This window comes from Podarcis pityusensis, assembly GCF_964106645.2.
Source record: "Podarcis pityusensis genome assembly, chromosome: 2".
Lineage (NCBI taxonomy): Eukaryota > Metazoa > Chordata > Lepidosauria > Squamata > Lacertidae > Podarcis > Podarcis pityusensis.
This window is the reverse complement of record NC_138029.1, coordinates 125490645-125559977: the sequence shown is the minus strand read 5'-3', so window position 1 is coordinate 125559977 and position 69333 is coordinate 125490645. Positions and strand designations below refer to the sequence as shown.

Sequence of the window (69333 nt, the reverse complement as noted above, 5' to 3'; positions counted from 1 at the left end):
TTAAAAAAAAATTATATATATTTCGTCTGCGTCAGACCAACCTGGCTACCTACCTGAACCTTCAACTCCCACTGAGCACCAAGAGAAAACTTCTGTGCTGAGGTGAGGCATGTATGGCCCTCCAGATGTGGTTGGACTCTAAGTACCATCAGCCCAAGCAAAGATGGCCAATGACCAGTGATGATGGGAGTTGTAGTGCAGCCAAATCTGGAGGGACACCTTTCTCCATCTTCCCCCTCCTGTGAAAATGCTATACTGTTTTTTATTTCCTCCTTGATCTGTAATATCTTGCTGATACATTCCAACCAGCTGTACACATCACCTAAACCTGCACCAGGATGCTGGCGAAGATTGGCCCTTGTTCTGATCCAAAAGGGCTCTTTTTATATTCCTACATACTGAAAGGAGACACACAAAGGTACAGCCTCACAGCAAAGTGGAAGTATGTACCTCTGAATTGGTCCAGGACAACATCCCTGTATTTTTCTGTTCCAAGCGAGGAGGTGAGCTCAGACTTGACTATCAGAGTCCCTGCTATGTGGAATAAGTAAAACAGAAGTGTTGTTTATGTATATGTGACTATAAAAATATACAAAAGTATTAATCTTTTGAAGCAAAGACAGCAAAGTATCTGGTGGCCCATTAAAAGTTGATAAATGACACTGACCAGCAAACCTCATGCCACCATTATTAACCTGTCAGTCTCCCTGTAGATTTTACATAGGTTTTAGGGGGAAATTCATACCACAATTTCAGCTTACGAAAAGTTACCTACTGACAAAAGTACAGAGTTGCTATAAACTAGAATCTTCAACATCAACTTCGTTGGACTGGTCATGTTGTTCAGATGCCTGATTATCGTCATCCAAAGCAACTACTCTATTCCCAACTTAAGAATGGGAAGGGAAATATCGATGGACAACAAAAGAGGTTTCAAAATGCTCTGAAGGCAAATCTAAATACATGAAGTAGAAGCACAGAAAATTGGAAAATACTGGCGTGCGAGTGCTCCAATTGGAGAAAAGCCTTTACCAAGGCGTAATGCACTTTGAAGAAGCACAAGCTCAAGACGAAAAGGAGAAACAAGCTAAGAGGAAAGCACGTTTGGCAAACCCTCACTGTGATTAACTCCCTCCGGGAAACCTATGTCCCCACTGCCGAAGGATGTGTGGATCCAGAATTGGACTCCACAGTCACTTATGGACACACCGTTAAGACCGTGTTCATGGAAGACAATCTTATTCGTCTATGAGGATTTGCCAAAGAAGAAGACACGGAATGAATAAATGGCTCAAATAGGAGATTTACTCTTTCAATGTTTAGCAGCCAAGAGGGATACAAATCTGCCCTTACCTAAAGAGACCACCATCTCATAATTCTCCTCCATGACGTCCTTGTGCAGAGCTCGTTGGCCAGGATCCAGCAGAGCCCACTCCTCCTCCGTGAAAAACACAGCCACCTCCTCAAAGGTCAAGAGGGCCTGGAAGAAGAAGAGGAAGAAGACAGAGCTTCTCTTAGATCCCCATCATCCCCACTCAACACAGAGGGAGGCTGGGTGGTCCCATCTGTGCCTCTTCCCTCCTCCCTGCTCCCGTTGCTCTTTCCCTACCTGAGGAAGCTGCCTGGCTCCTCTTTCCACTCCACCTCTGAGAAGAGGCCGTTCAGAGGGGGTCTCGGAGGCCATTGCTTTGCCAGTGGAAAGGACGGAGGAGGAGGAGGCGGAAACAGGGCCACTTCCAGGACTCTCTCAGCTGGTGCCACGATGCACTTCAATGCAGGGAGCAGCTCTTTAAGGAGAACAATGCAGAAATAATAATAATAAGAATTGATTGAATTTATATGCCGCCCTATACCCGGAGGTCTCAGGGCTGTTCAAAGAAAGGCAGATTTAATTAGGGTGGGAGACATTTACACAGATAGCATACCTTTTCAAAATTACAAATACTGTGGTACCTCGGGTTACAGATGCTTCAGGTTACAGACTCCGCTAACCCAGAAATAGTAATTTGGGTTAAGAACTTTGCTTCAGGATGAGAACAGATATTGCACGGCGATGGTGCGGCAGCAGCGGGAGGCCCCATTAGCTAAATTTGTACCTCGGGTTAAGAAGTTTCAGGGTAAGAACGGACCTCCAGAACGAATTAAGTTCTTAACCCAAGGTACCACTGTACCAACATCAATAAACTAATGCTCATAAATTCTAATTACAAAGCCAGAGAACTGGAAGGATGTAATCCTTTCTACAGGCACTTTCTAATAATAGAAGCTGCCTCAGTCTTTAGGGGACATTCAGCTTCGGTTTGGAAAGTTCTGGGATCAAATCCCAAACTGTTAATGAAGCTTCGCAGAAAGCATTATGGTCAGTACCTCTGAAGACCTCGCTTTTCCTTTCCCCCAAACAGCCACCCAGGAAGAGTGGATGGAAATATTTAGAGTACTCCATGCGCTAACATGGATTGTAGTTTAGGGGACAGAGATATGAAGTTCTGTGGCTTATGGCCCCCTAGTCCTTCCTCTTAGGAACCCCCCCCCCTCTCTCTCTCTCTCTCTCTCTCTCTGTGTGTGTGTGTGTCCCCTTTTATCTTCCCCACACTGCAAGGAAGGACAGGAGGAGAAATAATCAGGGGGTCCAAACTGGGCACAGGGCATCCCTCCTGAGCAGGGGGATGGGAGACAGGGTCTCCCTGGTGGAAGCCCAGCACCCGAACTGCAGGGTGGGGAACCTCAGACCCAGGGGCTGAATTGGCCCTCAAATCCTTTTTTTCTCTCTCTCTGGCCCTCAGGAATTTCCCCAGCGCCACACCCTCTTTCCAACGCTTCCCAGCTGCCTCCTGAGGTTTTTTTGTGGGACTGGGAAAAATCCCTGGAAGGCAGGCAGCTCCTGGATAAAGCTCAGAGTCAGCACCATAGCCCCACCAACTCTGTCCTCTGTCCCGCCCATCAATGGAAAGTGGACCCTGGAAGGCTGCTCAGCAGCGAATGTGGCCCTCAGGCTGGAGAAAGGTCTCTGTTCCAAACACTAAACTGGCAGTAATCCTGGCCCACCTTGCAGGGTTGTTGTGTGAGCATTGCCCAGGTGGTGGGCTTTAGAACACCTATAGTGTTAGAAGACCCTCTTGGCAACCTGGATGGGGATGAGGCCAGGCAGGAGCGAGGCTGGCAGCACCGGCAGAGAAAGTCCCTCAGCACCTCTGCGCTGGGCCAATCCTGCAAGGCAGGCCAGATCTCCCACCCCTGGGAGCTTTGATTCTCCTTCCCGACAAAGTCCCAAGAGGATATCTGGAGAAGCCTTTTTGGAAAGAAAGAGCATCAAAATCTGTGAGGGGGGGGATCAGTTTCATTCCCCAAGACTAGCTGGGGGGTCAGCCCCCTTCCCAAGAAGTAAATTCTCATTTCTTTTTGCTTCCTTCTCACATCAGCCTCTTTCTTACTCAGGAAGCTGCAGAGGCCGATTTCCCTTGACACTGTCCATCTCTCATCCCCCACCCAACTCAAAATCTCTCCCAATCCAGAGGTGACTCTGTTCTCCAGCTGCTTCCACTTCCTCTCCCCTGCTTGCCCTCCCGATCTCCGCCCCACTGTGGCAGGGGCTTCAGCAGCAGATTTCGGAGGGGGACAGGTCAGGGTCCTGGAGGAGCTCAGCCCTCCCCTCCCGCCCAGACCGGCTCCCTGACGCAGGAGGCAGAGCCTGGGGGGAGCGATGGGGGGGAAGGAGTGGGGCAGCAGTGAGAAGGGAGATGGAGGCTGTTAAACAGAGAGGAGCATCACTAAGTGGAATGGGGCTGCCCCCCCTTTGAACGGAGAAGGACTGACTTCTGCGTCAACATGCCCAGGGTGGGGCTGCGAATCCCTTTGTAGTTAAGTTGCACTGGGGGGGGACCCTTTTCTGGTTCGTCTCAAGCGTCTTCGCTGCGCTTCAAAAAGGATCTTGCAATGCAAACCCTGTTGGGGGAGGGGGACCCCACTTTGCAACAGGATGGCCTGCATCCAGCCCCCCCCCCCCCATGATTCCCACAGGGAAAGAGCGGAGCCCCTCCCTGCTTTCTTTGCACCCCCCCCTCAATCCTCCCGCCTCCTTTCCCAGTCACCCTGTTTGTCGATTCAGGCAGAGGGAAAGCAAATCCTTCTCCCCCCCCCAATAAGCGGCACCTCTTTCTCCTCTTCTCCAAGTCCGCTTCTCTTCCGCGAATGAGGATGGAGACCCCTCCCCTCCAAATTGCCTCCCCCCCCCAAAAAAATAACTTCCTGCCTCTCTAGGAAGCGGAGCTCATTGACCCAGAGGGAGGGGGAGGGGAAGGAGATCCGCCTCCCCCTCCTTGCAAACATGAATTTCCTTCCCAGCCGGCAAGCTCTACATTCCCGTTTATTTAGTGAGAAATTCATGGGTTCGATTACCTGCAGAGGCAGCGAAAGACGACCCCCCTGCGCGCATTTCTGAAAAGCCGCCTCCTGGAAAGGGGTTTAGAGCAGTAACTTAAAGACAATCCTAAATGGTGGTCCAGTGTCGTTTCAGTGCGTGCCTTTTGTAAAAAGAGGGAGCTGATGGAGAAAGTTAGGCTTTGTTATGTTTTCGGGGGGGGGGGGGTGCAGCTCAGTGGTAGAACGTTTGCTTTGCATGCAGAAGGTCTCGGATTCCCACTTTCGCGTTTGGTGGGGGTGTACCATGGTCCATGTCTTCTGGGGAAGAGGTTTTTATCAGACATCCAAAAGTCCTTAATCAGCACTTATCTTATTATAAGCATTGTTGTTGTTTAGTTGTGTCGGACTCTTCATGACCCCATGGACCAGAGCACGCCAGGCACTCCTGTCTTCCACTGCCTTCTCTTGTCTTCCATATTTATATATTTGACCCCTTATTCTACGCTTCAATCTAAAGAATTAATTTCCTTTCTGTTCACAGCAGCTAGACTACAGTTATTGCCCATGATGGAAGGAAACCTCTAAAAGGGCAATAGAAGCTTGGATTAATAACATCTGGACTGTTACTCTGTCAGAACGCCTCACATGCCATTAGTGTCTCATCAAAGGTATCTCCAAAAAAGATACCTTTGACACAATCTGGTCTCCCTTTTTCTCCCTTGATTGAAGAACAACAGGATATTTTAATGCCACCACCACCATCATCACAGAGGTATTTGTGGAAGGGATATTATGATTGGAATTGTCTAGCCAAGCAGATGGGTAGTTGGGCTCCTATTGAGGGTGTTGGGGGAGCCAACATGACCGTGATGTGGGACTGAGGACTGGAGTGGTCATTCTGTGATATTATGGCAGTGGACAAAGCTGTATTTACTTTGAATAAATGAATATTGTTGTTTTAATAAAGGTCTCAAATTCAATGCTTTGCATGCAGGAGGTCCCAGGTGAAATCCTCGTCAGGCAGAGAGACCCTGTTGGCATCCGTCTGTCTCGGGAGGCGATGGAGGAGGGGGCCTTTGGGGGTGAAGTCCAACTGTGGGCAGCTTGCAGCACCTGCTGTGGCTGCTTCATGTCATGGGCAAATGCTCAATGCCGGCAGAGGGAGGAGCAGCTCCAGGTGAACTCCACTTTCAGCCTCCTATACTGCCTGCTCTTTCTACAGATTTCTGAAAGATGGGCCAATTACGGGGGCACAGAGATTCCTCTCTCCGCAGGGAAATGACTCTCCTGAAACCACTGGCAATGCCCACATTTCCCTGTGCCACCTTCCCTCCCCATATTGGTTCCTCCCCTCAGCACCTCTTTCAGTCTGGCTGCCACCATGGAACTTTGTCCACTTTGCAGTTTAGTGTCAGGGGCTGGTCTGAATCGGAGGACTGGGGAATGCAATTTCAGGAATATCAGCTTGTAACAGAAGAGGAGAGGGAAGTCCCCCCCCCCCCCCCCGCTCTTCCAGAGTTTCACAATGCAGAGAGACAGGCAGATTCAGAGGCTGCACAGTTGAGACAGGAGCTACCCAGCTTTGAGATAGTAGCTAGGAAACAGGAAGGAGGGAAGCAGCTGGGTGATACATCAATCAGAACAAAGGAGAAGCTGGGAAGGAGGGACATCCCGTTGGATGTGGGTAAGAACTGCTATCCTTGCGAGGAGTAGCCTGTTTGTGCTAGCAACATGATACAGTAATAAAAAGACTAGAAATCTACCAACTGCTCATTAATTCTCATCGGTGAGCTACCAAAAGGGAGGGGGGAACTCCCGAACGTGACATGTAGCCATGAATGAGAAGGTATTGTAAAACAATGAATTTTTAAAAGATAAACAACGTAGGACGGTTTAAGGATTACTTTTCAGTCTTTCTGAGTTTTCATTGTTCCTTTATTGCAATTATAAGAATGGGATTTATGCTGCTGTTCTTTTAACAGGGAATTGGACTAGAAGACCCTTGGAGTCACTTTCAACTCTACAGTTCCAGGATTCCAGAGCCAATCCTGCTTCCTAAACACAACTGTCGTGCTCCACTTTTCACAACTCCGCATTCCCAATTCTCTTTACAAAGACCAAATATCAACGGATTCTCAGACATGTTCACTCACAATGAGCACACCAGAGCCACAGTCTGCACATTCCTAACTGCACATTATATCTTTCATTAAACTTACTATTATGTGACACTACCCTCATTGCTTTAATACGTATATGTACAACATTCCATACAAACACCAGAACATAAAACACACTCCATGCATTTACAATGGATTTTCCACATAAGAGTTTGTTGATATGAGAGACAAAGTGAACTCTGTGGGGAAAACCTGGCACACTCTATAAAACTGAATGGGTTCTTCCCTGTGAGAGTCTGTAGCTGTTAATTAAGAACTCCATTATAATTGAAACACTTTCCACACTCCTAACATTTAAACCGTTGCTTCCCTGTGAGATTGTTGATGTTTTCTAAGAGTTACACTGCTACTGAAGCACTTTCCACAATCCATACACTCATATGGTTTCTCCCCTGTGTGAGTTTGTTGATGTACAATAAGTGTTCCATTGTGACTGAAGCTCTTTCCACACTCCGTACAACTAAAGGGTTTCTCCCCAGTGTGAGTTTGGTGATGTCTTGTAAGTTTTCCACCTTCACTGAAACCCTCCCCACACTCCATACATTTAAAAGGTTTCTCACCTGTATGAGTTCGTTGATGGTATTTAAGGTTTCCAATCTGAATGAAGCTCTTTCCACACTCCATACATCTAAAGGGTTTCTCCCCTGTGTGAGTTCGTTGATGTTGGGTAAGGTTTCCATTCTGCTTGAAGCTCTTTCCACACTCCATACATCTAAACGGTTTCTCCCCTGTGTGAGTTCGTAGATGTACAATAAGTGTTCCATTCTGACTGAAGCTCTTTCCACACTCCGTACACCTAAATGGTTTCTCCCCTGTGTGAATTCGTAGATGTTTGGTAAGGTTTCCACTATGACTGAAGCTCTTTCCACACTCCATACATTTAAAAGTTTTATCCCCTGTGTTAGTTTGTAGATGTGTGCTATGGTGTTCACTCACAATGAAGTACTTCACAGATGGCCCCTCATAATTCTGATTGTCTTCTCCATCACCTGGTTGAAAGTTGGGGAAAAGAAAATATTGTTAGGTATTCAAGGAAGAAAATATTAGAGATATTAACACACAGCAAGACCAATCAGCACTTTCTCTTATTTTAACAAGTCCAGTATTCCTCCCTCTCCCATGCACCACATTTTTAGGAAAGGAAATCTGAAAATAATCTCCAGAACTCTTAGTATGCAGTTCAAATCCCATGTAACACTGAGCACCAAGAGAAACCTTCTATGCTGAGATGAGGCATCTATGGCCCTCAAGATGTGGTTGGACTCTAAGTAGCATCAACCCAAGTAAAGATGGCCAATGACCAGGGATGGCAGGAGTTGTAGTGCAGCAACATCTGAAGGGACACACTTTTTCCATCTTCCTCCTCCTGTGAAAATGCTACGCCTCTGTATTCAGTTTTCTCCTTCCTCCCTGATCTGTAATATCTCGCTGATACATTCCAACCAGCTGTACGCATTGTCAGGAGTTCAGCCTACACTTGAGTAGGACCCTGCCAGAGACACATGCCTGACTGGCATGTTCTCTCCCTCCTGGTTGATTGTTCGGGAGCTTCGTAAGCTTTCTTCAGCCCGAATATCACAGCGACCGATGCCAACTGACACCGGCACACTTCGAGATCCACAGAGTTTGCGCCGCTTGTGACAGAAACCCAGCAACTCAGTATGTTGGCTAATCTACTTTATTTACATATAAACACACACGGAGCACTGCAACATGGCTCCTTCTCTCTCTAGCATCAGACGGCAAAGAGAAAAAGAACAAAGGACAATAGTCCCACTTCACGGAACACAGTAACACAAACATTCTGTCTCTGTCACTTCCCACTCTGTGGAGTCAAAACATATACCATCATGTGATAGACAACAATCCCATGACTGCAATCTCGCAGTAGGCATTCTAACACACATCACCTAAACCTGCACCAGGATGCTGGAGAAGATGGGCCCTTCTTTGTATATTATACATAGGGTTTTTTGTGAATTCATTCCACAATATCAGCTTATGAAGAGTTACCTACTGACAAAAGTATAGTGTTGCTATAAAGTACAATCTTCAACATCAACTTCGTTGGACTGGTCATGTTGTTCAGATGCCTGATTATCGTCTTCCAAAGCAACCACTCTATTCCCAATTTAAGAATGGAAATTGATATAGTGGTGGACAACAAAAGAGGTTTAAAGATGCTCCCAAGGCAAATCTTAAAAATGCAGTATAAGCAAAGGAAAATGGGAAACACTGGCCTGCGAGTGCTCCCTCACTGTGAGATGTGAGGTTACAGGGAACCAGGCAGAGGGCCTTCTCAGTAGCAATACCCGCCTGGTCGAACACCCTCCCATCAGATGTCAAGGAAATAAACAACTATCTGACTTTTAGAAGTCATCTGAAGGCAGCCCTGTTTAGGGAAGTTTTTAATGTTTGATTCTATTTTTAATATTTTGTTAGAAGCTGCCCAGAGTGGTTGGGGAAACCCGGGCAGATGAGCGGGAAATGAATAAATTATCATCATCATCCAATTGCAGAATAGTCATTACCAAGGCGCCATGGACTTTGAAGAAGTACAAACTCAGGAAGAAGAAGAAGAGTTTGGATTTGATATCCCACTTTATCACTACCCAAAGGAGTCTCAAAGTGGCTAACATTCTCCTTTCCCTTCCTCCCCCACAACACTCTGTGAGGTGAGTGAGGCTGAGAGACTTCAAAGAAGTGTGACTAGTTCAAGGTCACCCAGCAGCTGCATGTGGAGGTGCGGAGACACGAACCCGGTTCACCAGATTATGAGTCCACTGCTTTTAACCACTACACCACACTGGATGAAAGGGAGAAACAAGCTAAGAGGAAAGTACATTTGGCAAACCCTCACTGTAATTAACTCCTGCCTGGAAACCTATGTCCCCACTGTGGAATAATGTGTACATCCAGAATTGGACTCTACAGTCACGGACATACTGTTAAGACCATGTTCATGGAAGACAATCTTATTCGGCTACAAGGATTCACCAAAGAAGAAGACACGGCACGAAATGGCTCAAACAGGAGATTCACCCTTTCAATGTCTAGCAGCCAAGACAAATCTGCCCTTACCTAGAGAGGCCACCATCTCATAATTCTCCTGCATGACTTCCGTGTGCAGAGCTTGTTGGCCAGGATCCAGCAGAGCCCACTCCTCCTCCGTGAAAAACACAGCCACCTCATCAAAGGTCAAGAGGGCCTGGAAGAAGAAGAGGAAGAAAACAGAGCTTCTCTTAGATCCCCATCATCCCCACTCAACACAGAGGGAGGCTGGGTGGTCCCATCTGTGCCTCTTCCCTCCTCCCTGCTCCCGTTGCTCTTTCCCTACCTGAGGAAGCTGCCTGGCTCCTCTTTCCACTCCACCTCTGAGAAGAGGCCGTTCAGAGGGGGTCTCGGAGGCCATTGCGCTGCCAGTGGAAAGGACGGAGGAGGAGGAGGAGGCGGAAACAGGGCCACTTCCAGGACTCTCTCAGCTGTTGCCACGATGCACTTCAATGCAGGGAGCAGCCGTTTTAGGAGAACAATGAAGACAAAATAATAATAATAATAATTGTTATTAATTGAATTTATATACCGCCCTATACCTGGAGGTCTCAGGGCAGTTCACAGAAAGATGGATTTAATTAGGGTGGGAAACATTTACACAGATAGCATACCTGTTACAAATTACAGTGGTACCTCGGGTTAAGAACTTAATTTGTTCCGGAGGTCCGTTCTTAACCTGAAACTGTTCTTAACCTGAGGTACCACATTAGTTAATGGGCAGCCTGCTGCCACTACACCGCTGTTGCACGATTTCTGTTGTCATCCTGAAGCAAAGTTCTTAACCAGAGGTACTATTTCTGCGTTAGTGGAGTCTGTAACCTGAAGCGTCTGTAACCCAAGGTACCACTGTACAAATATCAATACTCAAAAACTAATACTCATTACAAAGGCAGTGAACTGGAAGGATGTAATCCTTTCTACAGGAACTTTATAATAATATAAGCTGCCTCAGTCTTTAGGGAACCTTCAGTTTGGTTTGTAAAGTTCTAGGATCAAATCCCAAACTCTTAATGAAGCTTCGCAGAAAGCATTATGGTCAGTACCTCTGCAGACCTCGCGTTTCCTTTCCCTCGAACAGCCATCCAGGAAGAGTAGATGGAAATATTTAGAGCACTCCATGCGCTAACATGGACTGTAGTTTAGGGGACAGAGATATGAAGTTCTGTGGCTTATGGCCCCCTAGTCCTTCCTCTTAGGAACCTGTGTCTGTGTGTGTGTGTGTGTGTGTGTGTGTGTGTGTGTCCCTTTTATCTTCCCTACACTGGGAGGAAGGACAGGAGGAGAAATAATCAGGGGGTCCAAACTGGGCACAGGGCATCCCTCCTGAGCAGGGGGATGGGAGACTGGGTCTCCCTGGTGGAAGCCCAGCACCCGAACTGCAGGGTGAGAAACCTCAGACCCAGGGGTAAATTGGCCCTCAAATCCTTTCTGTCTCTCTCTCTGGCCCTCAGGAATTTCCCCAGCACCACACCCTCTTTCCAAGGCTTCCCAGCTGCCTCCTGAGGTTTTTTTTGTGGGGCTGGGAAAAATCCCTGGAAGGCAGGCAGCTCCTGGACAAAGCTCAGAGTCAGCCCCATAGCCCCACCAACTCTGTCCTCTGTCCTGCCCATCCATGGAAAGTGGCCCCTGGAAGGGTGCTCAGGAGCGAATATGGCCCTCAGGCTGGATAATGGTCTCAACCCCTGTTCCAAACACTAAACTGGCAGTAATCCTGGCCCACCTTGCAGGGTTCTGGTGTGAGCATTGCCCAGGTGGTGGGCTTTAGAAGACCTATAGTGTTAGAAGACCCTCCTGGCAACCTGGATGGGGACGAGGCCAGGCAGGAGCGAGGCTGGCAGCACCGGCAGAGAAAGTCCCTCAGCACCTCTGCGCTGGGCCAATCCTGCAAGGCAGGCCAGATCTCCCACCCCTGGGAGCTTTGATTCTCCTTCCCGACAAAGTCCCAAGAGGATATCTGGAGAAGCCTCTTTTTGGAAAGAAACAGCATCCAAAACTCATCCCCCCTCCTCTTTCCTCCAAGTCCAGCTGGGGAGGGGGGGGGTCATTTATTTAATTCCTCCAGTCTTTGCCGTCAAGCTTTTTAAAGCTCCTGAGACCTCCTAAGACCTGGCAGGCTTCTGAGACATGGATTAGTTTCAAATCCTGCCATCCATGGGACCATTTCCCTTGCCAAGCAGGAGGGAAACTGACAATGTGCTTTTTCATGCTTCAGGAAATGGAAAATGTGCATCGTCCCTCCAGTTTTGGGGCACAAAAGCAGCACAGCAACCCCTTCCCAACTGCACCCCCCAACATGGGAAACCCAACAAGGCTCTTTCCTTTGTGCCAAAGCAACCTCAGCCGGCCAGACTAGGATTTCTGAAAGGGGAGCTGGGGGGTCCTCCTCCTTCCTTCTCACATAAGCCTCTTTCTTACTCAGGAAGCTCCGAAGGCCGATTTTCCCTTGACATTGTCCATCTCTCACCCCCGCACCCAATTCGAAATCTCCCCCCTCTCTCCCAATCCACAGGCGACTCTGTTCTCCAGCTGCTTCCCCTGCACCAAGTTAGACTCCCTCCCACCCTCCATATATCTCCCCATCGCCATACAGGGATGCCAACTTGAATAAAATATTGGGGGCAGCACCCGCAAATATCTTATGGGGAAGGGAGAAGACCCCTCGGACCCCTATGAGTTGGCTCCTATGGTTTCATGATCCCGACTGAGGCAGGAGGCGGCAGATTAGGATTCTGGGGTTCATCCTGCAATGCAAACCTTGTTTGAGGTAGAGGGACCCGCCCCCTTGCAGCCGATTGCAGATCGCCTCTCCTGATTCCCAGAGGGAAAAGGGGGAGCCCTTCCTTGCTTTCACCCCCCTCCCCCCTTTGTAGATTCAGGGGCAGGAAAAGCAAATTCTTCTCCCTCCCTGCACCCCAAATCTCCCCTTCCCCTGAAATGTTGCACCTTTCCCCTCCTCCTTTGCAGACCTCCTTCTCTTCCGGGGGTGTGCATGGAGACCCCACCCCCTTCAACATTGCCTCTACCCCCCCCACCCCGCCCTGCTCCGTCACTTCCTGCCTCTCTAGGAGTTCATTGGCCGAGAAAGGTAGCTATTTAAATATTTTCCTTGTGAACAGACCATGTTTTATTTGTAGCTTTTATTTAAGCACGAGCACTTCTTTGCTTTCTTTTCTTCGCTTCTCACTTCCCTATGTGGCCCCCGAGTCTCATGCCCTGCCCCCCCCATTGGAATATCATGTTCCTCTGTAACCCCCTTGGAATATCCATATGCGCCCCCCCCCTTTAGAAACGCTGATCTACTCCATTGAATTGGGTGGGCCTGACTTCTGAGTAAAAATCCTGTTCAATCCTAAAGGTTGCCATGGAGCCACACATATGAAATTTCCCCTGTCTCTTCCATAGTTTCTGTTGTGTGAATGGTGCTGCGGACCCCCTGGGGGGGGGGGGGGAAGGTTCCCTGGAGTAGGCAGACTACCTATTGGGAAAAGCTGCTTTAGTGCTCTGATTTCAGGAGCCGGACCGAACCTTTCCCCACATTGTACATCCCCGTATGGTTTCTCCCCATGGGTGTCATTTTGGGGGAAATTAGCAATGAGCTTACTGTGAAGCATTTTGCACACTCTTGTCACACGCCTGCTTGATTCAAGATGCTCCCACAGTCCCCTGTGCCACCTTCTCATGCCCTGCAAAACATGCAGAGAGGAGTTGAGTCTTTCCTGGTTCTCCCACTAAAGGTAAAGGGACCCCTGACCATTAGGTCCAGTCGTGGCCGACTCTGGGGTTGCGGCGCTCATCTCGCTTTATTGGCCGAGGGAGCTGGCGTACAGCTTCCGGGTCATGTGGCCAGCTTGACAAAGCCGCTTCTGGCGAACCAGAGCAGTGCACGAAAACACTGTTTACCTTCCCGCCAGAGCAGTACCTATTTATCTACTTGCACTTTGATGTGCTTTCAAACTGCTAAGTCAGCAGGAGCAGGGACCAAGCAATGAGAGCTCACCCTGTCGTGGGGATTCGAACTGCCGACCTTATGATCGGCAAGCCCTTATGATCGGTTTAACCCACAGCGCCACCCACATCCCACTAAACACCACTAACGCCAACCGCGTCCCACTAAACACCCCCTTTATTCCTGCTGCCACCAGAGATAATGTCTTAGCTGAACACTTCGCCCTCCATGTAGCCAAGAATGACAAGGTGTTGTTATTTACTTTACTTAAATTTCATTTCTATTCATTACTATATAGCTATAAGTGATGTTACTATCCTAATGCATACATGGCTACGAATATCCCACTACATTTAGTATGAATTCATTCCAAATATCAATATATATGTCCAAACAGAGTCTGCGTCTATAGGCAATCCGTTCATGTGTTGCATTGTCTTTCGTGTTGTCATGTTTTTATTCTTCCAGTTAGTTCATCAGTATCAGCCTCTTGGCAATCATTAGGGTGCAAAGAATCCATTTTTCTTGTCCTGTTGTCAACTTCCATTTTCATTTCTTGGGGATTGTTCAGCTGTGATTCTGAAATCATAGGCATTGACACTGCTGTTCTCAGAAAAGGATTGGACTGCATGCTGGTTACTTTTCCTCGATCTTTTAGTTTCATTTTACTTTTAACCACTTTTAGGGTTTTGCAATCAAGCAGTGATTGAATTTATGAAATACATAAATTAACTAAATATAATTCTGTTATTCTATCTGCCTTGCATGCAAGAAAAAGGTCCCAGGTTGACCCCCCCCCCCGGCATCTGGGAGAAACCCTTGTTATGAAATCCCAGGTTGCTGCTGCCAGTCAGTGAAGACATTCCTGGCCTTTATTTGCAAAAGCATTTATATGCAAATAATCCTGGCTTTTATTTGCAAAAGCGAATAAATAAAGTCCCACCAAGCTGCCCACAGCCAGGAGAGCCCCCCAACCCCAGCTGGCTGGCTCATGGGACATGGATGAAATTCCCAAAGCAGCCAAGGAAGAATTCAGAGCCTGGAAGACGTCCTGGAGAGAAAGAGGTGGGCTGTGAACAGAGCATGCAAAGCTCTGAAATGCTCTTTATTATTATTATTTTTTAAATAATATTACTTTTAAAAATTACAGAAAAGGAAAAGGAAAGAAAAGAAGACAAGAGAAAAAAGAAACAAAAGAGAAAAAAGCAATACAATACAATATATAAACAATACAAAACACAACCTAAACACATTAAACTAAACACATTAAACTAAACTAAACAAAATCCTAACCCTAACCCTAAATAAAACAAAACAAAAACAATTTAAAAACATACATCACACCTTTTCCATACTCTATCTTTCATTCCCTTGTTTCCTCGACCTCCTCTCACCTCCCTTTTTGTATTCCACTTCTATTAATTGTTTCAGCAAATCCTTTCCATCTTTCTCTATTTTCTATCATATTATAAATATCTCAACATATTTTTAACCTTATTTTCCATTAAAACTAAAATACTTATATATGCTTAACTCCTTATTACATTTCTGCTAAGGCCATAAAATTTCATTCCACCATTTTTCTATCACTCATTAATTTTACAGTATTCCTATATATAAACTTTAAATTTTCCAATCTTCTTCCACCATCTCCTCTCCCTGGTTTCGGATTCTGCCAGTCCTTTCCGTCAATTCCATATAGTCCATCAACCTGGAGATCTTATGTCCGAGGCTCTTAACTCTTTTCCAGGTCTCTTCTGCAGGTCTTCTTCATATTCTTTAGTTCTAAAGAACAGATCTCTGGAAGACTCCAACCTGACAATACTTTTATTCCTTCTGGACAGATCAGCCAAATTTCCATAGTTGAAGCTAAGATACATAAAGTGTTTCAGGACATGTTTCAAGATTCCTCCAAATCCAAAGGCCCCCAGAACTTCAATCTCCTCCAGACCCAAGTCCATGTCCCAGAAGTCAGTTAATCCCTGCATAGAGGTATCTTTCCAACTTTCCTTCTTCAGTCCAGGCCGGGATCCGATCCTCAGAATCTGACTTTTTCTAGATTCGATCATAGAAGGCCTCAACTTGTAGTCCTCAATTTTCTTCTGTAAGACTGAAGATCCCGCTTGTATTAATTTAGGCTCAACAACAACAGCTTTCTCCTTCTCCTCCACAATTTGTCCTGCCAAAGTAGATTCCTGTACCAAGTCCTGAATTATTTCTGTGTTGGTGCTCACTTTTTGTCCCATATTAATCGCTTTTTGTCCCAAGTTGTCTATTTTAAAAGCCATGTCATCCGTCTTCTTATGAAGCTGTTCCAGCGAATAGCTTATCTTGCATAATACAGTCACTATGGCTTCTCCTGTCAACATTTTTAAATGGTCCAAGGTCAATCTCTGGTTCTCACAATTTCTTATCTTGCAGCTGGAGATTCCCCAGTTACACTCCTGTAACAGTTTCAAAAGCTCCCTCTAGAGGGAAACAATCTCCACTTGTATCAATCCTTTCAAACACAACTCAAGCCATAAAGATAGTTTCAATTTTCAGTTACTTTTCCTCCTTTTTAAATGCAGAAGAGGACAATGGAAAGTATCTTTCTCTTATTTAACTAGCTGTCAAATACATTCTGTTTGCAGTCAATGCACTCTCCCAAAACGTCACTCTTTCTGGCAGCCCTTTTCCAGGTTCAGAGCAGTGGTAATTTGATTTTTCACTCTCTCCTGCAGGCTCGCTAGGTCCAAAATTTCCCCCCTCTTCTCCTGCTTCCAAGGGTTTTTTTGTAATTTTAACCGATGGAAATTTAATCCTTTGCCAAAGGCTTTCCAAGACTTTAGCTTGTAACGTCTTTGCTTCAATCTATTTACAAAAGAGGAAGGCGGACTTCCTGTTTAAGACCTTCCTGTTTCGGTGCCAAATTAAGGTATTTAAGGATCCAATTTTCCGTTCTACTCACGGGTAGTTGTTTAAAGTCCAATTGTCCACAGGAAAAAGTAGGCGCTCTCCGGCAACAGCAATGCGGCTTCACTCCGTGAAAGAAGCAGTCAATTCGAAGCACCGCGCCACTCACCCCACGTCGCTCCGGATCCCCAAAACAGGGTTTCCCCGTGAGTAGGGGAGGCGCAAAGGTGCCAGCCGAATGCCAGGTTCACAAGCTTCTCCCGCTTGTGATTTCAATGGGTCTCCGCCTTCGCCATGGCGGTCAGACCCTGCTTTTCACGGAGCAAGTTCCTCCCGATCGGAGGAGCTCCGCCATTGCCGGAGGCGCCAACCCGGAAGTTTTTTTTACAAAGCTCTGAAATGCTAAACCCCCAACACCACTTTCTGCGCACGGCCTAGGAGGAAGGAGTGGAACCACTGCATTACCCTGCCCCTAACTCCCAACCCTCCTAGACCGTCCATGAGGCTATGTTAATATTTACAATGTCATTTTATTGGGAATGTATTTCACAAAGCAGAGGTGGCATTGGGGAAATGAGGTGGCGCTTTCTGGGTTAATTCAGATCACTCTATCTTGACTTCTGAGAGGTCAAGCCAAGAGGTGGAGGTGTGGGGACTTTGTGCGCACGATGACTGGAGGAGTTTGTAAATAATACTCGTGGTTCAACGGTTGCCAACCTGACCAGTAAAGCTTTACTCTTGGGTAATTGGGTAAGGTATATATTTTTATCACAAATCGGTAACCGGATACCGTGGTCAATGGCATTAAAAGAAACAGAGAGATCCAGCAGAACCAGGAAACAGCTTTTACCTTTGTCCCTCGCCTGCCAGAAATAATCAACCAGTGCCAACAAGGCGGTCTCAGTCTGATGGCAGGGCCTGACACTCAACTGGAAGAAATGCAGTCCAAATGGTCCATATCCTCCAGATATGCCTGGATTTATTCTGCAACCAAACATACATTTAAATTGTTTTTCCCCTGTGAGTTTGCTGATGTCTTCTAAGCGTTCCACTTCTAGTGAAGCTTCCCCCACAATCCATGCATTTAAAAGGTTTCTCCCCTGTGTGAATTTGTAGATGTGCATTAAGGCTTCCACTCTGACTGAAGCATTTTCCACACTCCATGCATTTAAATGGTTTTTCCCCTGTGTGAATTTGATTATGTCTTCTAAGCGTTCCATGAACTCTGAAGCTCTTTCCACATTCTATGCATTTAAATGGTTTCTGCCCTGTGTGAGTTCGTTGATGGTTTTTAAGGTGTACACTCTGAGAGAAGCTCTTTCCACACTCTATGCATTTAAATGGTTTTCCCCCTGTGTGAGTCCGTTGATGTTTTCTAAGTGTTCCACTCTCACTGAAGCTCTTTCCACACTCTATGCATTTAAATGGTTTTTCCCCTGTGTGAGTTCGCTGATGTGTTTTAAGCTGTCCACTCTGAGAGAAGCTTTTTCCGCACTCCATACATCTGAATGGTTTCCCACCAGTGTGAGTTTGATGATGTGCATTAAGGTGATTACTCAAAAGGAAGCTCGTTCCACACTCCATACATTTAAATGGTTTCTCCCCCGTGTGAGTTCGCATATGTATACAGAGGTTTCCACTCTGTGTGAAGCATTTCCCACACTCAAAACATTTATATGGTTTCTCCCCTGTATGAGTACATTGATGCATTATTAGTGATTCTCTATGACGGAAGCATGTTCCACACTCCATGCATTCAAATGGTTTCTGCCCTGTGTGAGTTCGTTGATGTTTTCTAAGTGTTCCACGATCGATGAAGCTCTTTCCACACTCTATGCATTTAAATGGTTTTCCCCCTGTGTGAGTCCATTGATGTTTTCTAAGTGTTCCACTATCGATGAAGAACTTCCCACACTCTATGCATTTAAATGGTTTTTCCCCTGTGTGACTTTGCTGATGTCTTTTAAGCTGTCCACTCTGAGAGAAGCTCTTTCCGCACTCCATACATCTGAATGGTTTCTCACCCGTGTGAGTTTGATGATGTGCATTAAGTTGATTACTCAAAAGGAAGCTCTTTCCACACTCCATACATTTAAATGGTTTCTCCCCCGTGTGAGTTCGCATATGTATACAGAGGTTTCCACTCTGTGTGAAGCATTTTCCACACTCAAAACATTTATATGGTTTCTCCCCTGTATGAATACATTGATGCCTTCTTAGCGATTGTCTATGACGGAAGCATGTTCCACACTCCATGCATTTAAATGGTTTTTCCCCTGTGTGAGTTCCTTGATGCTTTGTAGGAGTACCACTCCCACAGATGTCCTTGCCACAATCCATACCTTTAAGTGGTATCTCCACAGTTTCAGTTCATTGATGTGAACTAAGTGTGTTCACTGACTGAATCACATTGTTTATTCCATATATTGAAATGGTTTATTCATGATTCCTAATGAAAGTACAGATTGCTCTGACTGTCCTTTCTATCACTTGCTTCCGAGTAGGGGGAAAGGAAATCCTGTAAAGAAGAGAACAAAGGAATATAACACACATCAAGTGCCTTTGGTACCTTCTCTTAATTTAACATCTCCTACACTCTTCCTTTTTCTTTGTTCCTATTTTTTAGGAAATGAAATAAAGTCAGATAATAGTAATGCATCATCAACTTTTAATCATGATCAAGTATCGTTAATAATGCAGCATGATCCTAGATACACTGGTTCTCTTGAATTGCCAATTTAAATACAGAGGTTCCTCACTGGAAAGGGAGCTTCTCTCTCCCCATAATCCTGCTCTTTATTTCTCCGGTTCAGAATTCCCAATGACATTTTTGTCCTAATCACTAAAATGTTTGGTTGCAAGTTTCTTTGGGTTGACCTGGTAAACTAAAGGGACTAACAAATTCAATCAATCGTAATCATGGACTACAGGAACCCCTGAATTTCAGTAGCAATCTTCCCGTTCCCTTAAATCCCAAAGACATGAGAATTGATATAGTGGTTAATACTGGGAATTTGGTGGAATGGAGAGGAAGAGTGGGACGTAGTTATCTCTGCGTAAAGGTAAAAAAGAAAGAAAAAGGTATCTCTGCCTACAACCTGCCTAGCAATGGGCAGGGAAGGGCGGACTGGAGGCAATGCCTCTCCACAGAAACATGGGTAAATGGGTGAAATTGCAGAAGACAAGCCAAAAGTGGGTCATCTTCTCGATCCAACAGGGCTTTTTATATGTTTTAACGTAGTGAGTCTGACCAAATTGCTGGAGGCAGTGGAAGACAGAAGTGCCTGGCGTGCTCTGGTCCATGGGGTCCCAAAGAGTCGGACACGACTAAACGACTAAACAACAGCAACAAACGTAGTGAAATGTCTCACTGCATACTCAAAGGGCTTACCTCTCAATCTCCCCTTCACATTTCTGTGTTTTTCTTTTTCTAGCAAGATGTGCTTAGACTTGTGAGTCAGAGTCTCTCCTGTGTGGAACAAATAAGAGAGACGTGCCGTTTATGTCATATGTGACTGTCAAAGTCTTCAGGAACATTTATCTTTTGAAGCAAAAACAACAAAGTTTCTGGTGGCCCATTGGAGGCGAATAAACCTATAATGGCCTAAACCTTTGTGGACAGCAGGAGAATGCTGCAGATTGCGGGCCAGGAAAGCTCACGCCACCATTAACCTGTGTGTTTCTTTGTGGGTTTTGCAAAGTTGTTTTGGAAATCGTACCACAATATCAGTTCATCAAATGTTACAGACAAAATTTCAGCATTGCTATAAAAAATGATCCCACCCACTCCCTTTCTCTCTCACACAGTGTTTGTAGATATGGGAATGTCACACACCTCGCCAGTAATAAGGGCAATAATTGATCTACATCTGCACCTGTCTGTGTGTAAAGCCTCCAGTCACAGGCATTGTCTATCGTGATAACTGACACATTGCCCTTAAAGCACCCCAGACAGTGAAGGTGCACGCATTCACTGTCTTTGGGTGCTGATGGATTGTGTCTCAGCTTGTAACTCCCTTTGACATATAGAAAGATACAGAAAGGCTGTCCATATGTCTATTATATACAAATCCTGAAAGAATTTCCATAGCACCTCCAGCCATATTTTTTTGAGTAGTGGACCACATTATCCCCTCAATTAACCATGCAGTGGAACTAAGGCTTAGAACTGAAACCCTGGGAGAGGCAGACGGGTTTTTTCTGGTCCTTCCTGGAAGAGGATACCAGAAGGAAAGACCCGCTCTGGACAACCCTCTCTCCTTCCTCTCAAGAACTTCCTGCCCTTTCCTCTCCTCTCCAGCTGGACCAATGGCCTGGCTTGGTGTAATGCTGCTTGGTGTAATGTAATGCTTCAGAAGGTGTAAACCTTCTGAAGCCCCTAGCAGCAGCTGGCCTGGGGGATGGAGGAAGGAGTCCAGCTTCCAGGAAGGAGGGGAGGGTGGGGAATTGGACCCCCTCCCATTTTCAGGGACCCCTCTCTCCAAAGCAGATTTCTGGGCAGGAGGGAAAAGCCAAGGCAGCGTCTCCGGAGATTCCCCCGCCAGCGCCCAAGTGGGAGACCTCCCTTCCAAAGGGCAGCGTCTCTTTCTGTCTCTGCACCCCTTTGCCAATGCTGGACGGGGCTTTCCTCCCCCAGGGATGCTTCCCTCCTTCCTCCCCATGTTCCTCTGCCCCCTCCGTCCCCAGTCTCTCCTGCGCCCAGAGACCCCCTTGGCACGGCTCACCCCTCGCCCTGCGCGCAGAATCTCCCTCGAGCGCACCGACCTCTCCATCCGGAGGAGCCTCCCAAGACGAGCGGGGGGGGGCGGGGCGGGGAGGAGGAGGTAAGAGACGGCAGTAGGGGAGGGAGGGGTCTCTTCCCAGGCCTCTCTAGGCATCTCGGCTCTCTCGCTTCCTTAACCCATTCCATGCACTCTCCTTCTCTCCAGCCAAAAGAAGCGCGTCTCGCCACACGCGCGCAGCCAGCAGCGCCTCGAGGGATTCCTGCCAGGGGGAAACGGCGACGCGTCCTGAGGGGCGCTTGTTGGGGGGGCCTTGGTTTTCGCCAGCCGAAGGGTCCCAGGAAAGGCCCCTTCTGGGGGGTGAAGTCCCTTTGTCCTTTTCTTCCCCCTCCTCGCTCTCACCACCACCTTCCCACATGCAGCATCTTAATTTGGCCTCCCTTGTTCACGTTTCCGATTCCCTTTACTGCAATTTAAAGAGGGGGCAGGCTGTCCAACTGACCCCCTCCCGCCCTCTTTCGTCACTTCCTGCCTCTCTAGGAAGCGAGTTCATTGACCCAGGGGAGGGGGGAGAGGCAGGAGATTGCTCCCTGTAAGCAGAGTCCTAGGAATGTAGTGGGAAAGGACCCCCCCGCCCCGAAGGTCATGGAGCCCAGTGTCCCTCAGCCTTTTCCCGACAATGGCCGCCTTCCGAGCTTCTTTCCTTCCTGTGGGGCCGCCCCATAGAAAGATAGCTAGTTACACGTTTTGCTTTCACATAGACCTTTATTTATAGTTTTTATTTATAAATCCACTGCAAAGCACGGGCACTTCTCTGCTTTCTTTTCTTCACTTCTCACTTCGCCTCTTTGGCCCCCGAGTCTCGTGCTCTGCCCCCCCCCCCTTTACACGATGTTTTCTTGTGCAATCCTAAAGACTTTACTCAGAAGTAATTCCCACTGAGTTCTCTAGGATAGGTTTTCCCAATTGGCCAAGTTCTGCAGAACCTGTGAAGCATTTTGCACACTCCTGTCACACACCTGGTCTTTCCTGGTTCTCCCACTAAGGTAAAGGTAAAGGGACCCCCTGACCATTAGGTCCAGTAGTGACCGACTCTGGGGTTGTGACGCTCATTTCGCTTTATTGGCCGAGGGAGTCGGCGTACAGCTTCCGGGTCATGTGGCCAGCATGACTAAGCCGCTTCTGGCGAACCAGAGCAGTGCACGGAAATGTTGTTTACCTTCCCGCCAGAGCGGTACCTATTTATCTACTTGCACTTTTACGTGCTTTCGAACTGGTAGGTTGGCAGGAGCAGGGACCGAGCAACCGGAGCTCACCCCGTCGCGGGGATTCGAACCGCTGACCTTCTGGTCAGCAAGTCCAAGGCTCTGTGGTTTAACCCACAGCGCCACCCACGTCCCTCAAACACCCCCTTTATTCCTGCTACCACCAGAGATAATGTCTTATCTGACCACTTCTTCCACGTAGCCAAGAATGACGTCGTGTTGTTATTTACTTATAACAACACTATATAAGGGTTTCAAGATTACTTTGTGCACATAAGAAGGTGGTTTCAGTCTTTCTGTCTCTTCTTTGTTCCTTTATTAGGGCTGTTATATGTATTGCTGTTCTTAAAATACTAAGCTAACCAACACTTCATACCTGGTGCAAAATGCACGCCAAATATTTTAGGGGGAAAGTACAGCAAAATTACTGAATGTATCACGCTGCACCTTTGCCTATTTTCTGCCCCACACACATTTTTCTTTTTTTATTGACTTTACTTAAATATCATTTCTATTCATTACTATATAGCTATAAGTGATGTTACTATCCTAATGCATACATGGCTACGAATATCCCACTACATTTAGTATGAATTCATTCCAAATATCAATATATATGTCCAAACAGAGTCTGCGTCTATAGGCAATCTGTTCATGTGTTGCATTGTCTTTCGTGTTGTCATGTTTTTATTCTTCCAGTTAGTTCATCAGTATCAGCCTCTTGGCAACCATTAGGGTGCAAAGAATCCATTTTTCTTGTCCTGTTGTCAACTTCCATTTTCATTTCTTGGGGATTGTTCAGCTGTGATTCTGAAATCATAGGCACTGACACTGCTGTTCTCAGAAAAGGATTGGACTGCATGCTGGTGACTTTTCCACGATCTTTTAGTTTCATTTTACTTTTAACCACTTTTAGGATTTTGCAATCAAGCAGTGATTGAATTTATGAAATACATAAACTAACTAAATATAATTCTGTTATTCTATCTGCCTTGCATGCAAGAAAAAGGTCCCAGGTTGACCCCCCCCCCCGGCATCTGGGAGAAACCCTTGTTATGAAATCCCAGGTTGCTGCTGCCAGTCAGTGAAGACATTCCTGGCCTTTATTTGCAAAAGCATTTATATGCAAATAATCCTGGCTTTTATTTGCAAAAGCAAATAAATAAGAGTCCCACCCAGCTGCCCATAGCCAGGAGAGCCCCCCAACCCCAGCTGGCTGGCTCATGGGACATGGATGAAATTCCCAAAGCGGCCAAGGAAGAATTCAGAGCCTGGAAGACGTCCTGGAGAGAAAGAGGTGGGCTGTGAACAGAGCATGCAAAGCTCTGAAATGCTCAACCCCCAACACCACTTTCTGCGCACGGCCTAGGAGGAAGGAGTGGAACCACTGCATTACCCTGCCCCTAACTCCCAACCCTCCTAGACCGTCCATGAGGCTATGTTAATATTTACAATGTCATTTTATTGGGAATGTATTTCACAAAGCAGAGGTGGCATTGGGGAAATGAGGTGGCGCTTTCTGGGTTAATTCAGATCACTCTATCTTGACTTCTGAGAGGTCAAGCCAAGAGGTGAGAGGTGTGGGGACTTTGTGCGCACGATGACTGGAGGAGTTTGTAAATAATACTCGTGGTTCAGCGGTTGCCAACCTGACCAGTAAAGCTTTACTCTTGGGTAATTGGGTAAGGTATATATTTTTATCACAAATCGGTAACCGGATACCGTGGTCAATGGCATTAAAAGAAACAGAGAGATCCAGCAGAACCAGGAAACAGCTTTTACCTTTGTCCCTCGCCTGCCAGAGATAATCAACCAGTGCCAACAAGGCGGTCTCAGTCTGATGGCAGGGCCTGACACTCAACTGGAAGAAATGCAGTCCAAATGGTCCATATCCTCCAGATATGCCTGGATTTATTCTGCAACCAAACATACATTTAAATTGTTTTTCCCCTGTGAGTTTGCTGATGTCTTCTAAGCGTTCCACTTCTAGTGAAGCTTCCCCCACAATCCATGCATTTAAAAGGTTTCTCCCTTGTGTGAATTTGTAGATGTGCATTAAGGCTCGAACTCTGACCGAAGCTCTTTCCACACTCCATGCATTTATATGGTTTCTCTCCTGTATGAGAAAATTGATGCATTCTTAGCGAATGTGTATGACGGAAGCATTTTCCACACTCCATGCATTCAAATGGTTTCTGCCCTGTGTGAATTTGTTGATGTCTTCTAAGCGTCCCACTTCTAGTGAAGCTTCTCCCACAATCCATGCATTTAAATGGTTTCTGCCCTGTGTGAGTTTGTTGATGGTTTTTAAGGTGTCCACTCAAAGAGAAGCTCTTTCCACACTCTATGCATTTAAATGGTTTTTCCCCTGTGTGAGTTCGTTGATGGTATTTAAGGTATCCACTCTGACTGAAGCTCTTTCCACACTCTATGCATTTAAATAGTTTTTCCCCTGTGTGAGTTCGTTGATGGTATTTAAGGTTTCCACGCTGACTGAAGCACTTTCCACACTCCATGCATTTAAATGGTTTTTCCCCTGTGTGAGTTTGTTGATGCTTTTTAAGGATTCCACTCTCTGTGAAGCTCTTTCCACACTCTATGCATTTAAATGGTTCCTCCCCTGTGTGAGTCCATTGATGTTTTCTAAGGTTTCCACTCCGACTGAAGCTCTTTCCACACTCTATGCATTTAAATGGTTTTTCCCCTGTGTGACTTCGCTGATGTTTTTTAAGCTGTCCTCTCCGAGAGAAGCTCTTTCCGCACTCCATACATCTGAATGGTTTCTCTCCAGTGTGAGTTTCATGATGTGCATTAAGGTGATTACTCAAAAGGAAGCTCTTTCCACGCTCAAAACATTTATATGGTTTTTCCCCTGTATGAGTACATTGATGCATTATTAGTGATTCTCTATGACGGAAGCTTGTTCCACACTCCATGCATTCAAATGGTTTCTGCCCTGTGTGAGTTTGCTTATGTCTTCTAAGCGTCCCACTCTTTGTGAAGCTCTTTCCACACTCCATGCATTTAAATGGTTTCTGCCCTGTGTGAGTTCGTTGATGGTTTTGAAGGTGTCCACTCCGAGAGAAGCTCTTTCCACACTCTGTGCATTTAAATGGTTTTTCCCCTGTGTGAGTTCGTTGATGGTATTTAAGGATTCCACTCTGACTGAAGCTCTTTCCACACTCTATGCATTTAAATGGTTTTCCCCCTGTGTGAGTCCATTGATGTTTTCTAAGTGTTCCACTATCGATGAAGCACTTCCCACACTCTATGCATTTAAATGGTTTTTCCCCTGTGTGACTTCGCTGATGTCTTTTAAGCTGTCCACTCTGAGAGAAGCTCTTTCCGCACTCCATACATCTGAATGGTTTCTCACCCGTGTGAGTTTGATGATGTGCATTAAGTTGATTACTCAAAAGGAAGCTCTTTCCACACTCCATACATTTAAATGGTTTCTCCCCTGTGTGAGTTCGCATATGTATATAGAGGTTTCCACTCTGTGTGAAGCATTTTCCACACTCAAAACATTTATATGGTTTCTCCCCTGTATGAGTATATTGATGCCTTCTTAGCGATTGTCTATGACGGAAGCATGTTCCACACTCCATGCATTTAAATGGTTTTTCCCCTGTGCGAGTTCCTTGATGCTTTGTAGGAGTACCACTCCCACAGATGTCCTTGCCACAATCCATACCTTTAAGTGGTATCTCCACAATTTCAGTTCATTGATGTGAACTAAGTGTGTTCACTGACTGAATCACATTGTTTATTCCATATATTGAAATGGTTTATTCATGATTCCTAATGAAAGTACAGAATGCTCTGACTGTCCTTTCTATCGCTTGCTTCCGAGTAGGGGGAAAGGAAATCCTGTAAAGAAGAGGACAAAGGAATATAACACACATCAAGTGCCTTTGGTACCTTCTCTTAATTTAACATCTCCTACACTCTTCCTTTTTCTATGTTCCTATTTTTTAGGAAATGAAATAATGTCAGATAATAGTAATGCATCATCAACTTTTAATCATGATCAAGTATCGTTAATAATGCAGCATGATCCTAGATACACTGGTTCTCTTGAATTGCCAATTTAAATACAGAGGTTCCTCACCGGAAAGGGAGCTGCTCTCTCTCCAGGATCCTGCTCTTTATTTCTCCGGTTCAGAATTCCGAATGACATTTTTGTCCTAATCACTAAAATGTTTGGTTGCAAGTTTCTTTGGGTTGACCTGGTAAACTAAAGGGACTAACAAATTCAATCAATCGTAATAATGGACTACAGGAACCCCTGAATTTCAGTAGCAATCTTCCCGTTCCCTTAAATCCCAAAGACATGAGAATTGATATAGTGGTTAATACTGGGAATTTGGTGGAATGGAGAGGAAGAGTGGGACGTAGTTATCTCTGCGTAAAGGTAAAAAAGAAAGAAAAAGGTATCTCTGCCTACAACCTGCCTAGCAATGGGCAGGGAAGGGCGGACTGGAGGCAATGTCTCTCCACAGAAACATGGGTAAATGGGTGAAATTGCAGAAGACAAGCCAAAAGTGGGTCATCTTCTCGATCCAACAGGGCTTTTTATATGTTTTAACGTAGTGAGTCTGACCAAATTGCTGGAGGCAGTGGAAGACAGAAGTGCCTGGCGTGCTCTGGTCCATGGGGTCCCAAAGAGTCGGACACGACTAAACGACTAAACAACAGCAACAAACGTAGTGAAATGTCTCACTGCATACTCAAAGGGCTTACCTCTCAATTTCCCCTTCACATTTCTGTGTTTTTCTTTTTCTAGCAAGATGTGCTTAGACTTGTGAGTCAGAGTCTCTCCTGTGTGGAACAAGTAAAAGAGAAGTGCCGTTTATGTCATATGTGACTGTCAAAGTCTTCAGGAACATTTATCTTTTGAAGCAAAAACAACAAAGTTTCTGGTGGCCCATTGGAGGCGAATAAACCTATAATGGCCTAGACCTTTGTGGACAGCAGGAGAATGCTGCAGATTGCGGGCCAGGAAAGCTCACGCCACCATTAACCTGTGTGTTTCTTTGTGGGTTTTGCAAAGTTGTTTTGGAATTCGTACCACAATATCAGTTCATCAAATGTTACAGACAAAATTTCAGCATTGCTATAAAATATGATCCCACCCACTCCCCTTCTCTCTCACACAGTGTTTGTAGATATGGGAATCTCAAACACCTCACCAGTAATAATGGCAATAATTGATCTACATCTGCACCTGTCTGTGTGGAAAGCCTCCAGTCACAGGCATTGTCTATCCTGATAATGATAATGCGCCTTTTGCCCTTGAAGCACCCCAGACTGGGAAGGTGCACGCATTTACTGTCTTTGGGTGCTGATGGATTGTGTCTCAGCTTGTAAATCCCTCTGACATTGCCTAAACAAGAAAAAAGTTATAGAAAGGCTGTCCATTTGTAAATTACAGTGGTACCTCATGTTAGGAACTTAATTCTTTCTGGAGGTCTGTTCTTAACCTGAAACTGTTCTTAACCTGTGGACTCTTGGCACCCTTCCCAGGAAAGGGGGAATGAGAGCGGTTCAGCATGTCCAAAGATGTTGCAACTGAATGAGATAAAAGTCAGTTCTCAGGCCTGCTCTGACAAAGTCTATTCATTAGCTTTTGAAGCCTTCTTGTGCTGATAAAAGAATAACATTTTGCCTATGTACCAGCATCTTGTGAGAATCCACAGAAAAGCTGTAGCTGTGGATTTTTAGAAGACAAAAGGAATTTTGGACAGTTTTGAGGCCTGGGGTGATTATTGAGGGGTGTGTGACTTCGGGCCTAGGTGGGGTCACCTGTCCTCACCTTCCTTCAGTACCACTTTAGCTAATGGGGCCTCCCACTGCCACCGCACGATTTCTGTTCTCATCCTGAAGCAAAGTTCTTAACCCGAGGTACTATTTCTGGGTTAGCAGAGTCTGTAACCTGAAGCGTCTGTAACCCAAGGTACCACTGTATATACAAATCCTGAAAGAATTTCCATAGCACCTCCAGTCATTTTTTTTAAATAGTGCACTACATTATCGCTGTCAATTAACTATGCAGTGGAATTGACACTTAAAACTGAAATCCAGGGAGAGGCAAACGAGTTTCTGAGTTTCTGTCCTTTCCTGGAAGAGGATTCCAGAAGCAAAGACCCCCTCTGGACAGCCCTCTCTCCTTCCTCTCAAGAGCTTCCTGCGCTTTCCTCTTCTCTCCAGCTGGACCAATGGCCTGGCTTGGTGTAACCAAGCAGCAGCAGCAGAGTCCCGCTTCTGGATCCCCCAGCAGCAGCTGGCCTGGGGGTGGGGAAAGGAGAGTCCAGCTTCCGGGAAGTAGGGGATGGTGGGGAATTGGACACCCTCTCATTTTCAGGGACCCCTCTCCCCAAGGCAGGTTTCTGGGCAGAAGGGAAAAGCCAAGGCAGCGTCTCCGGAGATTCCCCCGCCAGCGCCCAAGTGGGAGACCTCCCTTCCAAAGGGCAGCGTCTCTTTCTCTCTCTGCACCCGCTGCCAATGCTGGACGGAGCTTTCCTCCCCCAGGGGTGCTTCCCTTCCTCCCCAAGTTCCTCTGCCCCCTCCGTCCCCAGTCTCTCCTGCGCCCAGAGACCCCCTTGGCACGGCTCACCCCTCGTCCTGCGCGCAGAATCTCTCTCCAGCGCACCGACCTCTCCATCCGGAGGAGCCTCCCAGGACGAGCAGGGAGGGGGGAGGAGGAGGTAAGAGACGGCAGTGGGGGAGGGAGGGGTCTCTTCCCAGGCCTCTCTAGGCATCTCGGCTCTCTCGCTTCCGTAACCCCTTCCATGCACTCTCCTTCTCTCCAGCAAGAGACGCGCCTCGCCACACGCGCGCAGCCAGCAGCGCCCCAAGGGATTCCTCCCGGGGAAACGGGGGACGCGTCCCGAGAGTCCTGTTTGGGGATGGGGCTCTCATAGGGACGCCCTTGGTGGACTTCTCATTTCCATTCCCACAAAGGTGCCTAAGGGGTGCAGGGCAGCTAAGCATCGCTTGGCCGGCGAGATTGGAGGGATAGTAGTAGTAATAATAATAATAATAATAATAATAATAATAATAATAATAATAATTTTATTGTTTGTAGGCCGCCCACCTCACTTGGTTTCCCCAGCCACTCTGAGCGCCTCCCAACAATAAATAGTAAAAACACATTACAACATCAAAACTAAAAACTTCCCTGAACAGGGCTTACCTTCAAAAAGTTGTGTAATTTTTTATCTCCTTGACATCAACAAAATTGCCTGTGATGTGCAAACAGTAGCTCCCTCCTTTACAGCCAAGGAGAAGTTTCCAAGCACCCGAACTAGACAGAGGTGGACAATGGGGGAGCTGTTTATATCTACACAGATTCTAACCACCCCACAGAGAACTTGATCTTTGGGAGCCAATGCCTTCGAATGGACTCTCAGCCCCAGAAGACCGAACTGCAAGGACTTTGCCTATAGTGATTTTGTTGCCTCTGGGACATTGGAGTAACCAACGACTGGGAAGGGCCAGAATACCTAGAAGGCTGGCTTCACACTGCAGGGGCTGCACAAAACCCCAAGTTGGGATCACACCAGGCCTCAGAGGTGCCGGGGGGGGGGGTCACCAAGGACGTGAGACTTCTGAAAACCAATGACCCTCTGCATCCCCTAGGCCACGCATCACCAAAGTCCATTTTGGGGGTCTAATCAACAACTTCAGTCCTAAAAAAGGTCAACAACTTTGGTCGGCCATTCCACATGTTCACTTCATCAAATCTGGCCCTCTTTGAAAGTTTGGGCACCCCTGTCCGAGGCACGTTGGCCCAACCCCTTTGTACACAGAGCAAGATCTTCTTTCCTCCTGGGACCAAAACTCATATCCGACTGTTGAACAAGGTGGCCAGAGAAGCTCCCTACCCCAACTGCTGGTGTAGCAGGAAACCCCCCCCCCCATCATTCAGTTTGTACAAACTTCACACACACTCACACTCGCACACTACATACGCTACACTTCTGTTATAAATTCATAGAAAATCAACCATACATCGGATTTGCACTGTTCCACTTTTATTTTACTCCATGAAGGAAAGACTACAAAATGGGGAAGGTTTGATACAGGGCACCATAATCCCTTCACCATACCAGCACATCCACAGGAGCCCTGCCCAGTTGCTATGCCAACCCTGATGATCCCAGACAGAAGACAATCAAGTTACAGATAGGTAGCCGTGTTGGTCTGCCATAGTCAAAATAAAAAAAATCCTTCCAGTAGCACCTTTAAGACCAACTAAGTTAGTTCTTGGTATGAGCTTTCGTGTGCTAGTGTTAGTTCTTGGTATGAGCTTTCGTGTATCTGAAGAAGTGTGCTTGCACACGAAAGCTCATACCAAGAACTAACTTAGTTGGTCTTAAAGGTGCTACTGGAAGGATTTTTTTTAAGAAGACAATCAAGATCACAAAGAACTTGCATATGGGAGTGGATTCTGCATGGACTGGAACAAAGGACAATGATCAGATCTTCCCTCAGGGGGCAGGAAACTGCGGCTACCTTTTGTCTTCAGAAAATGACTCATGGGGAGGGGTAGAAGGGAACCAGCCAGGTGACAGGACACTCAGGTTACCACCACAACTCCTCCCTCAACCCCTCCTTTCTGTAATGTATGCATGATGTTTCTGGGGGTGGGCTTGACCTAGAGGATGGGAATTTCAAAAGTTTTTATAAGGTCTTGCACACCATTTTCTGTGTCTTTTCCTCTCTCCTGCAAGTGAGGGGAACACCCTGTTGCAACAGTTCAATAAAGGCCAAGCCTACAGGCTGCTGATTTGCTCCAATTTACTCTGGTTGGTGTCTTTACTTTTTGTCCAAGGGAGCCCTTGGATTTTTCCGGTAACACTGGATCTGTGCACATGCACCAAGTCACCAAAAGCAAGGCCTGCCTCTGGTAGCAGTGGCTGTGACCTGGGGCCAATACTACAGGGGAGACATCGCTTCCTGGAACCTGACAGCCCTGAACCTGACCCATCAATACCTGTATTTGAAGGGACCCACTAAAGGACCCCTTTGCCACCTCTTCACAGGGGAGGGAACCCCTGTTGGGAAAAGCACCTGTGACATCAACCTTGACATACCCTGTTTCCCCGAAAGTAAGACATCCCCTGAAAATAAGACCTACTTCCAGTTTTGCCTCTCGCTGTAATATAAGGCCCTCCCCAAATATAAGGCCTCCTTGATAATAAGGCCACCCCAGAATATAAGGCCCCCGAAGCTACCATAAGGTGTCTCCTCTGGACCGTAGCGGCGGGCGCCGCTGCACAACTCACTGATTGGCTGCAGCACAGCCGGAGCTGTTCAGACAGTGTGAAGTCTCTTTAAATATAAAAGGATGTCACATAGAGGAGGGAGAAAGGTTGTTTTCTGCTGCTCCAGAGAAGCGGACACGGAGCAATGGATCCAAACTACAAGAAAGAAGATTCCACCTAAACATTAGGAAGAACTTCCTGACAGTAAGAGCTGTTCGACAGTGGAATTTGCTGCCAAGGAGTGTGGTGGGGTCTCCTTCTTTGGAGGTCTTTAAGCAGAGGCTTGACAACCATATGTCAGGAGTGCTCTGATGGTGTTTCCTGCTTGGCAGGGGGTTGGACTCGATGGCCCTTGTGGTCTCTTCCAACTCTATGATTCTATGATTCTATGAAATCAGAGAGCCCACGCTGACACCAGGACAAGCTGCCGCCTGCTGCTCACTCTGCCCTGATGGAGTCTGGCTGACTCACAATTAGACAGTGAGTGAGTCGTGCGGGGCAGGAGTCGTGCACATTGTACCGTATACAGATAATAAATTTCCATTTTTTTGTTCAACAATAAATGTGTACTGTATTCTTCTTCATGGAAAAATAAGACATCCCCTGAAAATAAGACCTATTGCATCTTTGGGAGCTAAAATTAATATAAGACACTGTCTTATTTTCGGGGAAACAGACTGAGCACAGGGCAAGTGACTGTCGCTGACTTCACTCAGTCTAGGACTTACCCAGACCTTACCCGTGGACCACCGTGCCAACTGGCAGCCAGATTACCCCAAAGCCACGCTCCTCCAAGCCTTTGCTTCTGGGCACTGAGCATATACCTGGACTAGCCCCCACATGTCTGGGTCTTGCTTTGTGTGATATATTATCCCTTGTCAAAATAAAAAAAATCCTTCCAGTAGCACCTTTAAGACCAACTAAGTTAGTTCTTGGTATGAGCTTTCGTGTGCAAGCACACTTCTTCAGATACACTGAAACAGAAGTTGCCAGATCCTTCTATATTATCCCTTGATTATGGAAGGGCGACAGAGGAATAAAAGAGATCAAAAGGCCCTGTCGGACCTGTCTGATGTGGCTGCAAATGGAGAAACTGTGGGAAGGGCGCTGTTTCCCGCCTGTGGAGCAGGGTCTAACCATGTGGACATTCTCAAACTCACTGATGTCCTACGTAACGGACCAATCCTTGAACATTATGGAACATTTAAATGCCATAGAGAGACCAGAGACTACAAGAGACTAGGGCCCTGCAGGACTTGACATCTTTCCGCAGGGCCTGCAAGACAGAGCTGTTCCACCTGGCCTTTGCTTTGGACTCAGTCTGACCCTTATGTTTCCCCTCCCCTTACAGTTTTGATCCATGGGCTGCTTTTAAAATGAGGCTGCTATATTCAAATGAGCCCTATATTCTAAACACAATGCTTGATTAACCTGGAGGTAGGCTGTATGAATTGTGTATTGATTTGTAATGATTTGTTGGGTCTCTGGACCGTAATAAAGATTGATTGATTGAATATGTACTGTAAGCCGCCCAGAGTGGCTGGAGAAATAAATAAATTATTATTATTATTATTATTATTATTATTATTAGACGTAGTAGTGGTATTAGTTATATTATCAGAATCCCATATGACTTTTAAAGATATCCCTATGTACCCAGTTTAATATCATTTTCTTCTAATTTAGCTAAGTACATTTTGTACTTTAGTAATTCAGTTTGAAACTTCTTAAGCAGCTTATGAAATCCTGCAATGGGTCATGAACAGTTTTACTCCAGTTGAGATTGTGGCTGGGGCTTCTACCTGTACAATTTTATGATACCCCTAGAACTAAGGATCAAATGTCATATTTAGTTTTTTGTTGTCAGGTGCTCCTTTGTGTTCAAATCAGGCCTCAATATAATAATGTAGCATTTGGGAATGAAGATGCAGCCCAGAAGCCCAGCACTGGAGGCCAAGATAGAGAAGACCTGCACGGCTACCATGAATTTCCCCTTGGTGCTCAGGTAGGTGGGCACAAAGGACACCCAAACACTGCAGAAGACCAGCATGCTGAAGGTGATCAGCTTGGCCTCATTGAATGCCCCAGGCAGATTCCTTGCTAAGAAAGCCACTGTGAAGCAGATGGCAGCCAGGAAGCCCATGTAGCCAAGAGAACCATAAAACATGGCAACAGACCCTTCATTGCATTGGACAATGATTACTCCAAGCTGGGAGCTCAGGTCAAAGTCTGGGAATGGAGGAGAGATCCCCAGCCAGATGGTGCAGATGAGAACTTGCACACTGGAGCAGGAAATGACAATGGAGTGGGCCAATCTCTTTCCCAGCCATCTCCTCACCTTGTTCCCTGGCTTAGTAGCCAGGAAGGCCAGGACTACAGTGATGGTTTTTGCCAAGACAGAAGAGACAGCAGCTGAGAAGATGATGCAGAAGGCTGTTTGACGGAGAAGACAGGTCACGTTCCTTGGCTTTCCAATGAAGAGGAAGGAGGACAAAAAGGAGAGCAGTAGAGACAGGAGGAGGATGTAGGAGAGGTCCCTATTGTTGGCTTTGACTATGGGAGTTTCTTTGTATTTAGTGAAGATTCCTAACACAAAACCTGTGGTTAAGGATAAGGAGAGAGCAAGGGAAGCCAGGAGGCTCCCCAAATATTCTTCATAGGACAGGAAGGTAAATATTTTGGGGACACATTGTTGTCTATCCTCATTTGGATGCTGATCTTCTGGACATCTGGTGCATTCATTAGCATCTGCATAGAGAAAAACACACTTCGGTATCCTAACATCAGTCACACATTTGAAATTTGCTGACAGCACTATTGTTGATTGACAGGTTGGCAGCAGCACCCAACTGCTATTATTCACCGCGAAAAATTAACGTCTAGTGCAAAGACCAGGAAAAAATAATGAACCCCTGGATTAGACAACTGTGGGTTAAATGGATCAATAGATTGACTCAGTATAATGGCAGCTTCTTGTTATGTTTGAATACAGTGGTACCTCTGGTTAAGTACTTAATTTGTTCCGGAGGTTCGTTCTTAACCTGAAACTGTTCTTAACCTGAAGCCCCACTTTAGCTAATGGGGCCTCCTGCTGCCACTGCGCTCCTGGAGCATGATTTCTGTTCTTATCCTGAAGCAAAGTTCTTAACCTGAAGCACTATTTCTGGGTTAGCGGAGTCTGTAACCTGAAGTGTATGTAACCAGAAGTGTATGTAACCTGATTGTAACCACTGTATTGAGAAGCAGATGTGTTAAACCCCAACTTTATTTATAATAAATGAAAGCTAGAATAATAATTTCCAAAATAAAGTATTACATTAGTGTTCCATGATTCCTCCGAGGAAGTTGGAGTAGTATTATTGTGTGGCACTATCTCCTTTCCTGATCTGCTGGGACCTCTCAGAAATTGTCTCTCTGGCCCTAGTGCTGACTGACTCCATGGCAGGACGCGAACCCCCCTGAAGCTACAGGTTTGGTGAACCCAATACACCCTGGCACTCTTGCTCACTTTCCCCTCACTCATCAAGAAAGTCCCCAGGACCTGATTCATTGACACGTGCTCCCTGCAACATTGGAGGTGTCCTCTGAATGCCTTTGAATACTAGTTGCTGCAGATCACATGGGGGTGGGAGGGCTGTTCTTTCTATGCAGCAAGTCCTTTCTTATATCCTTAAGTTTTCTTAGGGGTGGGGAAACTATGGAGAGACCTGGTCTGAATAGAGACATTGGATTCATGTCTCATTACACATGCGAAAGCTATTTTTGGTCATCTGCATACTATCCATTGCTTTGTTCCTTTATGACTAATTGCAGTCGTTATCAGTCTTCAGCATATTTACCATACCCATTGAGCTAATCACCCATCCCCTAGTACCCTTCTGAGAAATACCCCACCCCACCCTCCCACTATATACAGTGGTACCTCAGGTTACATACGCTTCAGGTTACAGACTCTGCTAACCCAGAAATAGTGCTTCAGGTTAAGAACTTTGCTTAAGGATGAGAACAGAAATTGTGCTCCGGCGGTGTGGCGGCAGCAGGAGGCCCCATTAGCTAAAGTGGTGCTTCAGGTTAAGAACAGTTTCAGGTTAAGTACGGACCTCCAGAACGAATTAAGTACTTAACCTGAGGTACCACTGTATAAGGGTCTGGTGACTTCTGTTTCAGAGTAGCGCAGACATAGAACAGACTTAGTTGGTCTCTAAGGTGCTACTAGACTATATTTTCCTTTCCTTTCCTTATTTCCAGTGCTATTTTCTAGAAAAAGAGGTGCCTGTCAGGGCATGCTCTGAATCAGAGGATTGGGGATTGCATTCTCAGGCAGATCAGCTCCTTTCTGAAGAGGGAGAGACACAGACACCGAGCAGATTACACAAGAGTTACCTAGCTACGAGATAATGGAAAGAGAACAGAAGGGAGGGAACATAGGAGAGTCTGGGGGACCCTCCCTCCCCACAAACTAGGAGGTCCATCTGCATTAGAGAACAAAGAATGCAGAGAGGAGAAGGAACTTCTCGTTTGCGCCAGGATGTTGTGCGGGGTAGAGGGGGGAGGATTTAGAGTAGCCAACTGCTCTCCTTGTGGAGGGATGTGGATCTTTGCTTGCAGCCAGATGACGGAATAAAAAGAGTATAAATTATAAACGGTTCATTAATTCTTATCTGTGCAGTTACCAAAGGAAGGCGAGGATTGTCCACACCTGACAGTGTTTGAACTCATCATGAATGCCTCCATTGTTCTCTGAGAATGCCAATGGTCCCCACCTGACAGATGATGGAACTAGCCATTACTAACATCATGTTTGCAGTAGTTCAAATATTTGCCCCATCCTCCCATCAAAGGCCATTTTCTCTGAGTTCCTCTCCTACCTTCCTGAGTGGAGATGGTTACTTCTGAGCAGGGAGAACAATCATAGCAGCAGGGTGGCTTCCCTTCCTGAACTTTTCTGGAATATCCAGGGAGACAGCTTTCTGTGCATCTTGATCGAGGTACGGTCTAGGCATGAAGAGAAAATTGAGCATTAAGGAGAAAGTGAAAGGTGTATTTATGCCTTGGGACACAGATAATAGAATTTTGGAAGGATCCCGGAGAGGAGATATTTGCTTCCAATAACCTCAGGTGACTGCAGACCATATTTTGGGCAGTTACATTTTTTTGGTGTTTTTTTGCAGAGCTGCATGGCAGAGAAACCTTTTGGGTCTACTTCTGCCCCCGCCCTTAACATTGAAATCTCACATTTCTAAGCTACAATAGTATTACAAATTGTAATAGTAGATTAACAGTTAACAAGAAACAGGAGCATGGCATAAACCCTCATATGAACATCAGCAATAAAACAACTCCTCCATCTGTTGCCATCACATCTGCCAATGATACTCCAGCCTTACCCAACCTGGTGCCCCTCAGATATCTTTGTATGATGCTGTCTGGGGTGCATGGGAGTTGTAGTCCACAATATTTAGAGGGCACCAAGGACAAGGAGCTACAGTTAGAACTGGGTATGGAAAAACTGATTTGTTCAAAATTGGGAAAGGAGTACGACAAGGCTGTATATTGTCTCCCTGCTTATTTAACTTATATGCAGAATTCATCATGCGAAAGGCTGGGCTGGATGAATCCCAAGCTGGAATTAAGATTGCCAGAAGAAAGATCAACAACCTCAGATATGCAGATGACACACACTTGATGGCAGAAAGTGAGGAGGAATTAAAGAACCTTTTAATGAGGGTGAAAGAGGAGAGCGCAAAATATGGTTTGAAGCTCAACATCAAAAAAACGAAGATCATGGCCACTGGGCCCATCACCTCCTGGCAAATAGAAGGGGAAGAAATGGAGGAAGTGAGAGATTTTACTTTCTTGGGCTCCATGATTACTGCAGATGGTGACAGCAGTCACGAAATTAAAAGACGCCTGCTTCTTGGGAGAAAAGCGATGGCAAACCTAGACAGCATCTTAAAAAGCAGAGACATCATCTTGCCAACAAAGGTCCGTATAGTTAAAGCTATGGTTTTCCCAATAGTGATGTATGGAAGTGAGAGCTGGACCATAAAGAAGGCTGATGGCCAAAGAATTGATGCTTTTGAATTATGGTGCTGGAGGAGGCTCTTGAGAGTCCCATGGACTGCAAGAAGATCAAACCTCTCCATTCTTAAGGAAATCATCCCTGAGTGCTCACTGGAAGGACAGATCGTGAAACTGAGGCTCCAATACTTTGGCCACCTGATGAGAAGAGAAGACTCCCTGGAAAAGACCCTGATGTTGGGAAAGACTGAAGGCACAAGGAGAAGGGGACGACAGAGGACGAAATGGTTGGACAGTGTTCTCGAAACTACATGCATTAGTTTGACCAAACTGTGGGAGGCAGTGGAAGACAGGAGTGCCTGGTGCGCTGTGGTCCATGGGGTCATGAAGAGTTGGACAGGACTAAACGACTAAACAACAACAACAACAAAGCCAGGGAAATGTGTTCTGCTCTGCTTTGGAGATTCTCCTATTTATTTGAAATTTTATACATATTTACTCAAGAGCAGGTTCCACTAAACTCAGTGGGACATAGCTCAAAGGAAGCATCCACAAGATTGCAGTCAAAGCCTCATATGTACTATTCAAAATGTTATTACAGCATAGCAGATGTCATAGATAATAAAATGGCAGATCCAATTTTTCCTACTTTCTTAAATTGCTTGGGCCACACAATTGCTTCTGGGTTAATGGTGAACTTCAGATTTGAGGACTTTAGTCTCTCTATTCTCCCAATTTTCACTCTATCATGAGAGTTATTAGGAAACAGCACCCAATTCACGATATCAAAGTCAACAGCAATTGCCCCATTCTCATCCAAGTACTGCCCATCAGCTGAAGTATTAGAGTAGAACTGGACTTCTTTCAAGAAACGATGAAGCTAGAATGACAGAGGAAAATCCAGCAATGAGTAAGCAGGGCTGAATTATGTAACATGGTTTCATGTTCTCTCTACATCCTAATCTTCTCTGAATAAGAACTAAAGTATCTCTCGCCTGGATTCATCTGACCATGCTAGATTATTACCTGCCATGGCTGTAGCTTTTGAAGTTCCAAGTTGCTTCCACCCAAAATCAACAACCTCTTTGACCTGGATGAATATGCGGCATTTAAAGCTTGAGCCACAGTTTGGATACTCAGGTAATTCACATAGCTGTCTTGGGACTGGATTCTTTCAATCTCTTCCTGGGGCAGCATCTTCACATTATCCTTCTCTCTGCATTTGGTCATACCCCTCACAGACAAGGCATGCTTTGAATAGGAACAATCAAATGCTTCTTCTGAATACTGTTGACTAGCCAAGGACATTGGCCCATAATAGTCCTTCTTCATCCTTTTTTTGGTCTTCATTACAAAGGACAAAGAGCCATGGGCATACCGGAAGCAATCAATATCATGTAACAACATTTTGTTATGAAAAACTGTGGTTATCCAGACTTTCCCCCCAGTTTGTATCCTTTCAAGTAAGGACTCAACCTCTAGGATTATGTAAAGTCCACTTTGAGAGTCTGCAAAGTAAACAAATACACTGACTTGTCTCCACAGGGCAGGTGCTTCATGGGGTATCCACAGCCAAGTTTCTCGTTGTACTCTTTGTGTGAAGGCAACACAAATTTCCCTTTTGTTCATTAGAGGTGTCAAGGTACTCAGGAAGCTTTCCCCATTGTCATTGTCTGGAGCAAAGAGGCCGACCCACGTCCACCTGAAATGCAGGAGGAGTTGGACCATCCCCTGGTACTGCGTTTCTTGGTTTGGTGTCATGCGGTAGACAAAAGGGGACTGGAATTTATCAGTAAGAGCAAAGCCATAACTGAGCTGGTAAAAGAAGAGAAAGAGAATGATGGCTTGTTTTTCAGAAAAACGATCCAGATGGTAAAACTCTATAATCAAACTTCAATTAAAATGCCTGCTGCAGGAGAAGAAAAGTTTTCAGTAGGCCATATAAAGACAATAGGATGGTCAAATGGTCCCAGGATTTTGGATATAATATCCCTATGGAAGAATGGGATAGATTGTGGAAGGAAGATCTGAGGTTTACTGTGTGCTATACCTCGAAAGAAATTTTTATGTTACATATGTGGTGGAAGTGGAGAAAAGTAAAGGAATTTTGGGAGAGAATACATAACAAATTTAAAAAGATATTTAAGATATCCTTTACAAAAAAAACCTGAAGCCTTCCTACTATGGATAATGGGCACCGACATCCCCAAAAATGTGAGGAAAATATTTTTATATGCCACAGTTGCAGCAAGGATGCTAATAGCCAGAAATTGGAAGGGAGACTCAATCCTGACCAAACTGGAGTGGCAAGCAAAATTGCTGGAGAGTTGGCACGAATGAATTCATTGGCAGGTCTGCAGTGACTGCTGCAAAAATGAGGAAAATTATAGGAAAACAAAATAATAGAGATTGATTTGGACTGATAAAGAAATGTGTGACATGTTAAAAGCATTTAGGATCCAGGATGGGCTGATGGGAAGTCATAATAGAAGTTATTTATAATGAAAGAAGCTAATCATGCTGGAATACGTATTATTCTATTTCTGAATGTAAACTTTCTTTTGGAATTCAATAAAGCATTTGAAGAAAGAAAGAAAGAAAGAAAGAAAGAAAGAAAGGGGCCTGTCTGTCCTCAACCGCAAGGGAGTTCCATAACCCTTCATCCCCTCCAACATCTGGGTAAAGAAAAGGCTAAGGAGTAAACACTCCACAAATCCTGCACCAGCTGAGTGGTGCTTTGTTTGCCTCCTTCCAGCAACTCCTGCAGCCAAGCTTGTGCCAAATGTATTGCTCTGCTTTCCTTTGGACCACAGCAGTGAGGCTGAGAGGGAGGTCTTGTCGTCTTGGCAACCCAGGATTTCTGTACCTACTGCCCAGGCTTGCGCACGGTGGAGGTCACTTTGCTACTGCCAACAGAGTGGTTTGACTACACCCCAGAGGCTCATTCCATTGTCTTTCAATGACAGATGCCAACAACAACAACAACAACAACAACAACAACAAGAACAACAACAACAACAACAACAACCAGGTGGCTAATGTTGCCAGGTGTGTTTCACTTGGACCCATTGATTACCTGTGGGATCTTGTAGATGCCCAACATGCTTGCAATGTGTGTGGAGATGTCAAATTCACTCTTTTCAAGAACAGCTAGCAGCCTTTTCTGTTTCCCACAGTGGTAGTTTGGAATATTGATTTTCCCACCAGCAAGCAGGTCTGTCATGGAGTCAGAAGTCAGTCTTCCCTCAGAATAGTTATCATAGATGCTGTAGCCGAGGGTGATGTTGGGTAAGAGACTGGGGTTGTGATTAATATCCCGAACAGCAAGGGAGAAGGAAATAACGTGCGAGTTCTTCCTATCCACCCAGCTGTGAAAAAGTCACATTCTTTTTTGTATTAATCAAAGCAACTATGAAAAGAGGTCAAAGTAGAGCAAAGAGAGACAGAGATCTACCTGTACCTGTGTCTGCAGTATTTTTGCAAGGGAGGAGTATGGAGGAAAGACCAGAACACAAATCAGCCTCATTTCTGGTGACCTACCAAAAGTCCCTTGAGCCAAATTGACCCCCAGGCTGCATTGGAAATGACTAAGCACAGTTGACATTTACGATTTGCAGTTGCATAGATTTTGTTGTGCATGGGGGAAAGAAATGTGTTCAAACACATCCCAAAGAAATGTGTTCAAACACATCCCAAAGCACTTCCAACCCTTTAGAAAACAAGTTATGCTTTGGAGAGCAGTACATGCCAAAAATACCAATAATTACTTAAAACACATTATAAGCTATGTTGCAACATGGTTTTTCACTAATAATAATAATAATAATTTATTTATACCCCACCCTTCTGGTTAGGTTTCCCTAGCCAGCATCTGCACAGAAACATAAAACTTGTTAACTAAATGAAATAAATGAACTGAACTGAACTGAAATGAAATATTTCAAGGATATCAGAAAACAAGTGTATCACGGAAAATGGAAAAATGGAAAATCAATGCATCATTGCTTACGAGTCAAGTCTGCTGACAGGGGTGCTGAAAAAGGTGAAAGGAGGTTGATCGTTAAAGAATCCTGAAAATGTGACTCCACTAATGAGGTGGTCTGCTAGCCAGTAAAAATTTGCAGCCAATATTTCCTCCTTGATCTGCTTCAGTGGGCATTTTCCTCTCAGCTGCATCCCACTGGTTGCAAGAGGCAGGAACAGAAGAAGTGTTATCATTCTGGATCTACCTGCTACGCTTTCCTTGTAGCTGTTCCACCAAACATTAGCTGCTGGTCTTAATAAGGATAAGGATACTACTACTATATTATTTATACCCTGCCTATCTGGCTGGGTTTCCCCAGCCACTCTGGGCAGCTTCCAACAAAATATTAAAATATAATAGTCTGTTAAACATTAAAAGCTTCCCTAAACAGGACTGCCTTCAGATGTCTTCTAAAAGTCTGGTAGTTGTTTTTCTCTTTGACATCTGGTGGGAGGGCGTTCCACAGGGCAGGCGCCACCACCGAGAAGGCCCTCTGCCTGGTTCCCTCTAACTTGGCTTCTCGCAGGGATGGAACCGCCAGAAGGCCCTCGGAGCTGGACCTCAGTGTCTGGGCAGAACGATGGGGGTGGAGACGCTCCTTCAGGTATACTGGACCGAGGGCGTCTTTCCTGGAAAGCCAGTCAGTCAAAATTTCTGATCTAGAAGGCAGCATCACACAGATGTAGCTTCCCACTTCACCTGCTCTATGTCTTGGCCCCAAGGATTTGTGTCACTATATATATATATATAATACATCCAACCTTTCAGGCACCGTTGAATAAAAAACTTCCTGCTGCCCTTAATTGCGATATTTACCTTATTGGTCCCAAAGGCAATATTCAACAGGTGAGGTGGGGGCTACTTGGACTCAGGAAAGAATAAAATTAGGTCACTGTGATTGTGATTATTGTTAAGGGAATAAAGTTGTCCCCTGCAACTTTATGGGAGCAGGTGCAGGGCAGGAGAAAACATGTTTACTCAACAGGCTGCCACGGATCATGAAGGGTAAAGGTGACTTTGGCAAAACATGATTGACATCAGAAGAGCCTTGATGTTGGATTAGGCCAAAGGCCCACAATGTCCAGCATCCTGTTCTCACAATGGCCAACCAGTTGACACAAAGGGAAACCCACAAGGTGGAGATGCCATTTTCCTACCTCCAAAGGAGGAGCGATAACATAGTGGTTAAGAGTGGTGGACTCATAATCTGGTGAACCGGGTTCACTTCCCTGCTCCTCCACATGCAGCTGCTGGGTGACCTTGGGCTAGTCACACTTCTCTGAAGTCTCTCAGCCCCGCTCACCTCACAGAGTGTTTGTTGTGGGGGAGGAAGGGAAAGGAGAATGTTAGCCGCTTTGAGACTCCTTAGGGTAGTGATAAAGCGGGATATCAAATCCAAACTCTCCTCTTCTTCTCTGCCCTGGTTCCCTGTAACTTCACTTGTTGCAGTGAGGGAACTAGCAAAAGGCCCTCAAAGGGGGACCTCAGTGTCCAGGCAGAATGTCTGAGTGTAGATGTTCCTTCAGGTATACATGGCAGAGGCCAGTTAGGTCAGCACCAACACTTTGAATTGTGCTCAGCAATGTACTAAGAGCCTCTGAAAATCCTTTAGGACCGATGCTATATGGTCTTGGCGGCCACTCCCAATCAACTAGTCTAGCTGCCGCATTGTGGATTAGTTGTAGTTTCCGAGTCACCTTCAAGGGTAGCCCCATGTAAAGCACATTGTAGTAGTCCAAGCGGAAAATAACCAGGGCTTGAACCCCTCTGGGGAGACTGTGGGCAGTTAGGGTCTCAGTCAGTATCTTAAAAAGTTCATACACATTTACAAATAGTTTATGAGAAGAGAGATGAATTTGGCAGACGATTCTTGATGAGGATGAAAAATGCAAGACTAGGAGAAAACTAGGACATGGAAGGACATGACTGAAGTTTTGGTTTTGGACTGGACATGGACATTGATTTTACATAGTCAGGTAAGAGACAAATGGTCTCAGAAAATTAAAGTTGTCAGACTTGTAGATAAAGAGACCTTTTGGTAAAGTTTTGTGACATCTATGGCAATTGTCCATAGAAGATCCCAGGGCTATTCAAAAGGGGAATTCAAATCAGGCGCACCGAGTTCTACCCAATATTATGGGTGCCCAGTGTGTACTTCCATAAAGAAGGCTGATCACCGAAGAATTGATGCTTTTGAATTATGGTGTTGGAGGAGACTCTTTTGAGAGTCCCATGGACTGCAAAAAGATCAAACCTATCCATTCTTATGGAAATCAGCCCTGAGTGCTCCCTGGAAGGACAGATCCTGAAGCTGAGGCTCTAAGACTTTGGCCACCTCATGAGAAGAGAAGACTCCCTGGAAAAGACCTTGATGCTGGGAAAGATGGAGGGCACAAGGAGAAGGGGACGACGGAGGACGAGATGGTTGGACAGTGTTCTCGAAGCTACCAGCATGAGTTTGACCAAACTGCGGGAGGCAGTGGAAGACAGGAGGGCCTGGCGTGCTCTGGTTCATGGGGTCATGAAGAGTCGGACACGACTAAATGACTACACAACAACAAAAGTGTGTACTTGTGACGTCATGTGTGTTTGTGATGTCACATCTTCGCTGCAAAAGGCAGGTCTGACATCTCCAATGTTGGACCACCCTAAACTTCCCACAATTCTTCCTCCCTTGTGCTGAATGGGTTTTCATCAGGTGTGAACATGCCATGTCTTGTTTTTGTTTATCTGACCCAGTAACTTGGAATTGGATCCATTTTACGTTCACCACCTATTGTAAATATTCATACCCTTACCACGCTGGTTCTTTAAGGGGAGGAGAGACCCTTTTTCTCTCCCATTCTCTTATTGCTGTTTGGCTCTGCATTAAGCTGCTTCTTTTGTGAGATAAGATGGCGCCCAGCACACTTCCCCCGTGCCTTTGGACGCTTGTGCCGATAGAAAAAACTTGAGCTCTTAGCTCTTAGCAGAGTTCTTTAGCAGCGGTAGAAAATGTTGCCTTGTGTGAGTTTCCTTTCGTTTTTGGCTGAGAGACGAAAGAATGTCCGCTCTCTCGCCGGGACTGATTTATGATGTTTTTCTTCTCATTAAAGGCTGTTAGAGATTAGCAAGAAGCCTGCGTTCAGTTTGATTTATTATGTGTAGTATTCACATACGGGAATCTTTGTGTGTGAACCAAACCACGCCTCAGAATGTGAGACGTCACACAGAACAGTTTAACCCTGTAAGTTCTGATTCTCCTCACATCTTCTGCTGCTGACCACTAGGTGCCATCCCTTTTGCACCTCATCCATTAACAACTCTGCTGCTGGATAAAGTGAGTAGACCAAGCCAGCAATAATGGGAGCTCTCAGTTAAGATGAAATTCTCAACTCTTCCCCTTCTATCACTATTAGACACTCAGGGCCTACTTTGCTTTACCCAAGCTTCTAGTTAAACCAGAGCCTGGTGCAAAATAATGACAACTACGGGGTGGAGCATCATAAGAACATCAGATGAGCCCTGCACCTATGTTGGGATGAATAAGGCTAATATAGTCCAGCATCCTGTTTTCACATCAGCCAAACAGATACTCAAAGCATGCCTGTAAGCACACTGGAGCTGATTTCTGCAGCAATCTCCCAATGTGTAATTCAGAACTAAGGTCCAGGATTCCTCTGAGCACATACTCACATCAGGAATTTATTTTTAGCACCAGAATTTGGGATTATATTGTAGTCACACAAAATTACACTCCTAATTCCCATCAATTTATCCTTACTGAGCAACCTCATTGAGGGATATGGTGGAGAAGGCCCTTTTTGTTGTTTGTTGTGCAGGATTTTAATTTAGGGTCACCCCTCTAATGGTGTGAGATTAATCAAACTGAGATGTCTGACTGCGGGCAGCAATTGTACAGATTCTAGACAGATGAGGGGCTTGTCAGTTATTAAGACCATACAGAAAGACACCAGAAATAATGTCATAAAAGGAGATTTTACTTCAAGAATTAGAGTCTGAAATACAGGGAAGAAATCTGAAGGAACCAGCATGAGAGATCAGAATAAACTGACACATGCAAAGCAGCAAAGGTATTTCCAGAGAGACGGATTATGCCCAGGTGCAGCTATTTCTGAAGAGCAGACAATCACTTGACTTAAATACACTTGGTGCTATACTTTGAAATTGTTAGCATTGAAAATCAAGCATCATTTGTGATATTAAATTGTTGGCAAAGAAACAAGAAAATGCCTACATGAGGCCATTATCACATGCATACCGATATTCTCTAGATGAAACAAAACTTTAGCCAAGTTCTCTTTATGTCCAAGTCTAACAATTTAATTTTCCTGATACCACTCATCTCCTTTCTTACTATCTAAAAACAATGTCCATGTCCATGTCCTGTCCAAAACCAAAACTTTAGTCATGTCCTTCCATGTTCTGTGTTTTTCCTAGCCTTGCATTTTTGATCCTCATCAAGAGCCTTCTGCCAAAACCATCTCACTTCTCATAAACTATTTGTAAATGTGTATCAACTTTGTAGATACCGGCTGAGACCCTACCTGCCCGCAGAACCTCTCCCCAGAGTGGTGCAGGCCCTGGTTGTCTCCCACTTGGACTACTACATTGTACTTTACGTGGGGCTACCCTTGAAGGAGATTCAGTGACTACAACCAATCCACAATGCGGCAGCTAGACTGGTTGATTGGGAGTCGCCGCCCAAACCGTGTAACATTAGTCCTAAAGGATCTTCACGGGCTCCCAGTACGTTTCTGAGAATGCTCCCAGTACGTTTCTGGACACAGAGATTTAGCTACGAGGGGCTTCTGGTGGTTCCCTCACTGTGAGAACTGAGGTTACAGGGAAGCAAGCAGAGTGCCTTCTCAGTTGTGGCACATTCACTGTGGAACACCCCGCCCCATTTCAACGAGATAAAGAATTACATAACTTTTAGAAGGCATCTGAAAGAAACTCTGTATCAGGAAGTTTCATGTTTTATTATGTTTCAATATGTACTGTAAGCCTCCCAGAGTGGTTGGAGAAATAAATTATTACTATTATTATTATTAGAAGTAGTAGTGGTATTAGTTGTATCAGAATCCCATACAACATTTAAAGATATCCCTATGTACCCAGTTCAATATCATTTTCTTCTAATTTAGCTAAGTACATTTTGTACTTTAGTAATTCAGTTTGAAACTTCTTAAGCAACTTATGAAATCCTGCTATGGGTCATGAACAGTTTTACTCCAGTTGAGATTGTGGCTGGGACTTCTACCTGTACAATTTTATGATATCCCTAGAACTGAGGATCAAATGTCATATTTAGTTTTTTGTTGTCAGGTGCTCCTTTGTGTTCAAATCAGGCCTCAATATAATAATGTAGCATTTGGGAATGAAGATGCAGCCCAGGAGCCCAGCACTGGAGGCCAAGATAGAGAAGATCTGCACGGCTACCATGAATTTCCCCTTTGTGCTCAGGTAGGTGGGCACAAAGGACACCCAAACACTGCAGAAGACCAGCATGCTGAAGGTGATCAGCTTGGCTTCATTGAAGGCCCCAGGAAGCTTCCTGGCTAGGAAAGCCACCGTGAAGCAGATGGCAGCCAGGAAGCCCATGTAGCCAAGGGAACTGTATAACATGGCAACAGATCCTTCGTTGCATTGGACAATGATCTCTCCAAGCTGGGAGCTCAGGTCAAAATCTGGGAATGGAGGAGAGATCCCCAGCCAGATGGTGCAGATGAGAACTTGCACACTGGAGCAGGAAATGACAATGGAGTGGGCCAAACTCTTTCCCAGCCATCTCCTCACCTTGTTCCCTGGCTTAGTGGCCAGGAAGGCCAGGACCACAGTGATGGTTTTTGCCAAGACAGAAGAGACAGCAACTGAGAAGATGATGCAGAAGGCTGTTTGTCGGAGAAGGCAGGTCACTTTCCTTGGCCTCCCAATGAAGAGGAAGGAGGACAAAAAGGAAAGCAGGAGGGAGACGAGGAGGATGTAGGAGAGGTCCCGATTGTTGGCTTTGACTATGGGAGTTTCGTTGTATTTAATAAAGATTCCTAAAACAAATCCTGTGGTTAAGGATAAGGAGAGAGCAAGGGAAGCCAGGAGGTTCCCCAAATATTCTTCATAGGATAGGAAGGTAAATATTTTGGGGACACATTGATGTCTATCCTCATTTGGATGCTGATTTTCTGGACATCTGGTGCATTCATTAGCATCTGCAGAGAGGAAAACACCCTTCAGTATCCTAACATCAGTCACACACCTGAAATTTGCTGACAGCACTATTGCATTTGGTGATTTCTCAGAAGGAAAAACTATGGAGAAACCTAGTCTGAATAGAGACAATGGATTCATATCTCATTACACATGCTAAACTATTTTTGGTCACCTGCATACTGTCCCTTGCTTTTTTCCTGTATGACTAATTGTAGTCGTTATCAGTCTTCAGCAGGTTTACCCATTGAGCTAATCAGCCATGCCCTAGTACCCTTCTGAGAAATAACCCACCCCACCCTACCACTATATATAAGGGTCTGGTGACTTCGAGTATCTGAAGAAGTGTGCATGCACACCAAAGCTCAGGCCTAGAACAAACTTAGTTTGTCTCTAAGGTGCTACTATTTTATTTTATTTTATTTCCAGTGCTATTTTCTAGAAAAAGAGGTGCCTGTCAGCGAATGGTCTGAATCAGAGGATTGGGGAATGCATTCTCAGGCAGGTCAGCTCCTCTCTGAAGAGGAAGAGACACAGACACTGGGCAGATTAGAACAGAGTTACGTAGCTACGAGATAATGGAAAGAGAACAGAAGGGAGGGAACAGCAAGCAAGGATGTCATAGGAGAGTGTGGGGGGACCCTCCCTCCCCACAAACTAAGAAGTCCATACGTATTAGAGAACAAAGGATGCAGAGAGCAGGAGGAACTTCTTGTTGGCACCAGGATGTTGTGCAGGGTAGAAGGGGGAGGATTTAGAGTAGCCAACTGCTCTCCTTGTGGAGGGATGTGGATCTTTGCTTGCAACCAGATGACGGAATAAAAAGAGCATAAATTATAAACTTCTCATTTATTCTTATCTGTGAAGTTACCAAAGGGAGGCGAGGACTGTCCACACCTGACAGTGCCGGAACTCACCATGAATGTCTCCGTTGTTCTCTTAGAATGCCAAAGGTCTCCACCTGACAGATGATGGAACTAGCCATTACCAACATCATGTTTGCAGTGGCTCAAATATTTTCCCCATCCTCCCATCAAAGGCCATTTTCTCTGAGATCCTCTCCTACCTTCCTGAGTGGAGATGGTCCCTTCTGAGCAGGGAGAACAATCATAGCAGCAGGGCGGCTTCCCTTCCTGAACTTTTCTGGAATATCCAGGGAGACAACTTTCTGTGCATCTTGAGCAAGGCACGGTCTAGGCATGAAGAGAAAACTGAGCACTAAGGAGAAAGTGAAAGGTGTATTTATGCCTTGGGACACAGATAATAGAATTTTGGAAGGATCCCGGAGAGGAGATATTTGCTTCCAATAACCTCAGGTGACCCCAGACCATATTTTGGGCAGTTACTTTTTTCTTTGATTTTTTGCAGAGCTGCATGGCAGAGAAACCTTTTAGGTTCTTCTGATCCCCCCGCCTTTAACACTGAAATGGAATTGTTTGCAAATATATTAGCCAATAGACTAAAAAAAATACTAAATGAATATATACATCAAGATCAAGCAGGGTTTTTAGCAGGTAGACAAATGAAGGAGAATATAAGAAATATTTTGAATATAATAGAATACCTGGAGGCTAAAAATGAAAGGAAAGCGGCAATGATGTTTATAAATGCTGAAAAAGCCTTCGATAATATTTCTTGGAAATTCCTGACAAAGTTTTTAGAACAAATTAGATGTGGTTCTAAATTTTTAAAAGGAATAGCAGCAATTTATTCAGAACAAAAAGCAGAATTAATTATAAATCAGGTGATAACGGACGATTGTAAGATTCAAAAAGGAACAAGACAAGGATGCCCATTATCACCATTACTATTCATCCTGGTACTGGAAGTACTTGCCAGAAATATAAGAGCAGACAAAGAAATTATAGGTGTAAAAACTGGGAAAAGTGAGTTCAAATTAAAAGCGTATGCAGATAACTTTTTTATGGACTTCAATCTCAATGTTTTGTTCTAAATCGGTTCTTTCTTCTTCCTTCATGTTTTTAACTAATAATTTAGTTTTATTCCTATTTAACTTAAATCCTGCAACTTCCTCAAATTTCTGAATCTTTTCTATTACTTCTATTTAAAAATAACTATGAAAAAATTTGGCTTGAGGTAAAAAAAAATGTAGAAATATGGAGCAGAATGAATCTCTCAATGTTAGGAAAAATATCAGCGATTAAAATGAATGTGTTGCCAAAAATGCTATTTCTTTTTCAATCAATATCAGTCATCCTGAAAGATGAATGCTTTAAAAAATGGCAGAAAGAGATTTTAAGATTTATCTGGGGGGGGGGGGGCAAAAGGCCAAGGATAAAACATAAAATACTTACAGATGTAAAAGATAGAGGTGGGTTTGCCCTCCCAGACCTTAAATTGTATTACGAATCTGCTTGTTTGGTATGGATCAGGGACTGGATGAGATTGGACAAGCAAGAGGCATTAGAACTAGAAGGACATGACAACAGATTTGGCTGGCATGCATACTTATGGTACGGGAAAGGGAAGATTCATAGAAGCTTTTACAACCATATAATCAGGAAATCATTAATGAGAGTATGAGAGAGATACAAAGACTTATTGGAACAAAAGACCCCGTGCTGGCTTTCACCACATAAAGCATTACTGCTCAAACCACTTGGGAAAAAAGGAAAATGGCTCACATATGTTGACTTATTAAAGGACCATGATGGAAAATGGAAATTAAGAGATCTCATCATAGATCAAAGTTCATTTTCAGTTAGTTGCATTATCGACAATTATATGAAACATAAGGAAGACAGCAAGAAAGGATTCAGCTATACAAGATCTAGGTTTCAAATAGAAGTGATCGAAGGGAAAGTGAAACTATTGAAGGCCGCATACAGCATACTGGTAGAATGGGAGATGAAAGACAAAGAGGTAAAATTAGTCATGATCAAATGGGCACAAGATATAGGTCATAACTTCATGATGGAAGATTGGGAAAGGTAATGGGGGAAAAAAATCCCCTTCATGGATCACTGCCTTGCCATGGCGAAGGGGCTTGAATAACTCAGAGAAGCTATGAGCTATGCTGTGCAGGGCCACCCAAGATGGACAGGTCATAGTGGAGAGTTTTGACCAAATGTGATCCACCTGGAGCAGGAACCGGCAAGCCACTCCAGTATCCCTGCCAAGAAAACCCCATGGACAAAGACAACAGGCATATAAAAGTTATGACGCTGGAAGATGAGCCCCTCAGGTCGGAAGGCGTCCAACATGCTACTGAGGAAGAGCAGAGGACAAGTACAAGTAGATTCAGAGCTGATGAAGCGGCTGGGCCAAAGCTGAAAGGACGCTCAGTTGCGGATATGCCTGGAAGCGAAAGGAAAGTCCAATGCTGTAAAGAAAAATATTGCATAGGAACCTGGAATGTAAGAACCATGAACCTTGGTAAGTTGGATGTGGTCAAAAATGAGATGGCAAAAAATAAATATTGACATCCTGGGCATCAGTGAACTAAAATGGACGGGAATGGGCAAATTCAGTTCGGATGACCATCATATCTACTACTGTGGGCAAGAATCCCGTAAAAGAAATGGGGTGGCCCTCATAGTCAACAAAAGAGTGGCAAAAGCTGTACTGGGATGCAATCTCAAAAATGATAGAATGATCTCGATACGAATCCAAGGCAGACCTTGGATTGAATGCAAATTTCCAAAAAATAGCAAGGAGAGACAAGAAGGCCTTCTTAAACGAGCAATGCAAAGAAATAGAGGAAAACAATAGAATGGGAAAAACCAGAGATCTGTTCAAGAAAATTGGAGATATGAAAGGAACATTTCGTACAAAGATTATGATAATAAAAGACAAAAGTGGAAAGGACCTAAGAGAAGCAGAAGACATCAAGAAGAGGTGGCAAGAATACACAGAGGAATTATACCGGAAATATATGGATGTCTCTTATACCCCAGGTAGTGTGGCTGCTGACCTTGAGCCAGACATCCTGGAGAGTGAAGTCAAATGGGCCTTAGAAAGCAATGCTAATAACAAGGCCAGTGGAAGTGATGATATGCCAGCTGAACTATTTAAAATTTTAAACGATGATGCTGTTAAGGTGCTACACTCAATATGCCAGCAAATTTGGAAAACTCAGCAGTGGCCAGAGGATTGGAGAAGATCAGTCTACATCCCAATCCCAAAGAAGGGCAGTGCCAAAGAATGCTCCAGCTACCGCACAATTGCACTCATTTCACAGGCTAGCAAAGTTATGCTTAAAATTTTACAAGGCAGGCTTAAGCAGTATGTGGACTGAAAACTCCCAGAAGTGCAAGCTGGATTTCGAAGGGGCAGAGGAACCAGAGACCAAATTGCAAACATGCGCTGGATTATGGAGAAAGCTAGAGAGTTCCAGAAAGACATCTACTTCTGCTTCGTTGACTATGCAAAAGCCTTTGACTGTGTCGACCACAGCAAACTATGGCAAGTTCTTAAAGAAATGGGAGTGCCTGATCACCTCATCTGTCTCCTGAGAAATCTTTACGTGGGACAAGAAGCTACAGTTAGAACTGGATATGGAACAACTGACTGGCTCAAAATTGGGAAAGGAGTACGGCAAGGCTGTATATTGTCTCCCTGCTTATTTAACTTATATGCAGAATTCATCATGCGAAAGGCTGGGCTGGATGAATCCCAAGCCGGAATTAAGATCGCCGGAAGAAATATCAACAACCTCAGATATGCAGATGACACAACCTTGATGGCAGAAAGTGAGGAGGAATTAAAGAACCTTTTAATGAGGGTGAAAGAGGAGAGCGCAAAATATGGTTTGAAGCTCAACATCAAAAAAACAAAGATCATGGCCACTGGTCCCATCACCTCCTGGCAAATAGAAGGGGAAGAAATGGAGGCAGTGAGAGATTTTACTTTCTTGGGCTCCATGATCACTGCAGATGGTGACAGCAGTCACGAAATTAAAAGACGCCTGCTCCTTGGGAGAAAAGCGATGGCAGTGGAAGACAGGCGTGCCTGGCGTGCTCTGGTCCATCGGGTCACGAAGAGTCAGACACGACTAAATGACTAAAAAACAAATGGAAAATTGATTTCAAATTTACAGATTGTTCTTTGCTGAAAGAAAATTATATGAAGATGATGTATAGATGGTATATGACTACAGTGCAGTTAGGAAAAATGTATAAAACTAGCTCAAATATGTGTTGGAAGTGTAAGGAAAAGGAGGGGACATTTTACCATATGTGGTGGGATTGTAATGAAATTTTTAAAAATTGAAATGATATACAATGAATGGAAGAAAATGTTCTATCTAACATTTGTTAAGAAACCTGAAGCATTTCTGTTAGGGATTGTAGGAAAAGATCTGCCAAGGAAGTTGAAAAATATCTTCATGTATGCGACAACAGTGGCGAGAGTCTTAATAGCACAAGGATGGAAGAACGAGGAAACCCCGACTAAAGAACTATGGCAAGAGAAACTGATGGACTATGCAGAACTGGCAAAATTGACACATAAACTACAGGACAAGGATAACTGTGACTTTAAAGATGAATGGGAAACTTTTACAAAGTATTTAAAGAAGCAACAAAGCGAACTGGTCTCCTTGGCAGGCTTTGAATGCTTCAAGAAAGCATCCACAAGATTGCAGTCAAAGCCTCATATGTACTGTTCAAAATGTTATTAGAGCAGAGCTGATGTCATAATTAATAAAATGACAGATCCAATTTTCCCTACCTTCTTAAATCGCTTGGGCCACACAATTGCTTCTGGGTTAATGGTGAACTTCAGATTTGAGGACTTTAGTCTCTCTATTCTCCCAATTTTCACTCTATCATGAGAGTTATTAGGAAACAGCACCCAATTCACGATATCAAAGTCAACGGCCAGTGCTCCATTCTCATCCAGGTACTGCCCATCAGCTGAAGTATTAGAGTAGAACTGGACTTCTTTCAAGAAACGATGAAGCTAGAATGATGGGGGGGGGGGAATCCAGGAATGAGTAAGCAGGGCTGAATTATAAACATGGTTTCATGTTCCCTCTGCATGCTAATCTTCTCTGTATCTCTCGCCTGGATTCATGTGACCATTGCTAGATTATTACCTGCCATGGCTGTAGCTTTTGAAGATCCAAACTGCCTCCACCCACAATCGACATCCTCTTTGACCTGGATGAATATGCGGCATTTAAAGCTTGAGCCACAGTTTGGATACTCAGGTAATTCACATAGCTGTCCTGGGACTGGATTCTTTCAATCTCTTCCTGGGGCAGCATCTTCACATTATCCTTCTCTCTGCATTTGGTCATACCCCTCACAGACAAGACATGCTTTGAATAGGAACAATCAAATGCTTCTTCTGAATACTGTTGACTAGCCAAGGACATTGGCCCATAGTAGTCTTTCTTCATCCTTTTTTTGGTCTTCATTACAAAGGAGAACGAGCCATGGGCATACCGGAAGCAATCAATATCATGTAACCAAATTTTGTTATGAAAAACTGTGGTTATCCAGACTTTCCCCCCAGTTTGTATCCTTTCAAGTAAGGACTCAACCTCTAGGATTATGAAAAGTCCACTTTGAGAGTCTGCAAAGTAAACAAATACATTGACTTGTCTCCACAGGGCAGGTGCTTCATGGGGTATCCACAGCCAAGTTTCTCGTTGTACTCTTTGTGTGAAGGCAACACAAATTTCCCTTTTGTTCATTAGAGGTGTCAAGGTACTCAGGAAGCTTTCCCCATTGTCATTGTCTGGAGCAAAGAGGCCGACCCACGTCCACCTGAAATGCAGGAGGAGTTGGACCATCCCCTGGTACTGCGTTTCTTGGTTTGGTGTCATGCGGTAGACAAAAGGGGACTGGAATTTATCAGTAAGAGCAAAGCCGTAACTGAGCTGGTAAAAAAAGAGAGAATTGTGGCTTGTATTTCAGGATTACGACTGGGTACTTCTATGTGAAAGATGCCGACAGATTTATTCAAACATCACTTTTTTTTTTGGAATTTAAACAACATTTTTTAAAAGTTCAAGCAATTCTTATACCGATTAATGGCAAAATTCTCTATGCAGTGAAGAAAAAGTCAATAAAAAAATGATCAAGAAGGTAAAACTCAATAATCAAACTTTAATTAAAATGCCTGCTGCAAGCAAAGAAAAGAAAAGTTTTCTGTAGGCTTTAGAAAGTCAGTAGGATGGTCAAATGGGCCTAAGAATTTGGATCTAATATCCCCATGGAAGCATGAGAAGGATTGTGGAAGGAAGATCTTGTCAGTATTTGAAAAGGAACGAGTTCTGACCTTCTTTGCCTGGTCCTCAGACCCTAGTCAGCACAAGGAGTCCTTGAGAAAGAGTACGTTGCAGAATGCTGCTTTTATTCTTAAAAGAAGTCTCCTCCAACCATGACTAACAGCTTTATACATACACCAAACTCAGCCAACTTTCTGCCATTCAAGCAACCCTCCACCACACACAATCAAAGACCACTCTATATATACAGATATTTGTAGGTGAAAGGTTCATGAGTCATGCAGGCTTTGCCGATTCATTGTAGGCCGCCGACTCATGCTGACTTTGGTATTAAAGAAACAGCGGCTAATTTTAAGCTGTGACAGATCTGAGGTTTACTGCATGCTGTACCTTGAAAGAAAATTTTATGAAAATGCTCTATCGCTGGTATTTAACTCTTAATAGCCAGAAACTGGAAGGGAGACTCAATCCCGACCAAACTGGAGTGGCAAGAGAAATGGCTGGAGCAAACATTTAGGAGAGAATGGAACTTGTATAGATAATATCTCAGTGAGCACCGTAAAAATATGAATTCACTGGTAGGTCTGCAGTGACTGCTGCAGAAATGTAGAAAATCATAGGAAAACAAAATAATGGAGATTCATTTGGAATGATTAAAAAAAAAGTGTGACACGTTAAAAGCATTTAGGATCCGCAATGGGCTGATGGGAAGTCGTTATAAAAGTTATTTATAATGAAAGAAGGTAATCATGTGGGGATATGCATTTTTCTTTTTCTGAATGTACACTTTCTTGTGGAATTCAATAAAGCATTTGAAGAAAGAATGAAAGAATGAAAGAAAGACAACAGGAAAGGGGTCTGTCTGTCCTCAACTGCAAGGGAGTTCCATAATTCTTCATCCCCTCCAACATCTGGGAGAAGAAAAGGCTAAGGAGTAAACACTCCACAAATCCTGCACCAGCTGAGTGGTGCTTTGCTTGCCTCCTTCCAGCAACTCCTGCAGCCAAGCTTGTGCCAAATGTATTGCTCTGCTTTCCTTTGGCGCACAGCAGTGAGGCTGAGAGGGAGGTCTTGTCGTCTGGGCAGCCCAGGACTTCTGTACCTACTGCCCAGGCTTGCACACTGTGGAGGTCACTTAGATACTGGTAACAAAGTGGTTTGACTTCATCCCAGAGGCTCACTCCATTGTCTTTCAAGACAGACAGATGCCAACAACAACAACAACAACAACCATGTGGCTAATGTTGCCAGGTGTGTTTCACTTTTCACTTGGACCCATTGATTACCTGTGGGATCTTGTAGATGCCCAATATGCTTGCAAGGTGTGTGGAGATGTCAAATTCACTCTTTTCAAGAACAGCTAGCAGCCTTTTCTGCTTTCCACAGCTGTAGTTTGGAATATTGATTTTCCCACCAGCAAGCAGGTCTGTCATGGAGTCAGAAGTCAGTCTTCCCTCAGAATAGTTATCATAGATGCTGTAGCCGAGGGTGATGTTGGATAAGATCCTGGGGTTGTGATTAATATCCCGAACAGCAAAGGAGAAGGAAATAACATGTGAGTTTTTCTTATCCACCCACCTGCGAAAAAAGTGTGTCACACAGTCAGCCTCAATTCAGTGAAAATGAAAGTCACATTCTTTCTCGTATAAAAGCAGCTAGGAAAATAGGTGACGAAGTAGAGCAAAGAGAGACATAGGTCTACTTGTACCTGTGTCTGTAGTAGCTTTGCAAGGGAGGAGTGTGGAGGGAAGACTAGAACACAAATCAGCCTCATTTCTGGTGACTTACCAAAAGTCCCTTGAGCCAAATTGACCCCCAGGCTGCTTTGTAAATGACTAAGCACAGTTGACATTTACGATTTGCAGTTGCATAGATTTTGTTGTTCATGGGGGAAAGAAATGTGTTCACATTTTATTTACTAAGGAAAACTTGCAACTTGAACACATCCCAAAGCACTTCCAACCCTTTAGAAAACACGTTATGCTTTGGAGAGCAGTACATGTCAAAAATACTACTAATTACTTAAAACACATTATAAGCTATGTTGCGACATGGCTTTTCAGCAATAAGAGTAATAATTTCTGGTTGGGTTTTCCTAGCCACCATCTGAACAGAAACATAGAACTCTTTAAATAAATGAAATGAAATGAAAAATTTCAAGGGTATCAGAAAACAAGTGTATCACGGGAAATGGAGACTACGTAGGAAGCAGAAATATATCAATGCATCATTACTTACGAGTCAAGTCTGCTGACAGGGGTGCTGGAAAAGGTGAAAGGAAATTGAGCATTAAAGAATCCTGAAAATGTGACCCCACTAATGAGGTGGTCTGCTAGCCGGTAAAAATTTGCAGCTAATTTTCGCTCCTTGATCGGATTCAGTGGGCATTTTGTCCTCTGCTGCATCCCGTTGGTTGCAAGAGGCAGCAACACAAGAAGTGTTATCATTCTGGATCTACCTGCTACGCTTTCCTTGTAGCTGTTCCACCCAGCACTAGCTGCTGGTCTTAAGAAGCCCCAAATTCATGCAAATCAGAGATTGCAGTAAACTGACAAATGTACCTTCTCACTTCACCTGCTCTATATCTTGCCCCCCTAGATTTTGTGACACAATATATATCTTATAGATCCAACTTTTCTGGCACAGTGGAATAAAAAACTTCCTGCTGCCCTTAATTGCGATATTTACCTTATTTGTCCCAAAGGCAATATTCAAGCGCAGGGGTGGGTGCTACTTGGACTCAGGAAAGAATAAAAATAGCTCACTGTGATTCTGATGATTGTAAAGGGAAGAAAGATCTCCCCTGAAACTTGATGGGAGCAGGTGCAGAGCCGAAGAAAACATGTTTACTCAATAGGCTGCCACGGATCATCAAGGGTAAAGGTGACTTTGGCAAAACATGACTGACATCAGAAGAGCCCTGAGGTTGCATCAGGCCAAAGGCCCACAAAGTCCAGCATCCTGTTCTCACAATGGCCAACCACTTGACACAAAGGGAAGGCCACAAGCTGGAGATGAGAGCAGAACTTTCCCTACATGCCATTTTCCTACCTCCAAACGAGGAGTGATAACCAATGGCTTCAAGTTGCAGGAAACAAGATTCCAACTAGACATACGGATAAACTTTCTGACAGTAAAAACTCTTTGACAGTGGAACGTCTCCCTCTGGAGGTTGTGCGCTCTGCTTCCCTGGAGGTTTTTAAGCAAATGTTGGCCCTATACAATGAATTCAAAAAACCAACAAAAGTACTGAAACTCTCAGTAAAAGACCCAGAGAGAGTGCATTGCAGCATCCCAATCTTGAATTCAAGTGTGTGCCCATTTGAGTAAATCCAGTTATTGTCATGGAAGCCCTTAAGTCCTAATTGGGCCCAATGGCAAGTTCTGCATGGGTATGGTCCTCCAAAACTATGCCAGAGACCACCTGTGCCAGCTCAGTCAGTGGTGCCCCGGGCATGGTTCATACACCATCAACATCCCCTAGCTGTCTCTCCAGCCCAACAAATACATTCCAAGAGCTAGAGATATTGTTGGAAAGGAAATAATGCTTCTATGGACAATTGCAGCAGGGCAATTGTCCATTGAAGATCCCAGGGCTGTTCAAAACATAAAAATCCAAAAGGGGAGTTAAAAATCAAGCGTGCTGAGTTCCACCCAACATTATGGGTGCCCAGTGCGTGCTTGTGACGCCACGTGTGCTTGTGACATCACTCCTCATCGCTGCAGCAAGAGGGTCCAACATATCCAATGGAGGACCACACTAAACTGCCCACCATTCTTCCTCCTTTGTGCTGAATAGGTTTTCATCAGGTGTGAACATGCCATGTCTTGTTTTTGTTTATCTGACCCAGTAACTTGGAATTGGATCCATTTCACGTTCTTTGGATACATGACCACCTATTGTAAATATTCATACCTTTACCACTTTTTACTTTTTTAAAAAAACTTTTACCACATACCTTTTTAAGGGGAGGAGAGAGCCATTTTCTCTCCCCTTCTCTTATTGCTGTTTGACTCTGCATTAAAGTGCTTGTTCAGCTGCTGACCACTAGGTGCCATTTCTTTAATCTGGGCATTGGCTGTCCCTTTTGGACCCCATCCATTATCACCTGTGCTGCTGGATAAAGCGGGTGGGTCAAACAAGCAAAAATGGGAGATCTCAGTTAAGATGAAATTCTCAATTCTGCCCCTTCTATCACTATTAGACTCTTAGGGCCTACAGAGCCTGGTACAAAATAATGACTATGGGGAGGGGCACCATAGAACATCAGATGAGCCCTGCACCTATGTTGGGATGGATGAGGCTAATGTAGTCCAGCATCCTGTTTTCACATCAGCCAAACAGATACCCCAAGGATGCCTAGAGCTGATTTCTGCAATGCGTAATTCCAATGCGTAATTCAGAACTAAGGCCCAGGATTCCTCTGAGCACAGGCCCACATGAGAAATTTATTCTTAGCACCAGAATATGGATTTATATTGTGTCACATAAAATTACTCTTCTAATCCCCCTCAGTTTCTTTTACCTGACGCAACCTCATTGAGGGGTGGGGTGGAGAAGGCCTTTTTTGTTGTTTGTTGTGCAGGATTTTAATATAGGGTCACCCCTCTGATGGTTTAGGATTAATCACACTGAGATGTCTGACTGCAGGCAGCAATCATACAGATTCTAGATGGGTGAGGGGCTTGTCAGTTATTAAGACCATACAGGAAGACATCAGGAACAATATAATAAAAGGAGATTTTACTTCAGGGATCAGAGTGCGAAATACAGGGAAAAAATCTGAAGGAAACAGCACAAGAGCTCAATATAAACTGACACATGCAAAGCAGCAAAGGCATTTCCAGAGAGACGTATTCTGCCCAGGTGCAGCTATTTCTGAATAGGAGACAACTTTCTATGCTTTCAAATTACTTTTATCAAGAATCATATGTGTTATTAAATTGTTGGCATAGAAATGAGAAAATGCCTACATGAGGCCATTATCACATGCATACCAATATTCTGTAGATGGCACAAAACTTTAGCCAAGTTCTCTTTATGTCCGAGTCTGACAACTTTAATTTTCCTTAGACCACTCATCTCCCTTCTGACTATCTAAAAGCAGTGTCCATGTCCAGTCCAAAACCAAAACTTCAGTCATATCCTTCCATGTTCTTAGTTTCTCCTAGCCTTGCATTTTTGATTCTCATCAAGAGTCATTTGCCCAAACCATCTCTCTTCTCATAAACTTTTTGTAAATGTGTATCATTTTTTTAGATACTGGCTGAGACCCTACCTGCCTGCAGACTGTTTCCCCTGAGTGGTGCAGGCCCTGGTGACCTCCCGCTTGGACTACTACAATGTGCTTTACATGGAGTTACCCTTGAAGGAGATTCAGTGACTACAACTAATCCACAATGCGACAGCTAGACTGGTGCCTGGGAGTGGCCACCGAGACAATGTAACATTGGTCCTAAAGGGTCTTCACTGGCTCCCAGTACATTTCTGAGCACGATTCAAAGTGTTGGTGCTGACCTTGAAAGCCCTTGACAGCCTCAGCCCTGTATACCTGAAGGAGTGTCTCCTCCCCCATCGCAACACCTGGACACTGAGGTTCCCTTCCGAGAACCTTCTGCTGGGTCCCTCATTGCAAGAAGCAAGAGTTACAGAGAAAAAGGCAGATGGCCTTTTCGGTGGTTGCACCCTCTCTGTGGAACACCCTCCCCCCTCGGATGTCAAAGAGATAAAGAACTAAATAACTTTTCTAAAACTCTGTATCAGGAAGTTTAATGTTTGATGCTTTATTAAGTCTCAATATGTGCTGTAAGACGCCCAGAGTGGCTGGAGAAATAAATAAAATAGTAGTAGTAGTATCAGATTCCCATAAGACTTTTATCAATATCCCTTATGTAGCCAGTTTAGCATCATTTTTCTTCTAATTTAGCTAAGTTCATTTTGTACTTTAGCAATTCAGTTTGCAATGTCTTAAGCAGCTTATGAAATCCTGCTATGGGTAATGAGCAGTTTTACTCCAGTTGAGATTGTGGCTGGGACTTCCAGCTGTACAATTTTATGATATCCCTAGAACTAAGGATCAAATGTCATGTTTAGTTTTTTCTTGTCAGGTGCTCCCTCATGTTCAAATCAGGCCTCAATATAATAATGTGGCATTTGGGAATAAAAATGCAGCCCAGAAGCCCAGCACTGGAGGCCAAGATAGAGAAGATCTGCACAGCTACCATGAATTTTCCCTTGGTGCTCAGGTAAGTGGGAACAAAGGACACCCAAACACTGCAGAAGACCAGCATGCTGAAGGTGATCAGCTTGGCTTCATTGAAGGCCCCAGGCAGATTCCTTGCTAAGAAAGCCACTGTGAAGCAGATGGCAGCCAGGAAGCCCATGTAGCCAAGAGAACTGTAAAACATGGCAACAGAGCCTTCGTTGCATTGGAGAATGATCTCTCCAAGCTGGGAGCTCAGGTCAAAGTTTGGGAATGGAGGAGAGATCCCCAGCCAGATGGTGCAGATGAGAACTTGGACACTGGAGCAGGAAATGACAATGGAGTGGGCCAAACTCTTTCCCAGCCATCTCCTCACTTTGTTCCCTGGCTTAGTGGCCAGGAAGGCCAGGACTACAGTGATGGTTTTTGCCAAGACAGAAGAGACAGCAACTGAGAAGATGATACAGAAGGCTGTTTGTCGGAGAAGGCAGGTCACTTTCCTTGGCCTCCCAATGAAGAGGAAGGAGGACAAAAAGGAGAGCAGTAGAGAGATGAGGAGGATGTAGGAGAGGTCCCTGTTGTTGGCCTTGACTATTGGTGTTTCCTTGTATTTCATAAAGATTCCTAACACAAAACATGTGGCTAATGATAAGAGGAGGGCAAGGGAAGCCAGGATGCTCCCCAAACATTCTTCATAGGACAGGAAGGTTATTTCTTTGGGGACACATTGATCTCGGTCTTCATTTGGATGCTGATCTTCTGGACATTTGGTGCATTCATCAGCATCTGCATAGAGAAAAACACACTTTGGTATCCTAACATCAGTCACACACCTGAAATTTGCTGACATCCCTGTTGCATTTGTTGATTGACAGGTTGGCAGCAGCACCCACCTGCTTTTTTCACCTGGGAAATTAAGATCTAGTGCAAAGACCAGAAAAAATTCTGGATCCCTGGATTAAACAACTGTGGTTAAATGGATCAATAGTTTGACTCACTATAAAGGCACTTCTTGTAATATTGAAATATTGAGAAGCAAATGTGTTAAGCTAGAATTATAATTTGTAAAATCACGTATTGCATTAAAATTCTATGATTCCTCCAAGGAACTCGGAGGAGTATTATTGTGTGGCACTGCCTCCATTCCTGAACTGCTGGGACCTCTCAGAAATTAGTCAGGTGGTCTCTCTAGCCCTAGTGCTGACTGACTCCATGGCAGGACCAAGAATGTTATTTTTGCTTCAATCATTACCCATGATCAGTGGCGCAAGGCACTTTAAAGAATGGCAAAAAGTGATATCTAAATTTATCTGGCAGGCGGGAAAACCAAGGATAAGATATAAACTGTTGGTAGACTCCAAAGAAAGAGGTGTTTTCTCCCTGCCAGACTCAAAGTTATGTTATGAAGCGTCCTTCCTATGCTGGTTTCGGGAATGGATACTGTTAAAAAATACTGATATATTAAACTTAGAAGGTCATTATAACAGGTACAGGTGACATGCATATTTAAGGTATGGAAAAACCAAAGTACATATGGGATTCCTGAACTACTTGATAAGAAAATCAATCTACAAGGTTTGGGAGAGATATAAAAATTTACTAGAGTGGAGGATACCATGGTGGCTCTCCCCGCTAGAAGCCATATTGGTTAAAAAATTAATATGAGAGGTGATTGGGCAATTTATAAAGAATTGCTAAGTAGAAGATCATAGAATCATAGAATCATAGAGCTGGAAGAGACCACAAGGGCCATCGAGTCCAACCCCCTGCCAAGCAGGAAACACCATCAATTAAAACTGTAAAAGTTTGAAGACATTAGAGAGCTATTAACAGATTGGTTACAGTATCATCAATTAAATGATGTCTTCAAAAAAGGGTTTTGATACAGAGATGTCAAGGTTTGAAAAATATCTGTTGGAAAATAATGTGAAATTACTTTCAAAAATGTACAAATTACTCTTAGAATGGTTTACTAAAGATGAGGAAGTTAAACCAGTAATGATTCAGTGGGCAATGGATTTTGGTTATAACACACAGTTTTCATCATAAGAAAAGTTATGGAAAGAGGATTCAAAGTTTACAGCTTGCGGTTTGTTGAAAGAAAATTACATGAAAATGATGTACCGTTGGTATTTGACACCCATTAAACCTGAAAAAATGTATAGAACCAGCTCGAATCTATGCTAGAAATGTAAAAGGAAAGAGGGTACTTTTTTTTAGAAATGGAACCCATGGGAGGGAAGGAGATCTGAAGGTTTGAAATAATAATAATATAATAATAATTTATACCCCGCCCATCTGACTGGGTTTCCCCAGCCACTCTGGGTGGCTTCCAGCAGAATATTAAAATACAATGATTCATCAAAAATTAAAACTTCCCTAAACAGGGCTGCTTTCAGATGCCCCTGCAGCGCAATCCCCCAGGATACGCGCCCCACCCCTGTGGGTGACGCGTACCACCCCCAGGACACACGCCACCCCCACCCCCGCCTGCTCTCTGCCCCCGGAGTGGGCTGGGAATCTGCTGAAAGGCCATCAACATGGGATAAAACATCCCCTACCACTCTCTAGAAACAATTTGGATCCATTAAGTGGCGGGGGCGGACCATCTGCATTGGTCCCACCTCCCTGTAGAGGGGAAGGGTCATAGAGAAGTCCAGTTGCATAAGCTCTTTTTATTTTATTTTTTTGAAATGGCTATGTTTAATGTGTACAACTTTATGTAAAACAAATAAAAAATTATTTTAAAAAATAAATGAATGCCTCCAGTGTTCTCTTAGAATGGCAACAGTACTCACCTAACAGATGATGGAAATGAATTCCAACGAGTACCAGCTGAAAAAAAAAGAGCTGGCCATTACTAACGTCTTGGTTGGACTGGCTCAAATATTTGCCCCATCCTCCCATCAAAGGCCATTTTCTCTGAGATCCTCCCCTACCTTCCTGAGTGGAGATGGTCCCTTCTGAGCAGGGAGAACAATCATAGCAGCAGGGCGGCTTCCCTTCCTGAACTTTTCTGGAATATCCAGGGAGACAGCTTTCTGTGCATCTTGATCGAGGCACGGTCTAGGCATGAAGAGAAAATTGAGCATGAAGGAGAAAGTGAAAGGTGCATTTGTGCTACAATAGTATTGTAAATTACAATACTAGGATAACAGTTAACAACAAACAGGAGCATAGCATAAACCATCATATGAACATCAGCAATGAAACAAGTCCTCCATTTGTTGCCATCACATCTTCTACCAGTTGACCACTTCTAAGACTGACTGATGTTTTGCTCCAAAGACTAAATGGAGTCCTTGGTGTTGCTTCTAAAGACTGCACCTAGTGCAGAATTTCATGCCCAGTTCTCTATGCCCAAACAGAAGTGGAATACCTTATTATACTCCAGCCTTGCCCAACCTGGTGCCCCTCAGATATCTTTGCACAATGCTGGCTGGGGTGCATGGGAGTTGTAGTCCACAATATTTAGTGGGCACCAGGTTGGGAAAATGTGTTCTGCTCTGCTTTGGAGATTCTCCTATTTACTTTGAAATTATATACATGTTTACTCAAGAGCAGGTTCCTCTAAACTCATTGGGACTTAGCTCCAAGGACACATCCACAAGATTGCAGTCAAAGCCTCATATGTTTTATTCAAAATGTTATTAGAGCATAGCAGATGTCATAGTTAATAAAATGACAGATCCAATTTTTCCTACCTTAAATCGCTTGGGCCACACAATTGCTTCTGGGTTAATGGTGAACTTCAGATTTGAGGACTTCTGTCTCTCTCCCAATTTTCACTCTATCATGAGAGTAATTAGGAAACAGCACCCAATTCACAATATTGAAGTCAATGGCCAGTGCCCCATTCTCATCCAGGTACTGTCCATCAGCTGAAGTATTAGAGTAGAACTGGACTTCTTTCAAGAAACGATGAAACTAGAGTGACAGGGGGAAATCAAGGAATGAGTAAGCGGGGCTGCATTATAAACATGGTTTCATGTTCCCTCTGCATCCTAATCTTCCCTAAATAAGAACCACTGTATCTCTCACCTGGAATTATCTAACCATGCTAGATTATTGTTGTTTAGTCGTTTAGTCATGTCTGACTCTTCGTGACCCCATGGACCAGAGCACGCTAGGTTATTAGACACCCTCAATCTTCTTCAGCCTCAATCTTCTTTTTGGGGTGACAAAAATCAACATTATTACATATATTAGGAAAGGTTGATTTGTGGGGACAGATCAGTCGCTAGACCGAGAGACTCTTAATCTGAGGGTCACGAGTTTGAACTCTATGTTGGGCAAAATATTCCTGCATTGCAGGGCGTTGGACTAGATGCCCCTCATGGCCCACCCAACTTTACAATTCTATGATTCTAAGGTGTTTGGGAAAATATGTAAAACATGATGAACATGGCTTTATTAAAGGAAGAACACTAAGTTCAATGAAGGATGAAGTCATCTTTCTGCAGCACAATGAAACTATTTAAAGAAGGCTATTCAGTGGCACACTGATAATCAAAGAATATAAAGATATATAAGGAATATAAGAATATAAAAGCACAATACATGATAAAAAAGAACACACACACCCCACAAACCAATAGCAACCCTCCCCCAACCCATCACACAAACACATTTAAAATGGGTATAAGATGTTATTCAGACAAGGGCCAAGTTGAAGAGTTATATGGAGAGAGGTAGTCCTTGAGGTATTGTGGTCCTGGATGAGAGAAACTCTGATGGACTTCTGCCAGCAGATGAAACAATGTCAAAGGCCTGTCAGTCAATGTAGACAATACTAACCAGTGTTCTGTCACAGTGCAAGACACTTCCCGATGATCCTTTCATGGTGATTTCAGAGTTGGGACAACAAATTCCACTTTGCAAAAAGAAATGGACATACCTGCCATGGCTGTAGCATTTGAAGTTCCCAACTGCCTCCACCCACAATCGACATCCTCTTTGACCAGGATGAATAGGCAACATTTAAGGCCTGAGCCACAGTTTGGATACTCAGGTAATTCACGTAGCTGTCCTGGGACTGGATTCTTTCAATCTCTTCCTGGGGCAGCATCTTCACATTATCCTTCTCTCTGCATTTGGTCATACCCCTCACAGACAAGGCATGCTTTGAATAGGAACAATCAAATGCTTCTTCTGAATACTGTTGACCAGCCAAGGACATTGGCCCATAATAGTCCTTCTTCATCCTTTTTTTGGTCTTCATTACAAAGGACAAAGAGCCGTGGGCATACTGGAAGCAGTCAATATCACATAAGAAAATTTTGTTCTGTGGAACTGTGATTATCCAGACTTTCCCCCCAGTTTGTATCCTTTCAAGTAAGGACTGTACCTCTATGATTATGTAGAGTCCACTTTGAGAGTCTGCAAAGTAAACAAATACATTGACTTGTCTCCACAGGGCAGGTGCTTCATGGGGTATCCATAGCCACGTTTCTCGTTGTACTCTTTGTGTGAAGGCAACACAAATTTCCTTTTTGTTCATCAGAGGTGTCAAGGTACTCAAGAACCTTTCACCAGTGTCATTGTCTGGAGCAAAGAGGCTGACCCATGTCCATCTGAAGTGCAAGAGCAGTTTGACCATGCCTTGGTACTGGGCTTCTTGGTTTGGCACCATTTGGTAGACAAAAGGGGACTGGAATTTATCAGTAAGAACAAAGCCATAACTGAGCTGGTGAAAAAAGGGGGAAAGAATGATAGATTTTGTTTCAGGATTAAGCCTGGATACTTCTATGCGAAAGATGCTGACAGATTTAGTGTAAATCTCAAAAAAAATTGGAGGTTAAAAAAAAAGTTAAACTTTTTTTATACCGATTAATGGCAAAGTTTTATATGAAATTAAGAAGCATTCAATAAAAAACAATCAAGAAAGTAAAGCACTGTTATGTACTAAGCTTGGATCCTAGAACAATAGGCAGGTAGGATCCTAGAATGCAATAACTGATTGGCCTGCAGGAGAAGACCAATCAGGCTCCAGGAGGGAAGCAGAATCAGCCAATCAGACCGGACTCATTGTGTAAATAATGCATATAGAAGCCTGAGATTTGGTGGGCAATTAAATCACTGTTTACAAGCTGCAATAAAGAGCATGAAATCACTGCAGGACTTGAAGTATATTTCAAGCACTATAATCAAACTTAAATTAAAATGTCTGCTGAAAGAAAATTCAAGTTTTGAGTAGGCCATAGAAAGACAGTAGGAAAGGGGCCTGTCTGTCCTCAACTGCAAGGGAGTTCCATAACCCTGCATACCCTCCAACATCTGGGAGAAGGAAAGGCTAAGGAGTAAACCCTGCACAAATCCTGCACCAGCTGAGTGCTGCTTTGCTTGCCTCCTTCCAGCAACTCCTGCAGCCAAGCTTGTGCCAAATGTATTGCTCTGCTTTCCTTTGGAGCACAGCAGTGAGGCTGAGAGGGAGGTCTTGTCATCTGGGCAGCCCAGGACCTCCGTACCCACTGCCTAGGCTTGCGCACCGTGGAGGTCACTTAGATACTGCTAACAGAGTGGTTTGACTTATTCCAGAGGCTCACTCCATTGTCTTTCAAGACAGACAGATGCCAACAACAACAAAAACAACAACCATGTTGCCAGGTGTGTTTCACTTGGGCCAATAGACTACCTGTGGGATCTTGTAGATGCCCAACATGTTTGCAAGGTGTGTGGAGATGTCAAGTTCACTCTTTTCAAGAACAGCTAGCAGCCTTTTTTGCTTCCCACAGTGGTAGTTTGGAATATTGATTTTCCCACCAGCAAGCAGGTCTGTCATGGAGTCAGAAGTCAGTCTTCCCTTAGAATAGGTATCATAGATGCTGTAGCCCAGGGTGATGTTGGGCAAGATGCTGGGGTTATGATTAATATCCCGAAGAGCAAGGGAGAAGGAAATAATGTGTGAGTTCTTCTTATCCACCCAGCTGCAAAAAAAGTGTGTCACACAGTCAGCCTCAATTCAGTGAAAATGAACGTCACATTATTTTTTGTATTAATCAAAGTAACTAAGAAAAGAGGCTAGGAGGTAGAGCAAAGTGAGACAGAGGTCTGCCTGTACCTGTAGTATTTTTGAAAGGGAGGAGCATGGAGGAAAGACCAGAACACAAATCAGCCTCATTTCTGGTGACCTACCAAAAGTCCCTTGAGCCAAATTGACCCCCAGGCTGCATTGCAAGTGACTAAGCACAGTCAACATTTACAATTTGCAGTTGCATGGATTTTGTTGTGCACGAAGAAAATAATTGTGCTCCCATTTCATTTACTACAGAAAACCTGCAACTCAAAAACAACCCACAACACTTCCAACCCTTTAGAAAACAAGTTATGCTTTGGAGAGCAGTACATGTCAAAACTACTACTAATTCCTTAAAATACATTATACAACACTTTGAAACATGCCTTTTCACCAACTGAACAGACATAAAGAACTCTATAAATGAAATGAAACGAAAATTTTCAAAATTATCAAACAGTATCATGGGAAATGGAGAGCAAGTAGGACGCAGAACAACATCTATGCATCATTACTTACGTCTCAAGTCTGCTGACAGGGGTGCTGGAAAACGTGAAAGGATATTGAATATTAAAGTATCTTGGAGATGCGACTCCACTAATGAGGTGGTCTGCTAGCCGGTAAAAATTTGCAGGCAATATTTGCTCCTTGATCTGCTTCAGTGGGCATTTTCCTCTCAGCTGAATCCCATTGGTTGCAAGAGGCAGCAACAGAAGCAGTGTTATCATTCTGGGTCTACCTGCTACGCTTTCCTTGTAGCTGTTCCACCAAACACTAGCTGCTGGTCTTAATAAGCCCCAAATTCTTGCAAATCGGAGATTGCAATGAATTGACAAATACAGGGAGGTGTCCAGCTCTGGGCTCAGAGCTATAGGGTGATGATTCAGAGGTGGAGCATCTATTTTGCACCAAGGTGGTGAGAGGGTGCAGTCTCTGCTCCCTGTTCCAGGCAGAGCTGAGGATTTCCCCTTCCTGG

General features: G+C 44.4%; 6 protein-coding genes, 1 long non-coding RNA gene and 1 pseudogene across 14 annotated transcripts in view; 1 reads left to right on the top strand and 7 right to left on the bottom strand.

The window, feature by feature from the left end:
• Positions 1-4217, bottom strand: part of LOC308469595 (uncharacterized protein) — a 6571-nt gene extending 2354 nt beyond the window's left edge. Inside the window, exons 1-4 of one of the 3 annotated variants that reach the window (XM_080992284.1) lie at positions 4150-4217; positions 1610-1787; positions 1354-1480; positions 451-534 (exon numbers count right to left, since the gene is read on the bottom strand). In XM_080992284.1, the coding sequence (XP_080848410.1) occupies positions 451-534; positions 1354-1480; positions 1610-1684 (286 nt within the window). In that variant the 5' untranslated portion in view covers positions 1685-1787; positions 4150-4217. Of the gene's footprint in view, positions 1-450; positions 535-771; positions 1309-1353; positions 1481-1609; positions 1788-4149 lie in introns of those variants that run through there. The other 2 variants (XM_080992285.1, XM_080992286.1) reach the window with 2 other exon arrangements.
• Positions 4218-4286: 69 nt separating this feature from the next.
• Positions 4287-5325, top strand: LOC308470223. Of its 2 annotated transcripts, none has more exons than XR_013982275.1 (2): positions 4287-4370; positions 4901-5325. It is a non-coding gene; the product is annotated as an uncharacterized lncRNA (long non-coding RNA). The 2 variants fall into 2 exon arrangements; XR_013982276.1 differs by having other exon boundaries at positions 4362-4512.
• Positions 5326-6272: 947 nt separating this feature from the next.
• LOC308470017 (uncharacterized protein) lies at positions 6273-12533 on the bottom strand. The gene is made up of 3 exons (XM_080993229.1): positions 9877-12533; positions 9621-9747; positions 6273-7528 (listed from the first exon to the last, which is right to left on the bottom strand). The coding sequence occupies exons 1-3, from the start codon at positions 9949-9951 to the stop codon at positions 6834-6836; spliced, it is 897 nt and encodes a 298-aa protein (XP_080849355.1). The 5' UTR covers positions 9952-12533; the 3' UTR covers positions 6273-6833.
• Positions 12534-13788: 1255 nt separating this feature from the next.
• Positions 13789-21665, bottom strand: LOC308469857 (uncharacterized protein). 2 transcript variants are annotated; one of them, XM_080992897.1, is made up of 3 exons: positions 21159-21665; positions 19826-19903; positions 13789-18952 (listed from the first exon to the last, which is right to left on the bottom strand). In XM_080992897.1, the coding sequence occupies exon 3, from the start codon at positions 18772-18774 to the stop codon at positions 17437-17439; it is 1338 nt and encodes a 445-aa protein (XP_080849023.1). In that variant the 5' UTR covers positions 18775-18952; positions 19826-19903; positions 21159-21665; the 3' UTR covers positions 13789-17436. The 2 variants fall into 2 exon arrangements, with proteins under 2 accessions (XP_080849023.1, XP_080849024.1); XM_080992898.1 differs by having other exon boundaries at positions 21199-21665.
• A 2396-nt stretch (positions 21666-24061) lies between these two features.
• Positions 24062-29286, bottom strand: LOC308469618 (uncharacterized protein). Of its 3 annotated transcripts, XM_080992342.1 has the most exons (4): positions 29037-29286; positions 27753-27806; positions 27164-27241; positions 24062-26290 (listed from the first exon to the last, which is right to left on the bottom strand). In XM_080992342.1, the coding sequence occupies exon 4, from the start codon at positions 26110-26112 to the stop codon at positions 24355-24357; it is 1758 nt and encodes a 585-aa protein (XP_080848468.1). In that variant the 5' UTR covers positions 26113-26290; positions 27164-27241; positions 27753-27806; positions 29037-29286; the 3' UTR covers positions 24062-24354. The 3 variants fall into 3 exon arrangements, with proteins under 3 accessions (XP_080848468.1, XP_080848466.1, XP_080848467.1); XM_080992340.1 differs by lacking the exon at positions 27753-27806; XM_080992341.1 differs by lacking the exon at positions 27753-27806 and having other exon boundaries at positions 29077-29286.
• A 4252-nt stretch (positions 29287-33538) lies between these two features.
• On the bottom strand, positions 33539-41928 carry LOC308465633 (vomeronasal type-2 receptor 26-like; the record flags this gene model as incomplete). The annotated part of the gene is made up of 6 exons (XM_080985663.1): positions 33539-34437; positions 36558-36684; positions 38360-38590; positions 38737-39525; positions 40787-41078; positions 41720-41928. 6 exons carry the CDS (start codon positions 41926-41928, stop codon positions 33539-33541), a joined length of 2547 nt encoding a protein of 848 aa, XP_080841789.1.
• Positions 41929-47043: 5115 nt separating this feature from the next.
• On the bottom strand, positions 47044-58857 carry LOC308465624 (vomeronasal type-2 receptor 26-like; the record flags this gene model as incomplete). Its single annotated transcript, XM_080985650.1, has 7 exons — positions 47044-47943; positions 49008-49134; positions 53633-53863; positions 54000-54788; positions 56426-56717; positions 57378-57644; positions 58799-58857. The coding sequence occupies 7 exons, from the start codon at positions 58855-58857 to the stop codon at positions 47045-47047; spliced, it is 2664 nt and encodes an 887-aa protein (XP_080841776.1). The 3' UTR covers position 47044.
• A 2372-nt stretch (positions 58858-61229) lies between these two features.
• LOC308465614 (vomeronasal type-2 receptor 26-like) lies at positions 61230-69085 on the bottom strand (annotated as a pseudogene). Its single transcript has 6 exons — positions 68877-69085; positions 67977-68268; positions 66240-67028; positions 65047-65269; positions 64282-64408; positions 61230-62128 (listed from the first exon to the last, which is right to left on the bottom strand). The product of its transcript is annotated as a vomeronasal type-2 receptor 26-like (transcript).
• Positions 69086-69333: the final 248 nt, after the last annotated feature.

What these genes read in the sequence shown, in the direction of transcription:
- LOC308470017 (XM_080993229.1), bottom strand. Translation starts at nt 9,951, where the DNA reads ATGGCCTCCGAGACCCCCTCTGAACGGCCTCTTCTCAGAGGTGGAGTG. An exon ending in GAGCCAGGCAGCTTCCTCAG is followed by an intron (nt 9,748 to 9,876) that starts GTAGGGAAAGAG and finishes TTCTTCTTCCAG; the next exon opens with GCCCTCTTGACCTTTGATGA. An exon ending in TGAGATGGTGGCCTCTCTAG is followed by an intron (nt 7,529 to 9,620) that starts GTAAGGGCAGAT and finishes ACTTTCAACCAG; the next exon opens with GTGATGGAGAAGACAATCAG.
- LOC308469857 (XM_080992897.1), bottom strand. Translation starts at nt 18,774, where the DNA reads ATGGATTGTGGCAAGGACATCTGTGGGAGTGGTACTCCTACAAAGCAT.
- LOC308469618 (XM_080992342.1), bottom strand. Translation starts at nt 26,112, where the DNA reads ATGGATTGTGGCAAGGACATCTGTGGGAGTGGTACTCCTACAAAGCAT.